A 55097-nucleotide genomic window follows, 5' to 3' on the forward strand; every position below is an offset into this window, starting at 1 on the left:
ACTTGGTAATCTTCTGTTGCCTAATTGTCAACATGTCAAAAACATGCAACAAGCTGGCAGTAGGCCGGTTTGTTAAGCCTCACTAACGTAGACAAATTAATACTGGCCATCTAAATTAGGCCCACGCACTTCACATTTGGAAATATAAAACAGCACTCCCTTATTTCATAGCAATCTTATATTTAGCAATGTGACATGACAATTAGCGACTATGGTGGCTAAGGGCTAAGACAATCGGCTAAATTCCCAGCCCTAGTAAAAACAACGCGAATATAGCCTATACACAGGGTTGCCATCAGTCTCAACTCAAAAATAAGGACGACTAGAAAATGAACGAGGAATACCACCTTAAACAGTGTACAACAAGAGAAAGCAACCAATGTTCCTAAAAAAAAAAAACCATAGATAGATATCATACAGATAGACGACAGATATCTACCCATAGATAGATATCATACACACAACTCTATAGATATATAACACGTCACTGTTATCGTCTCGTGAAAGCAAAATACAACACGCAAAGATTTGGTAAAGTTTTTAAAACTTCCTCGTGCATTTGCTGATGTTTTATTCTTGAAATGATAAACGTAGATAGACGTCATCTGCTCTGCTTATTCGACCATGACTAATACATTGGCTTCACGAAAGCAAACGTTTTGCTTCAAAGCTCACACTTTCAATCTTTTTTTCAATCTTTTGCTTTGTACATGTGGCAGAGAATTTGGAGCAAACTTTTGATAATTCATTAATTCAGAAGAATTTATTACTCTGTTAATCATTTTAATGCTGGAATACAATCTTTGTGGGCTGGCATAACATAAGTTGCTAATATAACACTTTTTATCACATTTATCAATAATATAGCAGTTTTGCATGCGATTAACAACGTGACGTGACAATTAGCGACTATGGTGGCTAACGGTTAAAGACAATCGGTTAAATTCCAGGCTGGAATTTCCAGGCCTAGTAAAAACATGGCGAATGTATTCACGTGAAACATATAATTGAATGACGGTGTGGTGCCAAATTTTTACCGGGTATTGTGACGTAAAAATGTCGCATGACTCAGAGTTTGTCTTCCTACAAACTTCTTAAGTTTGTTTTGTTATTTGTAAGTTAAATTTGTATCTTTGAGTTTAATACGACGGCAATCTCCAAGGTTTTGAATGAAAATCTTACACAGAGTCATGCGTCATTAACACGTCACAATGCCGCGAACAAATGTTACACAACAACCGCATAATGACGTGCGGTATAACAGATTGACGGAATGTATATATTATGACGTAACAGAGGCGGCAACGTATAGTTACAGTTTGCTGCGTTGCCGGTCTAAATACAGTTCAATGTTTAAAATCAACATTAAATTCAACAATAAAATCAACTCGTGGATTTCATTCAGTCGCAACGAAGTTTCATTTTAGTTTCTTTAAGAGGTTCACTGTATCCCTTCCAATGTTGCCAAATAATTCCATGCTTCCATCCACTTGATTGACGCATCCAGACTCCATTGAGGTATGAATGGCCGCAGCTGACAAACCACCATCCCTGGGATCCTCCCCAGTTAGTTGCGCAGTTGTAACCACTAATATTTTAAAACATGAAAGATTAAAATTACTTTGTTGCATCTATTTATATTCTATCTTATACGTTACTGGCAGGATATAACTGAATATCCTACTGAGGTTGTGGCGCTTAATGTTTATTGAGTTGAACATATTTGTTCCTGAACATAAGATGACGTACGTCCAGGAATCGTTGTCGCTATCTTCCGTCGAGAATGGGCGACCATTGCTTAAGTCCATACTATCCCCGGCATTTCCGCTGTATCCGGAAACACGAAGCCGATATAAATTTTCAGCAGATTCGATCGAAAACGAGCTGCAAAAACAACAACTTGCTTTAAAAGATTCGAATCCACACAACTAAGTTGTAATTTACTCCACAAAGTTTTGCGTTGATTAATAAATGTAAGATTTTTAACATCTTTGTTATTTATGTCACAACAATCGTCTTATGACCTATAATCGGCGTGACGTTGGTTTCCATCGAAATCCCACAGCTCTATCTTGAGTCTGCATCCTCCTCCACGCGTCATCTCGTGGATGTTGTCGAGTCCTGTAAGTAATGAAGCACGAATAATAAGAACGAAAAACATCAAAATAAAATGCGTTTAAGTTGAACAAACTTCCTCTTACCAAGCCAAAATTCTCCATCAATCTGGCCAAAACCGTTCGCGTAGTCGGCCCATCGTCGCTCGAAACTAACACTTCCGTCAATTCTTCTTTGAAAAATCTGTTGGTAATTTGATTTTACATTTTAGCACAAGTGTAATACGTTTAATTTATATGTTTAAATCATCTTCAGTTTATTACGTCATAATACAAGAAGTACGGCAATATTTACACTTAGCTCACAATACGCAAGATATATCTTGTCAAGTTGGATCTCTTATTCCAGTGGCATGTTCATATTGTTTGCTAACAATTTCAAGTTAAGAAAAGTTTAAACTCATATTATAAGTAGCTGTTTGCTGCAGATGATTTGGGTGAAATTAATCAGGTTTACGTGGCGCTGGTTGAATTTCGCTCGTTTTCACTGCAAGCGACTTATGCAGTTCAATGCAATTGTTTCGCATGCTGCATAAACGAAGCGAATTAGACACAACAGTCATGTTGGCATGCAACACAGTAATTATTAGCGCACAGTGATTTTTATGCATCGTAGCATGTGACCCAATGTGGGCTTATGATCGTCTCTGCACAACCGCAAACGACTAACACTCCCACAGCAATCATTGTTCCATTGTTGCGGATAGTTGCATTAAACTTACAAATACACGGTTATATTAAACAGTTTTCAACCCAATTGTTTGAGTTTGTCGGTAAGCGTTTTTCGAATCAACCGCAAGTTGGCAAACAACCTTCATTCAACGTTTTGGGAATTAAGTTTCAGAAAAGTGGAAAAAAGCACATTTAAAAATGCGCGAATGCGTGTGAAAACAAATTCATTGTCGTTTGTGTTTTCTTACATTCTTGCTACAATGCAAATGAATAGCACACAACGCATTGCCGCCTTGAAATCCACACAACTTGATAACTATAGCTTCAATACTACACAGTAAGTGTATATACTTATATGTAAACTTTTATACTTTTCAATACTACTGTAATTTCAATATAATTTGTAAGCTATTCCAGTTATAACTGTGGAAAGATTTTCACTCACTGTCCATCCATCCTCGCAGTAAACTTCAACACCACTCGTCAAAGTGTTGCGACCCTTGCTTGCTGACGGAGAACATGACGTAATAATAGATGGTGTTGTCGTGGTAACAGTGCTGGTTGCAGTAGATGGCGTTGTCGTGGCAACTGTGGTAGTAGCCATGGTCGTGGTACTGGGAGGTGTAAGAAGCTCCTCGATTTCTGGAAACAATTTTTTGTTGTAAACAAGATTGAATTTTTCCTGCAAGGTTTCAGGTAAAACTCGCCCATAAACATACAATTAAACAAGACAACAAGCATAGACTATACCGTATGAGCGCTATATAAGTGTTTGCGCGTAGATTGTAAAATGTCTGTAGTCCACATCTTTTGGTAGGTTTATTGCAGAGTTCTTTATGCTCGCAGGAGAAATGACGATGATTAAAATAATTAATCTATGATCAGAAATCAACTTACTTGTCAGTCTGGTGACTATGTCGGTCCCTAGCGACCCCAGTGCGCACGATTCTCCTTGCATCCCCTTCTGTCCAGCTCCTCCGGGTTCTCCTTTGGCTCCTGGATCTCCCTGAGCTCCAGGAATTCCAGATTTTCCAGATCTGCCGACATCACCTTTGTCTCCTTTCTGCATGCTTGATTTGACGACGTCATCATCACAGACAGTGGTAAGGACTTGACGACATTGTTGCGAGTAGGTCATCATGACGAAACAAGCCAATGAAAACAGAAGAATCAATCCTCTCATGGTTGACTATGAAGATCTTCCGTTGAAGTTGATGATATGAAATCCTACCAAATCGCTGCTCTGTATATAGCCGTCTGTTGAAGCTCGTGGCTTCTAAGATGACGTAAAAAGGTCTCGGCAATAAGGTCGTCAAATTCGAAGATCACGTCATCATGGCACCTTATCCAGACCAAAACTATGTTGTTCGTGAACACAAAAGCAGTAAAAAGAAAGAAAGGAAGTGAGAAAGTTTTACGTCAAGAAATGTGGGAAAGTTGCCAAAATTACCTGTTTTATTTTCCTGGTCATGCTCAAAACAGATTCATTGACGTAATAACTTGATTGTTTTCCGGGAATATTCACAAAACACATTTCCAACAACTTTGCTTGTGACGCAAGATTGCTTATCCAATCATAGTCTGGCTCTGGTTTTGCATCATCACAAGCTGATATGACGCAATCCAACTCATGGTGACGTTATTTTCGAACATTATGGAAAGTTGAATTGCTTCGAAAACGATAGAAATAAGTTTAATTGTTATTATCAGGTTTCATTATTGGCTTTTCTTAGCTACAAAAACCCACTCGAACGTCAAATAACGAGATGCTTATTGTTTCGTATTACAGTGATATTGGCAAAGAAAGCATCTTCCGATTTCTTTACGAGATGTTTTTTCAGCAACGTAGCAAATTATTTCCTCAAGTCAACGAATATGTTTCTGCTGGTAATTGTTCTATGGCTGTGCTATGATTTGTTTCAGAACATCTTATTGGTTGATTGCTTGCTAAGAACACCAACACCTGTTAAACGATGCAATTTCGATTCAGTCATTTGGATTAGAAACACAAAGTGTGGAAACATATCACTTAAATTTACACGACACGCAAATTCCTATTTGAGGCGGCAAGGGTCGGCATGCTTAGTGGGTATTTCACGGGCACATGAAGCGTGTGTTTAGGTTACATGCTCGGTCGCTTAAAACGAAAAAAAATAATGTATTCCGGCTGATGGTTGTTTCGACTTAGGTAATTCCCCATAACAATATAAGCCGGTTTAGTAAATTGAGTTTTATAGCACTTGTTTGTGTGCTGAAAGCTCTGACGACGTCCTAATAAATGGCGTAAAACTTTGCATGGTTAACGGATATGTCCGTAGTACACTGTCAGGTTCTTATCGAGGTAACGGCTTCCGCAACAACCGGGCTTTCTTCAGTCACTACTGCAATGACTCGCACGGTCAATCCCACCATTTAGTAAAACGGGAACAACGAGTAGAAAGTTAACTGCGCGCTGGGATGTCAACTAAAATACTCGTTCATGGGCCACGACTAAGAAAACGTCTCTACCCAAGCCAGTCACATCTTGAATCCTTCCTATCAAAGTCGGTCACCCTTCCCATCTTAACATGCGGTACCTCGACCTAATCAACCGAAGAGGGAAAGAATGAAATCAAAGTGTCGACCTTAGGAGTTAGGCCCAAGCAAATGAGACTTGGGTGTGAACAAAACAAACGGTACAGTGCAGGGATGGCGAAACACTGACCTGCGTTATCAGTGATCCACTTGTCGTTTCATAAATTATAACAAAATATGAACAAATGTTTCAGTGACAAACATGGTAGTAAATATTTGCATCAAGGTCCAGCCTAATTTTAATCTCGTACCGGACTGAATTTCCGTACAGCACACTGGCACTACTACTCGGCCCGTCGTAATGCGTTATCATGCCTAGTCTTGGGGTTTGTGACGTAACAAGGATATTGTGCTGTTCATTGTTAGCAAATGATTTTGCTGATTTCTACCATTTGTAGTGATTGCCTGATGACGTTTAGGATAACTCATAAATTGCATAAAATCAAGGGCCGGGAATCGCCTTAGCCCAGATATAAGGCTGCAGGTGTTAAGCTGAAAACTACACATTATCAGTCCAGGAATCCACACAAATTGCAGTGAAGATGCAGCAGCAAGTTTCTGATCGATCTCGACATTTAATTCAATCCATGACCTCACTTGTACTTTTTCCAGGTTAAAATTTCATTTGTGACTCGTTCAATTAAAAAGGTTCGCCACTCTAACGCCACCCATGGGTCTAACTTCATTTTCAAAACAATGAAAAGTGCAGTAAATTCATACTGTGAAACTCTCAATTACGTAAATAAATACTAAAACAGTGAACGCAAATTGAAATAAGAAAAATATATCGTTACACATGCAATTAAAATAGGTTTTGGTTAGCTACTAATAAAATGGTTAATTGTAACTTTCGCTCTGAATTTGACATCGATGGTCGCACTTACTCCAAAGGGGCCGCATGCTATTTGCAACTTTGACGTGCCTGGTGAGAACAGAGAAATGAAATTATGCTTAAGTAGAGAGATAACTGAAGGTAGAACAAGGTGCTATCACGGTGTGTTCTGTTGTTTTTTTACTGAGAAAGGTATAAGTTTAAACTCCCACGAGAATTTTTGAGGAGGAAAATGTAACTTTCAACAACCCACTAAATAGAGAGTTTGCAAAAGCAATGATGAAACACATTTAGCCAGTTCAAATTACAAGTTATGTGAACTTTCAGAAACATTATGCAGATCTTTGGTTGAAGTCCTGTGCGAAGGTTTATGTCAGGGTAGGAAAAAAATCAAGTCTTTCAAGATATGTTGTGGCCTGCACACTGTCAAAAGTCGTTTTACATGTACAGTAAATTCCTCCTTGAGACAGATACAGGAGGTAGAGAAAAAATTATAATCGGCGATTGAACCCGGCCTAAGAACTTGAAACCAGGGATTTGGAAGATGCACATTTTGCTGAACTGGTTCTTGAATAAACTGAACGAAAAACTCAATCGAAAAAAGTAAGTAATTGAGGAATTTTCCCAACAGAATCAAATTACTAACTTAGTTGGAATAATAAACATTTTAAGAAAATGCAGTAATTTTTAATTTCAATCCATGACCATGGAATTAACAAGCGTTTGAAATTAACATTCGCTTTGCAGGTGTATGGGTAGTGGCTAATTCAAACAGCAAATGCATTGCAACGTTGTTTTTAAAAAAATCTCACTATTTGAAGATTTGTTATTATTAGAACGCGCATACACGCTAACAGAGCACAAGGTCAATGAACAAAGCAACAACGTACTTCGTCATAGCCTGGAACTCACTGACAGGAAACAATCAAACTTTTGAATGAAGCAAACTGTTCCACAAACTTAAACGACGACAATAGTCCCACAGCATTTGAGGTGACGATAATATGAAGTATCCATTATGCTATAGCAGGAGTGTATAAACTTTATATTAGCGCTTTATTATAAATCGACTCTAACAATCTTAGTTTGTGTTATTTCTACAAAACTTACACAAAATCGAATGATTTCATAAACTTTAATTTGTGTACTTTTCAAGAACCGTGCTTAATACTTTGGTGATCACTCATGCGCGACGCGATATATTTTTCATGATTTGTCATTGTTGTTGACAAGTGATTATAAAATAAACCTATACTGTATACACTAAGTTGGGTTGTTTGTTGATTTCTCAAATTTCAATTGTTATATTCTTTCTATTTCTAACGCATATTGCTTACAGAAAGACGTTTACAACATTAAATTATTATGTTGTAATTCTTAGATACCAGAATGGTTATGTTCCGCATTTCTTGTCGTGATCCTCTTACTTTCCATGTGACCATAGATGACGGGGGTTCGGCAACCATGGCATGCTGGAGATCATGGAGTTCCTCAAACCTGATACCCAGACTGACCAGAGTCATGGTCCATTGGCATCCCTATAATGAGGCTTATCAGTCTAGAAACTATAGACGCTTCTCAGAGGTGGGCAGTCTGAACTTTGAAAGTACCGTCGGTAACGGTACCGGTACTTGGCAAAAAAATATATACCGGCGGTGATGGTTTTCCGTACTATTTTAAAAAGTAGTCGGTACTTCGTCGGTACTCGGGACCGGTACTTTCTGTGTAAAAAATGCTGCTGCAAATGCAATGTTTGCCGCTATTATGACCCGGTAAAGGTTACTCCAGGCCAAAACATATGTGACGTTACTCGCTTGCAATTTTACTTGGTATTTCCAGATTAAAAAACATAAATAGGTGCTAAAATTGGCATTAACGGTTAATTAACACGTATATTTGAAAACACATTCGTTAAAGTTATGAAATAATCACGTGAAAAGTACCGAGTACCGTGACGGATTGAAATATTTTGTAAAAGGAGTTCGGTACAGAGATTTGGCATTTCTTTTTCAAAAATACCGACGGTAACGTTACTGGTACTAACAAAGTACCGTGGTACAGTAAATCGTTACTATTGTACTGCGGTACTGCCCACTTATGACGCTTCTCTAGACGCAGAAATGCACCAACTGGACACTTAATAAAGTGATCCAAATGTTTCAGGCAGAAACCGGGTCAGACGTTGAGTACGTATTTGGAGTAGAGATTTGGAAGATACGCATTTTGCTGATCAGATTCTTGGATAAGCTGAAGGAAAAACTCAATCCAAAAAGTAAGTAATGAAGGAATTTACTCAACAGAATCAACCTACTAACTCAGTTGAAATAATGCTCGTTTAAAGAAAATGCAGCAAGATTTCATTTCGTTCTATGACTATGACACCTGATAGTTTGTAAATAATATTCATACATCAGGTGTATTACCTTATGGATGGTGGCTGATTCAAACAGCAAATGCATTGCAACGTTGGTTTTTGATTTTTGATAAATCCCAATACTTGACAGATTTGTTATTATTAGGACGTGCATACACGCTAACAGAGCACAAGGTCAATGAGACAAACAACAACGTACTTCGTCATAGCCTGGAACTCACCGACAGGAAACAATCAAACGTTCGAATTAAGCGAACCGTTCCAAATTTTTAAACGACAACAGGCCCACAGCATTTGAGGTGATGATAATATACAATATCCATTATTCTATAGCAGGAGCGTGTAAACATTATAGGCCTATTAGTGCTTTATTATAAATCGACTCTAACAATCTTAGTTTGTGTTATTTCTACAAAACTTACACGAAATCGAATGGTTTCATAAACTTTAATTTGTGTAATTTTCAAGAAGCGCGCTTAATACTTTGGTGCTCACTCATGCGCGACGCGTTATATTTATCATGATTTGTCATTGTTGTTGACCAGTGATTATAAAATAAACTTACCGTACACACTAAGTTGGGTTGTTTGTTGATTTCTCAAATTTTAATTGTTATATTCTTTCTATTTCTAACGCATATTGCTTACAGAAAGACGTTTACAACATTAAATTATTATGTTGTAATTCTTAGATAGCAGAATGGTTATGTTCCGCATTTCTTGTCGTGATCCTCTTACTTTCCATGTGACCAGAGATGACGGGGATTCGGCAACCATGACATGCTGGAGATCATGGAGTTCCTCAAACCTGATACCCAGACTGACCAGAGTCATGGTCCATTGGCATTCCTATAATGAGACTTATCAATCTAGAAACTATAGACGCTTCTCAGAGGTGGGCAGTATGTACGTTGAAAGTATCGTCGGTAACGGTACCGTTACTTGGCAAAAAATGTACCGACGTTTCCGGTATTTGGTATTTGGTTTTCGGTATTCGGCTGCTATTTAAAAAAGTAGTTCGGTACTTTTTCGGTACTCGGTACCGGTACATTTTGTTTAAAAGATGCTGCTGCAAATGCAATGTTTGCCGCTATTATGACCCGGTAAAAGTTACTTCAGGTCAAAACATATGTGACGTTACTCGCTTGCAATTTTACTGGACATTTCTTGACTAAAAAAGACCAACAGATGCTAAAATTGACATTAAAGGTTTAATTAGCACGTATTTTTGAAAACATACTTGTTAAAATTAGGAAATAATCACGTGAAAAGTACCCAGTACCGGGACTGATACCAAATACAAATTTTTGAAAAAGGAATTCGGTTCAGAGAATCGGTACTTTTTTTAAAAGTACCGACGGTACTGAAAAAGTACCGTGGTACAGTTATTCGTTACTATTCGGTGGTACTACAGTATTCGGTACTATAGTACTGCGGTACTGCCCACCTATGACGCTTCTCTAGGCGCAGAACTGGACCAACTGGACACTTAATAAAGTTATCCGAATGTTTCAGGCGGAAACCGTTTCAGACGCTGAGTACGTATTTGGAGTAGGGATTTGGAAGATACACATTTTGCTGATCAGATTCTTGGATAAGCTGAAGGAAAAACTCAATCCAAAAAGTAAGTAATTAAAGAATTTTCCCAACAGAATAAAACTACTAACTCAGTTGAAATAATGCTCGTTCAAAGAAAATGCAGAAAATTTTTAATTTAATCCATAGCTATGACACCTGACAGTTTGGAAATATTCATACATCAGGTGTATTACCTTATGGATGGTGGCTGATTCAAACAGCAAATGCATTGAAACGTTGTTTTTTAAAAATTCACATACGTACTTGATAGAATTGTTATTACCATAACGCTCATATACACTAACAGAGCACAAGATCAATGAACAAAACAACAACGTACTTCGTCATAGCCTGGAACTCATCGACAGGAAACAATCAAACTTTTGAATGAAGCAAACTCTTCCACAATCTTTAACGACGACAACAGACCCATACATTTGAGGTGATGATAATATGAAGTATCGATTATGCAATAGCGGGTCTTGCTATAACTTTACATTAACACTCTATTATAAACCGACTCTAACAATCTTACTTCGCACTAATTCTTGTGCATTTATTCATAAAATCAAATGACGTCATAAACAATACTTTATGTACTTTTCCAAAACCGTGCGCGCTCATTACGTGGTGATCACTCATGCGTGACGTGATATGTTTTCCGTGATTTCATCAATTTAGTTAATTTTCGTGTTATTATTTTATCACTTTAAACATTGTGCAGTAGCTTACTTCAACTTCTCAGTTCACAAAAATAACCGAACATCTATTAATATGTCATAAATGACAACAAGTAATTTTAACATTGGTCCATTTCATACATTTACTTTGCTTTGCTTTAGTATAGGTCGTGAGCCTGCTAGGTCGTGAGCCTGCTAGGTCGTGAGCCAGTTCGCAAGTATTTTCTAAGCTATTTGCCAGAAATTTTATCGCTTTAGGAAATACTCGAAGTAGCATAATTAGTTTATTCTACAGTTTTTGCATGTTCAGTTCGTATGTGTAGACCTCAAAGTGTTTTATCTTTATAGATCAGTATTTTTGATATTGACAACACTGGTAATATTTACCTAGTGTAGCTTTTTCTGCTGAGCCTTCTGCGTACTGCTCTGCTCAATCCTGACCCGGTTTCTTGGATACTAAAACCGTACAAAGGCATAGGCCGAGGCTACGGCTTGGTTGGGTCGGGGCGGTCGGGCACAGCGTTGGGGTAACGGCAGTAGCTTAATTTTGAGGACTTCGGTAGCCTATAATGGAAACGTAATAATTTAAAGTCGAGCCACGCCCATGTTTACGTTTGAAAATTTAATATCATACGGTACCGGTCTACCGCGGTATTATTCATTTTTCACCTTTGACTGACCAGACGGTATTAGCAATCTGTCAATGCCAGACCTATATAACAAATTTTAGTATAAGAATGACTATTTATTGGTGCTTAAGGTTAGAAAGTGCGGCAATTTTTGACAAGAAAACGTGACTTTAAGGATCCTAGGCCTATAGGCAGGGTTGCCATACCGTCCTTATTTATAAGATTTGTCCTTATTTTAAAGGTCCGTGTCTTAGAAAATATGTTTGTCCTTATTTCTAAGAAATGTCCTTATTTTCACTTTCGTCCTTATTTTTAGGGCGGAGGTGGGCACTTTTGTCCTTATTTTGGGCATTTTGTCACCTTTACGATACCATTTTGTACCAAAGAGATACCAAAATTATGAACATGCAGATAGTGTCTTGTTTTTTTTTTAGGAACATTGGTTGCTTTCTCTTGTTGTACACTTTTTAAGGTGGTATTCCTTGTTCGTTTTCTAGTCGTCCTTATTTTTGAGTGGAGACTGATGGCAATCCTGCCTATAGGCTAGCTTAGGCCTAGTTGTATAGTTTTAGCTTTACGGTCAGACCTTACTGCCGTGCTCGTGTGCACTTAATTCTTCGTTTATTTATTACAACTGTGTACTGCCGTTAAATTTTCCTTTATACCGCCGAATTTAACTTGTTTGCTTTTGTGAATTTCTGTAGAACTGCGTGTTTCGATGTGAAAGTCAAAAATTCCATGTTTGTGTTTACGAGCTATCGTACACACATTCATGAGTGTCCCCGCCACCTGGTTATAGCCAACCTGGAAAGTGTGACACTTTTTGATGAGCTCTTAGGGTGGAGATCGGCTAAAATTGAGCTACAGTGACAGACTGAATGCAAATGCAAATGATTTGCTAGGCTAGGTACGGTTCTCAGTTAACACTTTCCCAAGCTAAACAGAAAACCTGTGTGGGGTCTCTTTTTATTGGCCATAAATATGCAATGTCTCTGAAAATAGAGGAAACAGTGGGGGCCCTATCCACAGTCTTGAAATGTCTCGAGGATACAGTTGTCATGCTTTCCACCATGGGGATAGAGAGTTAGAGTGTCAGACGGTTTCGCAAACTAAGCTAAGTATGGAGCGACATGCATCAGAACCGTGATTGTTGAAGAATTAGCTTATTGCATCACAATTGTTTCTCATTCAGACCTTATAAGTCATCTGAATGTTCAGTCCTTAGCTTACAGTTTGGTTCTTTAAAATAATGAAAAGTTGGCAGAAATCATATTTACAAACACACTTTTCCAGCTCGGCAGTTCGTCACCTGTGACATCAGTGCAAAGTTATAGTTTCACTGGTCTATTTCTCGCTTGCGCTGGAATTTCTTGACATTAAAAATCTTACAATCAAAAACAACACGACAGACTGTGTGCTTATGAGTGAATGTGCTTAATGGCCTAATTTGTTGTTTGAAAACCTTTATTAGCTGGTTTAGTTGAAATTATTATCTTACAGCCTGGTCATGATTAAAAAAAGAGTAATTTCTTATATTTTGTTGCCTTACTCTAGATTTCCTATATTCTGTAGGTGCAAACATGTTCAGTCAAATTTAAATCGCCTTTTGTCAAATATTTGCCTCAGTGTTACATGAAATTTATATAAATTTTTTAACCTGTGATACACAGCTTTATATGTTGAAATTGTTTCTTAGGTTTATCAAACAATCTTCAAACGCAGCGTAACAGGACATTATCTGTCCCTGTTCTGAATTTCTCTACTAGACTGCTTTTGGGATTGTCCAAAATGTCAATCTTTAAAAAGGCCCACAAGAGTCCTGCTGACATTGTCAAAAGTCTCAAATCGGTTCTTCATGTTTTGTTCGAACAACAAACGAGTGGGAAAAAAATGGACAAGGTAACGACAATATTTTGGTTCGTTTGCAAGCGCTGTCATTACGATTCTGTTTTATGTTAAGGCTCATTGTTCTTGAAAACACTTCAGATACGTGGTTTTACACATTTTCATTTTCAATGGTTTTCTTTATCACTCTACAAGCGTTTCAATGCTTCCTTGCCTAATGCCATGCACAAGATCATGTGCAGATTTTGCTAATTTGTAATTAATTGGAAGAACGAATTACGCAGGGAAATTTTTTTATTTTTAACCAATCCCAGTTAAATACAGAACAGCGTCCTTTGATACGTCCTGTTACCTATTTAGTGTTCATTGTCAAATTGTTCCACGACTAACAATCATTCTATTTCAGTTGTTTAACTACTTTAAATCTAGACGAAAATAGCCATTAGCGATTGATAATAATTTTTGCTTTCAGGCTTTCGAAGATCCGATGAAGAACCTGGCTTCGATGAAGTCAATCATGTGTGGCACCGATCAACACGAGCCGCAATCCGAGCTCGTGGCTCAACTCTCCCAAGAACTATACAAGAGCGAAATCATCTACATAATTTTGACAAACTTGTCTCGGATTGATTTTGAGGTTGTGAACTATGTGTGCGTGCTGTATATGTACTTGTAATTTTTCCAAGTTCATCAAAGTTATGAAACCTGTGCAGTTAAATCGTCGTTCCAGCTATTTTAATGATTTTAACATTATCAGGGTAAAAAAGATTTCACACAAATCTTCAATACGTTAGCGAGACGACAGATTGGCAGCAGACAACCCACCGTCGAATTTTTATGTAAGAAGAAGAACATATTGGACATCTTAGTTGAAGGGTAGGTTGCATGTTCGTGCATGTTAGTATCGTTCATTTAAAGTCGAAGAAGAAGATTTTATTTCTCACTAAATCTCACTTAACGTTCATTGTTTTTGTGATTTTTCGGCAGAGTTTTTCAGCATAAAACCAAACAGAATCATTCATAAAGGTTCCCACTTTTCTTTCTCCAGATACAATGACCCAGACATTGCCTTAAACTGCGGCATTATGCTGAGGGAGTGCATTCGATATGAATCCCTCGCAAAAATTGTTTTCGAGTCTGAGAACTTTTTTAAGTTCTTCGAATACGTTGAGATGTCCACTTTTGATATTGCATCGGATGCCTTTGCCACCTTTAAGGTTAGTTTGCTTTTGCTGGAGTCGTTTGCTCAAAATTAAGATTGTCGATGTTGTTGTAAAATTGGATTAATTTTTACACAGGACCTGCTGACACGGCATAAAGTTTTCTGCTCTGAATTTTTGATTAAAAACTACGACAGAGTGTTCCCAGCTTACACCCGCTTGCTTGAGTCGGAAAATTACGTGACTCATTGTCAATCACTCAAGGTTCGTTGCTTCAAAGTATCTGCCGTTTTATCTTAAAAATTGATGTCTATGTGTTAGCCTAAATCACTTCAGAAACTCTAATATATTTCCACCAATACTATACAGTGTTGACCTGTACAAGTGTATGTATATGCATAGGTTGTGCATTCTGAAATTTTGTTGCTGTTTTATTCACCAATACGATGCGTAAATGAGCTTTTTGCTTGAAAAGTTCTTTCCTTTTAATATTACCTCATACATGTAAACTGAAAATAGTGTGACAATAATTGCTGTGGAATCTTGGTGTTTGGTGTTCCAAACACAACCCCCTTTAAGAGTAGGTCCCAAAAAAATGGCCCCATCACCTGGTGTTTGTGGTTCATGGATTTGGCCGAAAAGTTGGCCGGTTGCATGTTAGTATCGTTCATTTAAAGTCAAAGAAAAGGATTTGATTTCTCACTAAATTTCACTTAACGGCCATTGTTTTTATGAGTTTTTCGGCATAAAACCAAACAAAATCATTCATAAAAGTTTCCACTTTTCCTTCGCAGGTACAATGACCCAGACATTGCCTTAAACTGCGGCATTATGCTGAGGGAGTGTATTCGATATGAATCCCTCGCAAAAATTGTTTTTGAGTCTGAGAACTTTTTTAAGTTCTTCGAATACGTTGAGATGTCCACCTTTGATATTGCATCGGATGCCTTTGCCACCTTTAAGGTTAGTTTGCTTTTGCTGGAGTCGTTTTCTCAAAGTTAAATTTGTCGATCTTGTTGTAACATTGGATTAATTTTTGCACAGGACCTGCTGACACGGCATAAAGTTTCCTGCTCTGAATTTTTGATTAAAAACTACGACAGAGTGTTCCCAGCTTACACTCGCTTGCTTGAGTCGGAAAATTACGTGACACGTCGTCAATCACTCAAGGTTCGTTACTTCAAAGTATCTGCCGTTTTACCTTAAAAGTTGATGTCTATATGTTAGCCTAAATCAGTTCAGAAACTCTAATATATATTTCTATCAATGCTATACAGTGTTGACCTGTACAAGTATATGCATAGGTTGTGCATTCTGAAATTTTGTTAGTGTTTTATTCACCAATACGATGTGTAAATGAGCTTTTTGCTTGAAAAGTTCTTTCCTTTTAATGTTGCCTCATACATGTAAACTGAAAATAGTGTGACAATAATTGCTGTGGAATCTTGGTGTTTGGTGTTGGTTTGGTGTTGTTCCAAACACGACCACCTTTAAGAAGAGGTCCCATCACCTGGTGTTTGTGGTTCAGGGATTTGGCCGAAAGCAAAGTTGGCCCCATTTTTCTCCAGTTGTCTATCATGATAAAGATTGTCCTAAACCCTCGTTGTACTATTCTCACAAAGACTCACCTTATTTGCAATTTGCCATTACTAAGCTCATTTGTCCACCAGCATCATGTGATTGTGAAAGTGACTGGTCACATTAGTGAGATTATCAAACACAGTAATATGCATTGGGAGTGGACAATCGGGTGATTGTGGTTCAAACACTAAGCTGGTTACCGGTCAGCTTGATTACATGTCAAAATACAAGAAAAATTGTGGGAAAAATGATCCTATTAATCGGTTGACATTTAGTCAAGTTTCTACTGTGTGTATAAGTTACAGGCTATGCTCTGCATGTGGTGTGACAATTTCTAAGCTATGGTCGTGTAAATTTGTTATTTGGCTTTGAAAAGTGCTTTCTGGTTAGAAAGTTTGAACACACACAGAAATAGTATTGAAAAATTTGTGAATGAATGCGCTTGTCTTGTACGAGAAGATTTCCAGCTGATTGTAATCTTTATTTTATCCCGATTTCATTCAAGCTGTCTCGGATTATTGTTACAGTAGAGCACACAGCTTTTTGAGTAAAATGACCTCATAGATCATGTTAGATGTTGCATAGTTCCATGCTTAGACGCTTTACACATACCAAGCCATATGAGCCAACACATCATGTGATTTCTTGTAAAATCATATTTTATGTCCGTAGCTTACTTTGCGTTGCAAGAGCAATTACTTTCCATGTGACAATGCAATGCCTAGTTATTATGACATCATAAAGACAAAGTATGGAAGTTTAAAGACATTTCTATTTGTTTTTTTGCAACAATGTTGCATTGTTCTGTCATAAAAATATAACTGAACATGTTCATTTCTTTATAATTTATCCCCAGTTACTGGGTGAGCTACTCCTAGATCGTCACAATTACACAATTATGACGCGTTACATCAGCAAGCCCGAGAACCTCAAGATCATGATGAACAATCTTCGTGATCAGAGCCGCAACATCCAGTTTGAAGCTTTCCACGTTTTCAAGGTAAGACTGATCCCATGCTTACCTGAAGCGTGCCACCATGCTTAATGTAGCGGTCATGTCATTGGGTTCACCACCTAAGGCAGGGATGTCCAACCTGCGGCCCGCCTGAGATTTTTGTGCGGCCCGTTAGTCATTTTCACTCCAAAAGTATGTACTTTATGTACCCATTTTTCTTGAAATTTAATAGGTACATTGAATTATTTCAAGTGACAATGCGGCCCACTTTAATAAAAGGTTGGAGATCCCTGACCTAAGGTCAATTACCATTGGTTATGCCGATGTGAGTGACCAATTCTTTTAAAATGTCAAGTTCAATTGCTGCCTTAAAAAATTGCTCCAAATTTAATTCAAAACGTGTTTAGTTACGGGAAAAAGAATGGTTTAAAATGGTAACTTATCTAACTTGCACTTGTGTGGTAGATTTTGTGTTGTTTTTTCTAATTTTACAATTTCCTTTTCATATTTGCATCTAGTTTCATTCAAACGTTTTCATTTTCAAGGCGAAGATGAAGAGAAACTCACTCGATTCATGGTTCCTATGACGACGACCTTTCACTCATTGCAGCAGATGTTACAAAACGCGTCAAGTAATGCGTGAGTCATCATAATGTCTACAACGCTTTCCTGAATAGCACTTTTTGTAAAGAACCTTACCCCATTTGTACTATCCAACTGAAAACAATCCCAAATGTATATAATTATATGTATTATGATGCGTATGAAATAAAATGTGACCCAAAATGGCGGAATAAGAAATTTCTTTTGACAATGGCCCCTGGTACTTGTGCTTTTTAGCCCAAAATTATACAAAATTCTCTTTTGCAGTAAGTTGTTGCGGGCTTTTAAATTTGATATAATTGGCACTTTAGTTTATTGGGATAATGTTGCGCCAGAAAAGTTCAGGTCTTGTCATTATCATTGCTGTCCACTTGGTGGTGTGGTGGACATGGAGGTGGCACCGACATCGAGGTATTTAAATTTGCCGTTGTAGTGATCCCAGGCATTGATATAATGCTTGCTCTTGTCTAGAAGTCCTGGTATATATATGATATATACTCATCCAAATTGGTGCAAGACCATATAAAATAATTTGTCAGATTGAAAATTCTACAGATAAGCAACGACTTAAGCTGTGGCTGTGAGAAATCATTGCTTAAGTGTTGTGAAGAGTTTCTCCGTAGCGAGGATAAAAATTCCAATGCCATACTAACACATTTTTGTGCAGATTATTCTAAACAACCAAGATTTGTTAATTCCAGGACAATGTCGTCTCACGCTGTCCGCACACTTCTCGGGGTAACAAGGGACTGTCGGGGGCTCGCTTACGCTTTCAACACGAAAAGCTCGTACATGATGCTATTTGATATCATGTGAGTGACAGCGGTATGAGATGTCTATGTGATAAGTTAATGGAATGGAATTATATTTAGTGGTTTATTTGGTTTAATTTTTTATTCCTAGATATCCGACTTTCACCGACATTCTTCAAAAATCGATTGAACTGTGGTCACATGACCCGGATGTGACAACCCCAGTTTTAAAGGTCGGTAGAAAATCTGCTGCTCTGCGCCCTCAAGTGATCTTTGTTTCGTGCAAATATTAAAAATGTTTTTGTCATTGTCAAGTGCAATGCATAGCTTTTCATTTGTGTATCCCATTGTCTGTCTTTAATTGTTTGTGTTATTCCCAACTGCATGTCCAATCTCCATCAATAACTTCATGCCAATGTGCATCTTCATCTTTAAACAGCTTTTTGCTGAGTTGGTTTTGAAGCGAGGACAACGTTTGGACTTTGACGTCGCCTCCCCGAATGGAATATTGTTATTCAAGGAAGCCAGCAAGCTTGTCTGTGGATATGGTAGGTCAAGTATGATCACCATTTGGGAAGTTTAAAATGATTTGATTTCAGGTGTGTAAGTTTGGTATCGCGACAATTCTAAGAATTACGGTCAGGTTTCAAATTGTTAAAAATTCCGAGGGGCGAGAGTTGGAATTGATACGTTTCTATCGCCGAGTAACCTGGCAAATTTGTGTGCCATGTGGACTTGAAGATAAATTTGTTTGCTAATTTCCAAGAATATTTCACAGATAAGTTACAGAATTCAGTGTTAATGCGAACAATGTATATCCGGCAGGTAATCGTATTCTCGCAATGGGGGAGCCACCAAAAGATCAAGTATTTTCACACCGTTTGAAAGGGATGTCGCTTTGTTTTCGCTTGCTCAAGAACGCGCTTTGTGCCGGTTTGGTCAACTTTGGTGTTTTTCAACTCTACAACGACCCGACGTTGGAAGACGCTCTCAATGTATTTGTGAAGCTCGCAACGTCAACTGACAGCTCACATTTTCTAGTAAGCGTACAACAACTGTCTTCTATAAGGTTTTATGACTTGGGTGTGTCTGTATTTATGGGTTGGGGTTAAGTTTGAGTTAAACTCTCTGCAGATTCTCTGAGTTGTAATGTACATGATCAAACAAACAGGATTAAACACCTGAAAGTTTACGAAGCATTGAAATATTTTTTTCCCTTTTATACCAGGACTACCCAAATTTGAGTTTGTCGTACTACTCCCTGCTTGAAGTTGCAATGCAGGATCACATGAACTTCGTTAGTGGGCTGCCTCCATCTGTCGTATATCACTTATTGAAGACTCTCACCGATGGACTTACTGGCCTGGGTAGGTGGCCTGGTTACTTATGTGTTGATGTGTTTGTTATTTCTATGCCAGGGTTTGAAAGAGATCATGAAACATTTTTTGAAAGATTTTGCTGTTGGTCTTGATCTTGCCGTACTTTTAACGTCTAGCTATTTCTTTTCGGTTCAGCTGGTCATTTAGCTTCGTGATCAACTTCACCTTCCATTATTTGTGTTTCCTTGGTTTTGAATTATGACTGGCTCGAATTTCTTCATTAAAACTTTTTTTAGTTATTATGGCTAACGGGATGTGACATATTTTTGGGCAATCTCACTGAGATATCCAAAATATTTAAGTAAATACACGAACCATACACTGGGTGAAGAAAATAATTATGTAAAATCTTGTTGTGGTCGGTCAATTTAACTCCGAACAATTTAACCAACGGTCAGTTAAACCTTCGATAAATCAACCCAAGGACCATTCAACTCGCAGATGCTGGTTGGGGTCGTCCTGGGTTTAATCGCTCGACAACCAAAGATTTTATTTAAGTGTTACGCGTATGAATTCTACGATAATTGAATTTACAACTTTCTAAAATATGCATTTTTTCCTTTCACTACTGTAGCCGGCCATTTGAAAACTTGCCAAGTACATTCCTTGTTAAGTAACAGTTCCTTTACAATGACGTAACAATCACTCCATTCACTACATCACTATAAGATAGCGCTGACCCACACAGCAGATAGACCCATACTTCAGCAGTTGACGTAGGTCGGGCTTATAAAATATGATGCTTGTTTCAGACACTGTGATATGCACTTGCTGTTGCAATACCTTGGACCACTTGGTCACTTATCTCTTTCGCATCGGCAGCCGGGCTCCAGCGCTCTCTAACGGCGACATCACGTCTGCCGTATCCCTCAAGCGGCGACATAATGAAGTGGACCGCCAACGCGAGCAGCACTTTCTTCAAATGATGATTGACAGGCCGGACATATTACAAACAGTGACGTGGCTTCAACTTTAACAGAATATTTGTCGGTTCCAGAACGTTATTGTAGTTGTTAAAATAATAATTGTCTTATTTTTCAGGCGTTGTCAACCGTGCTTCACACAATTATGTTTGAAGATTGCCGGAACCAGTGGAGCATGTCCAGGCCTTTGTTGGGTCTTATCCTGCTCAACGAAGAGGTACTGGACGCGTGGTGGCGCTATGGTGCCCAAAAAACACTTGTTGAGATTGCAACTCTCGGCCAAGTCCATGAAAGTTTTTCTAAAATGGGACAAAAAATCTAATTCGTAGCAAATTGTTGAGTTATGTTGTTGTTAGTGAAAGAACTGCTAAGCCGTAGCTACATCGATGCATTTCCTGCAGTTTTGGCACAAAAAATTTTTAAACGCTAGACTACATTTAACTACGTGGCTAACCAGGAGCAGCATGATTGCATCTGGTAAAATTTTCACCTTAAACTTACGAGGATAACTTCCTTTCCACAGCACATGCCGACGCTGCAGAAGACACTCTGCGAGCCCGGGGTCGAACACGGGCGGCTGAATCTCGAGTCGGTGTCGAATTGTTTTAACCAATTGATGTTTTGCGTCGATAAGAATCTTCATTCCAAGACACGTGACAGGTGCAATTTGCGTTGCTTCTTTAAGCTTGACATGAGCATGTGGTTGAATTTGCTGGTTGAATACCTTCTGCTTTTTCAGATTTACGCAAAATCTTTCCATGTTTCGACGAGAGGTGAACGATATAATCAAAGGAGCAGGTTCAGGTCAAAACACTGGAGTCGGACTCGATTTAACCGCAAACAGTTCAAATATGATGACGTGACAAGCGCTTCTGTGACGTAATTCGCTATGCAGTAAACTGTGACTTTCCACTGTTTTGTCGTCGTTTATCGCGCATATTAACAACGCTTTCATTCGGTTAAAATTTGAGTGTGAAATATCACAAGTGACATCTCACCGCAATTACCTGTCATTATTGAGCAATCATTTTCGCCGCTAAAAATCGTTTGATTCGTCAGTTTTCCGCTGATTTCCTTTGCAATAATCTGTGCTGAATGGTGCTTGTTCTACAGTGAGTTAAATAATGTGCAAGGGCTTGAGGACAAGAAACGACCGTGAAAACGCGTTCTTTTCAAATACAACGACATAATTAATGCTTTGTTTGTTCCTTTATACAACTTGCTGTGGTCCGTACAGTAGCTTAGGCTGCTTGTTTCACTTCGTCTGATGTTCACGTGAGTGCAGGGCTTGAAATTCGGCGACGTTTTGCATGAATTTTCTTGGTCTTGCCGCAGAGTGGAAATTTGTTTACTTTGGAACTGTTTGAAAAGAGGTTTAGTTTCATGTAAACACAATCAACCATCTCCAAGTGCAGTACTAATTACTTAAAACTAACACGTCAAAAAGTATATGCGTCTGGTTTTGGAATATTTTGCTCAGAATCATATGAAACAAAAATTAAAAAAATAATTATGTTAAAATGTCGAACAAGGCCAATGCAGTAAGTTATATGAAAACGTTTATTTCACAACTAAGGAATGTGTTTACTTTAATTATTTTGTTTTATATTTACCGTTTATGACTTTATGGCAACAAATGTCCGCTTCTAAATTTTAATAAACGATTTTGAAACGTCATACCAGAGTTAATCGTCCAGTGCTGTGCTGAGGAAGGGAACGAAACACCGGAAGATTCGCTTGAATGCAAACTGAACGTTTTAAATTCTGCGTATATGTTTAAAACAAGTCAACGTCTGTCAATCAAACACTGGCGGATATGACGTTTTAACTGGTAATAAAAGAGGAGAAATTCGAACCAGATTAGATTAATGCCTTAACAAGTGAAGCGTTTGATAACGTAGCGATGACGTCATATTGTTAAACACTGTGTTTATCAATGGCGGAAATTTTAGTGGTGGAGTTAGTCTGGGAGACATTAATACTGGAAGGAAAAAATGGGCAAAGTCAACTCATAGAGCATATGTTCACTTCAAATCACTTTAAAATTTTTCGTGTTGGTTTATTTTGATTTTTTAATTTTTTGCAACGTTACGAAACTTATTGATCGAGCACCAGTGCAAGCGCATACAGAACAGCAGCAACTTACTTACTTCCTTGTTATTTGAATATGCTTATCGCTGGTGTGTTACCAACATGTAAAAAAGTGCTATATTTACGATGATATTGTCACCACCTGCGTCAGCACAATTTTTTCTTTCCCCAAGTTGAAGACGAAAAATAAAATGGATCAAATCTACTTCCTTCTACTTTCTGGTGAATCCCCCAATGTGCTTCTTTTTTCTGTAGGCTCCTTGCCTGATCCAGACATCCGAAATAATGTGACATCATTTTTACTGCATGACCTTCTCCATCCTTCTCCGTTCTTAGCTATTTTATGGAGTGTTCTTCCGTTTGTAACAAACACAGTAAGTAGTTTCATAGCCTCGAAGCTGAAGGCAGCGTCGATGAATCCGAGTAAAATTGTTTAAAACTTTTTTGCAGATAAACAATTCCAACCGCAGTAACATTTCTAATGACATGTTTATTAAATTTCTATCGCATAACAGTTCCAATTCCATACTGGAACTAGAAGACAGTGCGATTAATTACAGAGATAAATATTTCAATCGTAGATCTGTTTTCAGATAACTGGTTCTGGGCTGATTTATATAGGCCTGTTGTGAATTCAGGATATGATTGGATGTGCAATACCACCATAAACATTAAAACGCATTTGTTTGCAAGCGATTTTACTTGCATAAGAATGTAACTCCATGTCAGTTGCAGTAGTAGCTTTAGGGTTAGGCGAGCAAGGAGGCCGCCTCGGGCCATCCTCCGAGAGACACCCCATGTTTGAGTATACGCGCTCTAAACAAACAAACTTTGAATACGAATATTATTGTTAACTATTCGCAGTTTTTCAGGACAGGAGTCATCCATTGGTTCATGCTAATTAGCTGTATGAGCCGTATATAGAAAGTTGTGTAAATCGAAATTCTGTGTAAACTTGTCCCCTCCTGTTATAAAATTACTTTCATATAAGTTGATGCTTAAACGGTCACGTGATTTAAAACATCATGCCAAGACGAGAGCAGTTGTGTCTGAAAAGAAAACTGAGAAGAAAAAAACAAGAAAATGTTGAGCAGTTTGTTTTTTAAAAGAAAGCAAAATTTTACGCGTTCTACGACATGTAAATTCAAAATTTCGGAGGATCATGTCGTCAGACTTACTAGGCATAAATTGCTGCGTCTCTCCTAATTTTGAGGCCCCCAAACCTAAGTGGCGCCATAACTCACCTCGCCCTCCACAAACCGAGAAATACCACTGGCCAGTTGCTTTGGGGCAAAAAGGTTTTTTACTTTAACGGTTCAAAAGGTTTATTCTTGAAATGATAAACGTAGATTTATTTCGAGTGGTTTTGTTAAAACTCTACGTATAATATGAGCAAAGGTTAAGCGTTAAGGCCATTTAATTTTTCATTCGCATCCATGATCTTTCAACCTCGACGCTGAGTGGTTGCATTTGGGCGCTATCTTATTGATTTTGTGGACGTCACATGTCAATCCTTAGGACTATTATGTTCTTTTCTGCGTGTTTCTACCTGCGTTGCTGGATATGTAACAAATTTGACTTTACCTATATTTATTCTTGTTACTATATCTAGTCTGTGTTTGAGCACTAGTTTGGATTTTGACACCGTTTGGATTATCGTTTGCGCATTTGTGTTATTTAGTTTATTGATTGGTTGGTTTGCTTCTTGATTTTAGTTCTTCTCTGTACTTAAAAGGGTTTGTTTTGTGAATATAAAATTGCTTTTTTCTGTTTGTATTTGTTGTCTTGGAGCTTTGTGTTATTATGATTGGTTTATTTTGCCGCCGGTAGGTGTCGTGTTTGCTTTAATTTTTACAGTATTGGGTTTAACAATGTTGAAATGTGTTCTTGTCGCATTTGTTGCGCGCACCAGTGGTGCCGCCGCTTCTCCCGCCAATTACAAATTCCCCGTCCAGTTTCTCCCTAAAATGTTCAGAGTACATGGGGCAGTTCGGTTAGTGAGTGTTGGTGACAGGGAGTTGTCTCTACTCCATGCTTTTACAGTGATTTTTTTCTCTTCTAATTTTAGCGTTAAGTCGATGCCTCTGTTGTGTGCAGTTTTTAAATATAAGTTCTCACCAACACTCAGGTGTGACTCTTTCACTGGGGTTCGTCGTGAAAGGAGCTACTGACCTGGCTAAACATCTGCGTTTTACGTAACACATGTCTTTTGCGTGCTTGCTTTATGCTGTGTGACTTGCTTTCAAACTGTAACATACTTTACTTTCCTGTGACGTCAGCGTTGATTGATGAACTTGGCATAAAACAAGCAGTTTATGCGCAAATTACTAAAACAAGTTTGTTGGTCCTTTGTTGGCTAATCGTGTCGATCCAGGTCTATAGGTACGCGGCTTCAGGTTTAGGACTGAAATAGATTGGTCCCTGTATTAAGCGACTTCTACTTACATAGGCTAGTTGGGTTCATATAACTCACTCGTATGTATACTGCTCTGCTGTTTATTACAAAACATCGTTTATATCGTCTGCACGGCTTTGCATGTATCGGTTTATAAAGAAATGTCTTGTAAAAACTAGGGCTGGAACAATTTGGTCGGCAAATATTAGCCGCTAGCGACTAAGAGCTCTTGGCGACTAAAGATTTTGTCCGCCATTAACCGAAAACGTACAAGTAGGAAAGAATTGGGGACAAAATTGTTGATAAATCATTAATTCAAGGAAATGTGTTACTCTGTTAACCATTTTAATGTTGAAATACCAACTTTGTGGGCTAGCATAACATGCATAAGTCGCTAATATTACACTTTTCAACACATTTATCAATAATATAGCAGTTTTGCATGCGATTGACAATTTGACATGACAATTAGCGACTATGGTGGCTAACGGCAAAAGAAAATCGGATAAATTCCCAGCCCTAGTAAAAACAACGCGAATATATACACGTGGAACGTATAATTGAATGACGGTGTGGTGCCAAATTTGTACCGGGCATTGTGACGTAAAAATGTCGCATGACTCAGAGTTTGTCTTCCTACAAACTTTTCAAGGTTTGTTTCGTTATTTGTAAGTTAAATTTGTATCTTTAAGTTTTACCTGAATACGACGGCAATCTCTAAGATTTTTAAATGAAAAACTTACTCTTAGTCATGCGAGTTTTTACGCCACAATGCCGCAAACAAACTTGGCAAGACAACCTTATATCATATTATGACGTACAATATAACGGAAGGATAGATTTAATATATTATGACATAATACACGTGGCAGCGTATATTTACAGTTTGCTGCGTTGCCGGTCTAAATACAGTTCAATGTTTACTTGGTTGGTTAAAATCAACTCGTGGATTTCATTCAGTCGCAACGAAGTTTCATTTTAGTTTCTTTAAGAGGTTCATATTTTCCTTTCCAACCATACCAAATAATTCCATGATAAGCTCCACTTGATTGACGCATCCAGACTCCATTGAGGTATGAATGGCCGCAGCTAACAAACCACCATCCTTGAGATCCTCCACGAAGTGTTGCGCAGTTTCCACTACTAATATATTAAAACATGAAAGATTACAATTACTTTGTTGCATCTATTTATATTCTATCTTATACGTTACTGGCAGGATATAACTGAAAATCCTACTGAGGTTGTGGCACTTTATGTTTATTAAGTTGAACATATTTGTTCCTGAACATAAGATGACGTACTAGGAATCGTTATCGCTATCTTCTGTCGAGAATGGGTGACCATTGTGATGTGTTAAACTGTCCCCTGCATTTCCGCTGTATCGGGAAACACGAAGCCGATATAAATTTTCAGCAGATTCGATCGAAAACGAGCTGCAAAAACAACAACTTGCTTTAAAAGATTCGAATCCAGACAACTAAGTTGTAATTTACTCAACAAAGTTTTACGTTCATTAATAAATCTATGAATTTTAACATCTTCGTTATTTATGTCACAACAATCGTCTTATGACCTATAATCGGCGTGACGTTGGTTTCCATCGAAATCCCACAGCTCTATCTTGAGTCTGCATCCTCCTCCACGTGTCATCTCGTGGATGTTGTCGAGTCCTGTAAGTAATGAAGCACGAATAATAAGAACGAAAAACATCAAAATAAAATGCGTTTAAGTTGAACAAACTTCCTCTTACCAAGCCAAAATTCCCCATCAATCTGGCCAAAACCGTTCGCGTAGTCGTCCCATCGTCGACTAAAGCTAACACTTCCGTCAATTCTTCTTTGAAAAATCTGTTGGTAATTTGATTTTACATTTTAGCACAAGTGTAATAACTAATAAGTTTAATTTATATGTTTAAATAATCTTCAGTTTATTACGTCATAATATAAGAAGTACGGCAATATTTACACTTCGCTTACAATACGCAAGATATATCTTGTTAAGTTGGATCTCTTATTCCAGTGGCATGTTCATATTTTTGCTAAAAATTTCAAGTTAAGAAAAATTTAAACTCATATTATAGGTAGCTGTTTGCTGCAGGTGATTTGGGTGAAATAAATCAGGTTTACGTGGCGCTGGTTGAATTTCGCTCGTTTTCACTGCAAGCGACTTATGCAGTTCAATGCAATTGTTTCGCATGTTGCATAAACGAAGCGAGTTAGGCACAACAGTAATGTTGGCATGCAACACAGTAATTATTAGCGTACATTCATTTTATGCATCGTCATATGTGACCCAATGTAGGCTTATGATCGGCTCTGCACAATCGCACACGACTAAAACTCCCACAGCAATCATTGTTTCATTGTTGGGGATAGTTGCATTAAACTTACAAATACACGGTTATTTTAAACAGTTTTCAACCCAATTGTTTGAGTTTGTCAGTAAGCGTTTTCGAATCAACCGCAAGTTGGCAAACAACCTTCATTCAACGTCTTGGGAATTAAGTTTCAGAAAAGTGGAAAAAGGCAAATTTAAAAAAGCGCGAATGCGTGTGGAAACAAATTCATTGTAGTTTGTGTTTCCTTAACATTCTTGCTATAATGCAAATGAATAGTACACAAGGCATTGCCACCTCGAAGTCCACAAAACTTGATAACTATAGCTTTAATATTAAATAGCAAGTGTATATACTTCTATATATACTGTTATATCTTTCAATACTATTGTAAGTTCAATATAATTTGTAAGCTTTTCCACTTATAACTGTGGTAAGTCTTTCATTCACCGTCCATCCATCCTCGCAGTAAACTTCAACACCACTCGTCAAACGGCGAGTACCGTTGCTTGATGACTTAGCACAAGACGAAAGTGTAAGAATCTCCTCGATTTCTGGAAACAATTTTTTGTTGTAAACAAGATTGAACTTTTCCAGCAAGGTTAAGCAATAAACATACAATTAAACAATACAACAAGCATAGAACATAGTGCATGAGTTCTATATAAGTGGTTGCGCGTAGGTTGTAAATTTTCTGTAGTTTACATCTTTTGGTTTTCCAGATGCTTTTAAAATAACAAAGTCACAATAATAATCGGTTAAGACATGAGTTTTATTGCGGAGTTCTTTATGCTGGCATGAAAATTGACGATGCCTAAAATAATTAATCTATGATCAGAAATCAACTTACTTGCCAGTCTGGTGACTATTTCGGTTCCTAGCGACCCCAGAGCGCACGATTCTCCTTGCATCCCCTTCTGTCCAACTCCTCCGGGTTCTCCTTTGGCTCCTAGATCCCCCTGAGCTCCGGGACTACCGGATTTTCCGGGTCTGCCGACATCACCTTTGTCTCATTTCTGCATGCTTGCATTGACGACGTCATCATCACAGACAGTGGTAAGGACTTGACGACATTGTTGCGAGTAGGTCATCATGACGTAACAAGTCAATGATAACAGAAGAGTCACTCCTCTCATGGTTGACTATGAAGATCTTCCGTTGAAGTTGATGAAATGAAATCCCATCAAATCGTTGCTCTTTATATAACCAACTTCGCTTCTACATTGACGTCATATAGGCTTGAAAACTTGATACCAAAACTTCAAATGATTTACTACGAAATTTTTTTCTTGACGAAAAACATGTTTTGTACAAACACTAGCAATGATGAAATGTCTAAAAAGAAGCGTGCAGTAAGTACTAAGAAAGCTCGTACATTAATAATCGTGAGAAAGTGACGATAAACATCTGATTTATGTGCCGGAGAAGTTTTAATAAGATTTTTGACGTCACAAGATGCTTGTTTTTGACAGAAATATTTCCACCACAAACGATGACGATGAAAGATTGAATTTTTTACTTGAGGACATGAACCGCATTTACGCTAGTAACAGAACACATGACGATGAATATGAGGTATGCAGTAGTTCAACCCTAACTAACCTTTTCCCAGAACATTTTCTAAAGTGACAATTAACATGATTTATTATTATCGGCAGTTTAATATTATTTCGACAATGTTTAAAAAGCGTTTTAATTTGATCAAGAAGGTTTTTACTTGCATACAGGCAACATGGATATACGCAGCATCCTACGTCGAACTCACTCTGTTAATGCACTACTTTGACACAGATTCCATCATGAAATTTTTGTAGTCCAACTGTGGTAATGTTCATACATGACCTGATATGTATTGGTCGTGTTCGACCCATATTAATCTCTTTATTGGTCTACACAAGTTATGCCAAATGTCTTCAAGAATGAGCAGTTTCACTGAATTCAAAAGTCACTGTTTTTGGAGCAGTAGCTCAATGCATTGTAATTAGTGTCATTGCATTATTTTATTGTACTCTGGGGCCTGGGTTATAAAAACGCTCACAAATTCAATGCAAAATCACAGTCAACAATGAAAATGTTTTTAAGCGTGAGGTACGTGAGTCGTCTCTTTAAAGATAAGCTTTTAGCGTTGCAGTGCGGTTGCAGTTGCTTGCTTTTATGTTGTTATATAATGTAGTAGTGTTATACAAAGCTTTATATCAAAGCAATTGATGGAACCGACAGCCAGGTGAGAAAGTTTAACAGCTAGAAACAGTTATGGATCGCTTCTCGGTTTTAACCTGCCATGTAATAGCAACTTTATCGAACACGCGTCTTCCGAACTGGAGGTTACATAACGTCTACACAAAAACCAGCTACGCATAAGAGAAGTTAATTGCTTGAGGCAACGCATTTTGTCGCTGCTGATAATTTTTAGATTACCTGATGGTATCATCATCGTATTATTTCACTTTTAATGTATGTTTTCTCGGAGTTCCATGCTGTCATTAAACCATTTAGTCAATTAGCTTTATCTATTTGTTACCGTAAGTTTGTAATTCGTCAGAGCAACCTTGAACAAAATATATTTGAAAATCAAGTGGTCTCCCATTTAGCTGGCTTTTGAAAATGGCGACTCTTTTCTTTCAGTGATTTTGTAGAAGACATCAACTCTCCGTTTGTAGATCGACTTGTTCATCTTATATTTGGAGACTCAGCATTTTGCGCCATTCTTTGGCAATTTGTTGCATCGTATCCATTGTGTTACCTCGCAAAACAATTATCAGTTTGTCATCTTACACTTTTTCATTTGCAACCACTTCTGAACGAAGCCTTTATATACAGTCAACCATTTGACTTTCACATATTCACGAACATTTCACTGGCGCAGGACAAAAGTATATTTGAAACTAGTCATTTTAATAAAATCGTGTTTTCATTGCAGTTGTGCTTTTAGCAAGCTTGTGGTAAAGTATTAGAAATTGCGACTGTAGATGTTATTATACTAAACTATTTTAGGATATTTGTAAATTTTTATTTGATTGTTTTGATTGTCCGACATTTTTAAGATTTTTTTGACGCGACACTATTTTGCAAGCGAATAATATCGTTACCAGTATTGTTGTGATTGCCTATCAGGGCCATGTTAATCGCAACTGTCTCGGCGGTTAACTAAGTTCGGTTGATTTAGATTTGTGGAGACTTACTTGCTACTATATCAGCATTGATCACGACTACTTGCCTGAGGGTGTTGTTATAAAATCACATGACTTGTACGACCGCATGCTCAGTGATTCATGATTGAAATCATAAAATGTTTCTCGTACAATTTTGTTGTTGTTTGTACGGTAAATACATTCAATAAGATGTTTTCTTTTTTTCGCCTTTCTTTAAAGTAAGCGTTTGTTTGTTTATCGGTCATTTTATGTGCGTTGTCGGCTTGTAGTCTGAACTATATTCTGGCTCTGTATAAAGACAATATACCACTTTATATTTGGCATAATTTTAAACATGCTTAAAACATTTATTTTGCTGCTCATAGATCTGTTGGTCAAAAGTCTGAGTTTTATTTATTTTGCTGGTACTATAATAAGTAAAAATTTTGGAAAGTTTACTGTAGATTCGTAACATATTTCTACACATTTTACCAAAAAACCTCCCAAACACGATCGCAGAATTATTATCAATTTTTACTTTTTTCTTTTGAAGTAGTTTTCGCTGCAGGTTGTTATTTTAAACTTAAGTTCTTTTGTATTCTGTGAAATAAACTTCAACCGAATTATACGATCTTTCATATTGATGGTGATTTGCCTAAATCATCTCAGCATCGTGGCTCATGAGACTGGCAGCGGCGAAATGGAAATAAATCATTACGAGTGCAAAGATTACATTGGAGACAGCGGCAGCATTACTGTACAGGCGTCTCTGCCACTGGCATCGTCATTAGTTTTTCCCAAGATGTTAACAAAGAATTTGACCATGGCATCGACAACAACCACATCTACTTTTCATCAACATTTTACGCCACCCTGGATGACAAATGCAAAGTTATTGTCCAAGGTAACCATGACGTCATGCCCCGCGCAATGTCCAACAGCGAATGACGTACCTGACGGTGTTGTTACAAATCGGGCATTGGATGGATGCCCAACTTTGGATTTGTTTTTAATAAAACGGCTGGTTTGGAGAACAATTGTCGTTCGGCGTGCGTGTCATTCCAGATTCCACTGGTAGCTCATCACAAAGAGGTGTTCGGGAATATTCGCATCAACTCCGCACCAAAGCTCAAAGCGAATTTTGCAGCCACAGCGCTTCAGTAAAGCGATGCAGTTCAGTGCAGAAACAATCACTCGCAGAACAGGATGTCACAAAGGAACGTGACAAAGTTATTGACCAAATTGTTTCTTTGAAAGACCAAGCGGGCACCACAACCTCCAACGTTTTTCCTAAAGATGGCGCTATTCCTTTTACGTTAAACGTGACATTCCTTTTCTTTCGGTATACTTTTGGTGGAATTGATTCACAAATAAAATTCCACAAAGTTTTACAAAAGTGATTGCAGACTAATATATAGTGTTTAGAAGACGACCATTTTTTAATTGACTGAAAAGTCTTACAAGGTCAGTGGAATTATACGATCTTTCATATTGATGGTGATTTCCTTGAACCAACTCAGCATCGTGGCTTATGAGACTGACAGCGGTGAAGTAGAACCACCCGATGCGATGACAAGCTTTGATGATGGTTCGCCTGAACCGATCTCAGCATCGTCTGTTCCCATTGCGATGGCCAGCCTTGCCCTGCCGACAAATATTACGTCATTGGAATTTGAAAACACTGAACGCAAAAGATGTAGCACCTCGATAGCTACATTGGAATGCATCAACGATAAACAACAAGCTTTCAAAGACACTGTACCGGATTCAGCAGCAAGTGCCAGGTGCGAAAGTTTGGCGAAATATGTCGAGCCTACCTGCATCTGGCCAGTCCGGAAAGGGAAATGACGCATTCCTTCCAATCTTTGTCGAGTGTCATCCTGCCCGGTGTTACGTCCAACAGTTTATAAAGTATTGTATCTGACGGTTCTGTTCACACGGTTGGAATGAAAACCGATCTGATAGTCGAGGTCCAAGTGTCATCGTCTATCAGCTTCAAATCCCAAATTTATCTAAGTCGTCTTTTGTTGTCATCTTTTTCCCAAGTAACATTTTGTGCTTTGAGTTAGAACCATGGACGCATGCAGATTCGTGTGATTACAAACATGGCAAAGTGTAAGCAGAAATTCGGCCACAAATTGTTTTCAAACTTAAGCCCAAAACCGACCAGAAGAGCCCGGTCTGGCTTACAATTTTATTGTTAACAATATGCAGCCCAATCACTCCAATAACTCTTTCTTTTAGTTATGTAAATGTGCTATAAACGGATTTCTACTGTACATAGCATCAGAAATTAACATTCAATCAATCATTTTATTTTTCGTCATTGGCGCGGTGGGGACGAACAAACAATGCAAGATAGTAACATGCGCTAATGCACGGGAATAAGCGATATAGCCTAGAAGGCTTAAAATTCTGCAAAAAATAATGATGGTGTCAACTTGCTGATGACAAGTAGCACGGCCAAGAAACACAGAAACGAAAATGTTCCACCTAGCCAGGTTAACCAGACTATAGCAGACGAGCAGGTACTGTGTTGAAGCAACAGATTGCTGATGCTTTATAGGTCCAATGCTGTACATCAGTGGATGGGAAAATAAAACCCACCGTAAAAGAAACCCCATCCCAGGCGGAAGCCTGGTTTCTTGTAGCCATATATGGTAATAATATTGGGCGTTGGTGTCGAACCAAAATTTGAAAAGCACAATTGCGCAACCATGATGATCTCTGAATAGATGTAATGACGCTGCTACTCGCTGCATGATGGAATCTTCTTTGTCAGGCACATCGACAATGATGAACCAGAAAGACATGTTATGACGTTGTCGTTATAGGTGGTGGTGTTGAGGAAAAACATTTAATCTGAAACAGAAGGATCGAACGGTTTTTCAGTATTATTTTGCAATCGAATGACTGGACCTGCAATGACCGATTCTGCAAAATCTGAACTAGGAAAATGAAAAATGTCATCAGTAATTATTGCAATAAATTTATCTTGGAGTTTTAAATTCATTTTTTCATCATATAGCAATTAGTTTCAAAGTGCTTGTCACGCAAAGTAACCATGCACATGCTGGATGCTTACTGCCTTGTAGTTAAACTTTGACAACTACCATATAGTGGTAGATGGAGAGGCAGCTTGTGCAGATAAACAGCTACTTTCAAATCGTTTACAAAAATAAACAAAATGAAATTAAATGGTTGGCTTATAAGCCATATCATATAGTGCGCATATAAATAATATTCTAACTCGCATATGACAGTAATTGACCTTTGTCACTAGATGGCTGGAGTGCGTTCCTGAGTGTGTTCCAACATCAGAAGATTGAAATACTGTCTCCGATTCCACTGCAACCATGGTCTGCTGCTTCCTTCATGTTCAAGACAATAAGAGAGAATTCGGGTCTGTGCAGACTGGCCGGTTTCACTTGCTGTCCACGTCTGGGGCGAAAGTTTGAAAACATTTCTGAGAATTCAACGAAAGATCATTTAGTAGGAGTTGATATGATATCTGATGAATGAAGATCCAAGAACCAAATCTTAATGCATTGAAATTCACTTTTTCATACTACGATTCGTAAATCGGGTTTTCCTTCTTACTTAAACGCATTTATTTGAACTCGCAGCCCAAATAATAAGTCGTTGAATTTGACTTCACATCATGAGACCAAGCCTACACGCGTTGGCATGAACTGTACTAAATCATGCCAATTTGACAATTGTTACGCAATTTAACCGTGAATAATTTTGGGAACTTTTTGTAAAGGCGAAGGAGAAGCGCTGCACTGCTTCCAATTTGGTAAGTTTCAAACTGTTGTACATCGGAAAGCGAATTGAAATTTCGGTCAACAATAAACTATTCTACTGTAGAATAGTAAAGCATTTTGGTTTGTACGCTCTAAAATGTATTGGCAAGTAGCAATAAACTAATTTTGATCAATAAACCTTCTAAGAGTAGATGCGTCATTTCATCGGTGTCTATGTGGATTGGTAGAGCGACTGAGGAGCGCCAGATTTGCAACGATGCGACACTCAGGGGCGCTGCTGTTGCAGTAGATTTGGGCAAGACATCAATGACGCCTGCTCCTACTCACCGGCCCTGGTGAACAGTTCAAGCAGAACATGAAATGAAAGATGACATGACATGACATCACATGAAAGCATAAAGCGCAGCTAACAGGTAAGGCATGAAGACTAAATAGTTCAACAATCATACTTGAGTGATGAGGAATCATTGTCGATTGTAGAAATCTTGCAGAAATCTTCCTCAGCTTGTGGATATACTCTGCAGGATGATTCAAAAATAAGGTTCTAATTTTACATACCTGTAAGTTATTAAAGAAACATTGAAAAATTGTACAGACTAATTTAAAATTGGATACGACAATCAGCATTTGCCACAAGTTTTCAAGCTGCCTGGGAACCGAATCAACTGATTTCATGAAAACTTCTCGTGGGATGGAAGACATAACTTCTCGTATTCGCCCTTCAAATCTTGCATGAAGAGAGCACAAGTATGAAAGCATAACTTCTTCTATTGATTTGATTTTCATGCAAGATGGCGCTCCTCCACATTGCGCTAGTGTTGCTCGTGATTGGCTGAATGTCCACTTCCCTGGGAGATTGGTGAGTTGTCGTGGTCCGCATCATTGGTCAGCCACAAAACCTTACCTGGCACCCTGTGAGCTTGGAAGGGCGAATAGGAGAAGTCAGACCTTCCATTCATCAAGAATTTCTCATGAAATCATTTGATTCGGTTCCCAGGTGTTATATACTAGAGCATATAACTCTTTCTATTGCTTCTGTTAGTACTGAATTACCTGGATCATCGTCTGTGATGTCATAAAGTGTTTGAGGCGACGATGAAGTCTTTGTTGTAGCGAGGGAAGGGCCTCTGTGAAGAAAGTCTTTTTGAAATGTTAAAGTGTAAGTTTTTAAATCTTTCTGCAAGTGTTATTGCAAAAAGAAGTTTTTACAACCATAAAACTGATCTTTTACCAATATTCTTGATTAGTTCTTTAAATTTTTCATCAAATGAACCTTCACCAAAGCTTTAGTAGAGTTTGCCGCCATTGCTTAAGCCTGTAATGTTCAACACAGCTTTGTGGCAAAAGCGACTTAAATTTCTTCAAAAACAGCCATGAATGAGTTTGTTCAATAAAATTAATTTGGAAATAAAATTCATACTCAGCCAATCATCAGGTTCGAAGTCACTTTGAGTCTTAATTAGAACAATTATCTTTTCCAAGAACAAGCGAACTTTCGCGACGACAATTTTCGCTCTTCTCATAATTTGATGACGGAAACATCAAAATCAAATAAGCATCACTGCTTGTGTCATCTTGGAATAAATGTCTTTTTTCGATTTTTCTTTGTCGATCCAAACTGTGTAACCAGCATTATGAAGTCCGTCGTAGATCTGGCAAAAATAGTTAAGCGTGAGATATAGTAGAACTAAAAATACATCTGCTCACTAACTTATAACATATCAAGTAACGTTATGTGACTGGCCTAGTAACAAAACTGATATGAACACAGTGGTACAACTAAAAGTTAAGACAACCAACCCTATGAGCAATGTTCCCTCTAATTATTCACGAGTCTGAGCAAACACGCTAAGTCCGTGAGCTGTCCCTTGGACTGCTGTGAGCAAAGCTGAAGTGCGCGTACAGTGGCCATTATTATGGGTTTATTTTATTATCAATTCAGGTTGGATTTTTTTCTTACGCGCAGCACAGATTTTCTGTGCGCGGAGAACTGGGCAAAAGTGCGTATTTGCGCATGCGCGCAGCTTAGAGGCAACATTGCCTATGAGCCGCAGCTTTAGAGTCGGTCCAGTTGTAACTCAGCATGATGTGTTGCTTCAAACGAACATCAGTGCGTATACTCCACTGACAAGCCAGACAATGCTTAAATATTAACACTAAGTAAAATCAGCTGTTGGTAATTTTACCAAATACGAAGACAACCAGTGTAACACACACTAGACATGCTGGTTTCCATCTGCTTAGACTCATTACCTTGGCAAACATCAGGATGACTTTCGGGGTTGAAATCCCTACTTTGAGTGACAATGCTTTTCAGAGTATTTCAGATCTTCAGATCTTCAGGATTGCTTTCCAACGATGCTTCTAAGTCTCGAAGATAACTCTCTTCAGGTTTTTGTCCTTTCTCTTTGATCGATTGAAGGATTAAATTAAATTAAACTCCGTGAAATGCCGGATGTCTGGTGATGATTTCGTATACAATCATCCCAAGACTGAAAATGGATGCATTTGTTATATTATAAATGTTGCAATGACTGCACAACAACATAAATTTGCAGATTGAACCGTCATACAATGTGCATATACTTAACAGTTGCATTATTCATTATGACAGACTTTGTATGCATTAAGTTACATTATCTCCTCTGAGATTGGTGGCATTTTTTATAATTTCATGGTCGTTACTTTAAAATCCTTACTTATGTTTATTTCCGGGTGTTTGCCCGTGTGTTGCATGTCTTTTGCGCGCTTGCTTTGTGCTATGTTACTTGTCGTCAATCTACGTCATAGTTTACTTTCTTGTGATGTCATCGTTGATTGATGAACTTAGCATAAAACAAGCAGCCTATGTGCAGTGACCAAAACAGAATTTTGCACTACAGAGGGTCAGAAAAGACTCAATCAATCAATTTATTTTTCGTCATTGGCGCCAGTGTTTTTTTAAGGTGTTTTGGGGGACCGAAACGGTCCCCCAAATTTCTCCAGCGGTTTCCCAAAATTTCGACTTGCAACTTACTACTACTATTTTTTGGTATTTAAATGAAACACTTGCGGTCTTTTAAAACTACTTAGCGGTCACCCAAACCAAACCTTAAAAAAAAACCTGATTGGCGCGGTGGGGACAAACAAACAGTGCTAGTTTCTAATAACATGCGCTAATGCAAGGGAATAAGCGATATAGCGTAGAAGGCTTAAAAATCTGCAAAAAATAATGATGTTGTCAACTTGCTGATGACAACTAGCACGACCACTAAGCACAGAAACGAAAAAGGTCCATATTTAAAGTCAGGTTATCCACACAGAAATACAGAATACAGAAGCTAAAGGTTCCACCTAACCTGGTTATCCAGATTACTGCAGACGAGCAGATGTTGTGTTCAAGCAACAGATTGCTCATCCTTTGTATCTCCAATACTGCAAATTAGTGGATGAGAAAATGAAACCCACCTGAAAAGAAACCTCATCCAGGGCAAAATCCCGGTTTCTTGTGACCATATATGGTAATAATGCTGGGCGTTGGTATCGAGATCTGGATTGTAGCCTATAGCACAATTACTAGCTCGTTGTAGCCGTCGGGCCGACAACGACGTGCTATCTTGGTTGGAAATTGTCAGGTTTTGGTACTAGGCCTACCCCGGAACAAACCTGGCACAAAACCGTCGGTACATTTTTTGCCAAATAGTGGTACCCACGGCACTTTCAAAGTAGCGACTGTCCACCTCTGCATATAATCAATCCTTTTTCCATGTTTTTCCATGTTAGTTATCATACTGGTGGTTGCATATTCGTCGTATAGTTTAAGCTGGGATGTAAATTATTGAACTGAGTTAAAAAAACATTGGCTTGCTTTCCTACGTTACCAAAAATATGGTTATGTTGTTAAAGCCTACATACAAGAAATAGGTTTTGGGTTTGAAGTAAATTTTTTTCAAGTAGCTTAACTTATTTTCTACTTCTGCGACTGTATAGGGCAGATTGGGTTGCCCATAGCCAGGTTTTTTTTAACGTTTCGTTTGGGTGACCGCTAAGTAGTTTTAAGAGACCGCAAGTGTTTCATTTAAATACCAAAAAATAGCCTGTAGTTGCAAGTCCAAATTTTGGGAAACCGCTGGAGAAATTTTCAATCGTTAATTATTAGAAAACTATACGTCGTAAACTGATCGGATTTTGACAGGTTAGTAGAAAAATCATCTGGCTTCCTGTATACATCATAATTGTAAAACTAAAGAAAGCTAATTTAGTGTAAATTAAGTATTTCTAAAAGTGACACATTTCTAGAAATTCTTCTTGTTACGCCGCGTCCCCGCTGTGCGGAAAACCAGCTGACCGCGAGAAGAGAACGAAAGAGAATAGTTAGTCGAGTTATTGGTGCGTAAATGAGTAATACGCTTCAATGCGGAGAGCAGAGCAAAGCAGAGGAAAATTATGAAAATATCGCAATATCTTAAAAATTACAAAATCTAACTTTATCAAACAAACATGGACAGATAGCTGAACATTTTTTAGGAAAAGTCACCAAATTTCAAGTTTCTACAGCAAACAATGCAACTGTACGCCACGTTTTGCTATGACAGTGTGCGGGAGAAGCCAAGCCTAGTTAGAATAGGGTTAAAAAAAACACTGCACATGGCTACGCTATCAATCAGATGAAAATCGCCCACGAAGCCATGAGACGGTCTGTGACCATAAGATGGTTGAATAAGCATCTTCCTTTTGACAATTAACCAGGTGTGCCTTGTTGGGCTTCTTATAATGGAGACTCTGCGGGGCAAGTTTTATATAACTTAGTTTTTGAAGACCTATTTCCAAACGGTTGCACACAACTGACACAACAACAATAATAATCGGTATTGGCTTACCTGACTATGTTAATTCAATAACAAGTTTCCTAGCAAGAAACCTAAAGAGGGAATTCATTGCCCATATAGTTTGCCTACAAGTCTTCCTCCTATATTTTGAAGTTCTAATGGCAAGAAAGACAAAATAAAAATTAAACAGTATAAAAGACAACAATCAAAGGCTAACAATGGTGAAAAATTGCTTTCATTGTCGATCACTGCAAAGTAGGGTAGCCTACATGACGGGGTATTGTCACCTGCAGTAAACAAACAATGACCCTAAGACTGAGATAAAAAAAACTCGCACAGATAAACAAAAGGCTGTCGCAGTCACACTAACGGCAGACAATAGCTGCTTGAAACAAAAAAGATAGATCTCGTACAGCTAGTAGTTTGTAAAAATCTTTTGCTGAAGAATAACTAGCGTTAATTACAGCGTTGAACACTATTAGCGCTAACACAGCTGCCCGGGTAAAACTTTCCGAAGTTATTTGAGGTTCTTGCTATTTACGAACAAAGCAAATCCCCAATGTAAACAAGTTACGAAATGATAATGTGGCTAAAGACAAAAATAAAAACAAAAGCTATCTTTAAATTTATGAAAGATAAAGTTTTATGTGAAAAAAATGACGAAATATAAAACACACTGGTTACGGTGCGTTCACATGGAATGCGTTAAACTTGATTAAGTGTAACCCATTGAAACCACGACAAGGAAAAGGAAGTTCTAAGATGGATTCGAAAACAGGAGGTAAATAGAGATTGCTTGCATTGAAAATATTTTTGCGCTGTATTTCTAAACTGTTCTTGATAGTAGAAATTTTAAGACTAAGGATTGAAAACGTAACGTCTTAACATTTTCAGAACTTTGCGGTTGTTTTTATACCGAGTTTTGGGTAAAGTCTTAGAATAGTTTAAAAAATTTAGTTCTATTTTAACACAAAACGTGATAAGTTTTCACATATTAACCATAAGAGAAAGGCTCATAACAGGAGGTTCGTCATGTTAGGCTTGTAATGGAAAGTGGTATAATGGTACCTTAGCCTGTAAGGTTTGCCCACTTTCTTACAAAGTCTGTTTCCTTGTGTATATCTTAACAGTGAACTTTGATAGACTTCAGCAGTAATGACACATGAATGACTACTGTATAATCTGATTATATTTGAAGCTTCTTTGAACGAATACATCAAGATAGAACATTGTGACAGCAACAGCATAAAGACATGTTGCGGCGTTGAACGTAAAAACCAAAAGGGCTAATAACTCAAAATGCACGCACAGGGGAAGCAATCCATTACGTCACAAAGTGTTATGCTTCGTTGATTCGATAGACGAGAATTCTATGTCGTACACAATTTTATGTCACATTAATTGATATATTTATCACAGGCTATTTACAAAGGAAAACCAATAAATGTTCGGCGATGACAACTTTGTTGAAAAAATGTGGTCACATCAATTTATAACGTGTTCAATAAAAAGCACAAGGTTGGAAGCTTTAAAATCTAAAGTTACCCTCACATTACCTTGGGCAAATAATGTTTGATATATGAATGGTAGGAATGGGTTCACAGTTCGCAAGTATTTTCTAAGCTATCTGCCAGAAATTTTATCGCTTTAGGAAATACTCGAAGTAGCATAAATAATTAGTTTATTTAACTTTTGAGTTTTTGCATGTTCAGTTCGTATATGTAGACCTCAAAGTGTTTTATCTTTTTTTATAGATCAGCATTTTTGATATTGACAACACTGGTAATATTTACCTAGTGTAGCTTTTTCTGCTGTGCCTTCTGCGTACTCCTCTGCTCAATCCTGACCCGGTTTCTTGGATACCAAAACCGTACAAAGGCATAGGCCTAGGCTACGGCTTGGTTGGGCCGGGCACAGCGTTGGGGTAACGGCAGTAGCTTAATTTTGAGGACTTCGGTAGCCTATAATGGAAACGTAATAATTTAAAGTCGAGCCACGCCCATGTTTCCGTTTGAAAATTTAATATCATACGGTACCGGTCTACCGCGGTATTATTCATTTTTCACCTTTGACTGACCAGATGGTATTGGCAATCTGTCAATGCCAGACGTATATATTATTTTTGCATTTGTATATCAATACATTTTTTGCTGAGCTCTCAGTGGAGCAGTTTGGCTAAAATTGAGCTACAGTGACAGACTGAGTGCAAAATGATGTGCTAGGCTAGGTACGTTTTTCAGTTAACACTTGCCTAGGCTGAACAGAAAGCCTGTGGGTCTCCTTTTATTTGTCATAAATATGTGATGTCTCTGAAAATAGAGGAAACACTGGGGGCCCTATCGACAGTCTTGAAAAATCTCGCAGGTACAGTTGTCATGCTTTCCACCATTGGCATAGAGAGTTATGGTGTCAGACGATTTCGCAAACTAAGCTAAATATGGAGCGACATGCATCAGAACCGTGATTGTTGAAGAATTAACTTATTGCGTCATAATTGTTTCTCATTCAGACCTTATAAGTCATCTGAATGTTCAGTCCTTAGCTTACAGTTTGGTTCTTTAAAATAATGAAAAGTTGGCAGAAGTCATATTTACAAACACACTTTTCCAGCATGGCAGTTGGTCACCGGTGACATCAGTGCAAAGTTATTGTTGCACTGGGCTATTTCTCGCTTGCACTAGAATTTCTTGACATTAAAAATCTTCCAATCAAAAACAACATGACAGAATGTGTGCTTATGAGTGAATGTGCTTAATGGCCTTATTTGTTGTTTGAAATCCCTTATTTGCTGGTTTAGTTGAAATTAGTATCTTACAGCTTAGTCATAATTAAAAAAAGAGTAATTTCCTATATTCTGTTGCCTTACTTTAGATATGCAACCAAATTTTAAATCAATTTTTAAATTGACTTTTGTCATATAGGCCTATTTACCTCTGTGTTACATGAAATTTATATAAAAAAAATTTTTAACATACAGCTTTAAATTTTGAAATTGTTTCTTAGGATTATCAAACAATCTTCAACCGCAGCGTAACAGGACGTTATCTGTCCCTGTTCGAAATTTCTCTACTAGACTGCTTTTGAGATTGTCCAAAATGTCAATCTTTAAAAAGGCTCAAAAGAGTCCTGCTGACATTGTCAAAAGTCTCAAATCAGTTCTTCATGTTTTGTTTGAACAACAAACAAGTGGAAGAAAAATGGACAAGGTAACGACAACATTTTGGTTCGTTTGCAAGCGCTGTCATTACGATTCTGTTTTATGTTAAGGTTCATTGTGCTTGAAAACACTTCAGATACGTGGTTTTACGCATTATCATTTTCAATGGTTTTCTTTCTTTATCACTCTACAAGTGTTTCAGTACTTTCTTGCCTAATGCCATGCACTAGATCATGTGTAAATTTTGCTAATTTGTAATTAATTGGAAGAAAAAATTACTCAGGAAAATTTTTTTATTTTTGACCAATCTCAGTTAAATGCAGAACAGCGTCCTTTGATACGTCCTGTTACTTATTTAGTGTTCATTGTCACTTTGTCCCACGACTTACAATCATTCTATTTCAGTTGTGAAACTTCTTTAAATCTAGACGAAAATAGCCGTTAGGGATTGATAATTTTTGCTTTCAGGCTTTCGAAGACCTGATGAAGAACCTGGCTTCGATGAAGTCGATCATGTGCGGCACCGACCAACACGAGCCGCAGTCCGAGCTCGTGGCTCAACTCTCCCAAGAACTATACAAGAGCGAAATCATCGACATAATTTTGAAAAACTTGTCTCGGATTGATTTTGAGGTTGTGAACTATGTGTGCATGCTGTATATGTACTTGTAAATATTCCAAGTTCATCAAAGTTTTGAAACCTGTGCAGTTAAATCGTCGTTCCAGCTATTTTAATGATCTTAACATTATCAGGATAAAAAACATTTCACACAAATATTCAACACGTTAGCGAGACGACAGATTGGCAGCGGGCAACCCACCGTCGAATTCTTGTGCAAGAAGAAGAACATATTGGACATCTTAGTTGAAGGTTAGGCTGTTCATTGTTTTGAAAAAGCTTGCTAATGAAGAATTCATGTCGGTATCGTTCATTTAAAGTCGAAGAAAAGGATTTTATTTTCTCACTAAATCTCACTTAACGGCCATTGTTTTTGTGATTTTTCGGCATAAAACCAAACAGAATCATTCATATTTCTCATTTTTCATCATTTCCTCCGCAGGTACAATGACCCTGACATTGCCCTAAACTGCAGCATTATGCTGAGGGAGTGCATCCGATACGAATTCCTCGCAAAAATTGTTTTCGAGTCTGAGAATTTTTTTAAGTTCTTCGAATACGTTGAGATGTCCACTTTCGATATTGCATCGGATGCCTTTGCCACCTTTAAGGTTAGTTTGCTTTTGCTGGAGTCGTTTTCTCAAAGTTAAATTTGTCGATGTTGTTGTAACATTGAATTAATTTTTGCACAGGACCTGCTGACCCGGCACAAAGTTTCCTGCTTTGAATTTTTGATTAAAAACTACGACAGAGTGTTCCCAGCTTATACTCGCTTGCTTGAGTCGGAAAATTACGTGACACGTCGTCAATCACTTAAGGTTCGTTGCTTCAAAGTATCTGCCGTTTTATTTTAAAAATTGATGTCTATGTGTTAGCCTAAAAGACTTCAGAAATTCTAGCTCTAACATATATTTCTATCAATGCTATACAGTGTTGACCTGTACAAGTGTATGTATACGTACAGGTTGTGCATTCTGGAATTTTGTTGGTCTTTTGTTCACGTATACCAGGGGTTCCCAACCTTTTTATGTTCTCGTACCACTTAGCCACCACAGATTGTCAACAGGTACCACTATTATCAAAACAACTAATTTGATCCAATATTCGCACAGCAGCATTGTATCAATAACAATGACAGCAGGGAGCAAGATCGACAAAAGTAGCTTACTGAGTGCAGAGAATTTAGTACGCAAAGAAATAAAAGTGTTGTTCGCATATTTTATCAACTTAAAATTAAATTGTTAACTACTATACTGTATATCGCATGCAACGGAGAGCTGCTCGCGTACCACCGGTTGGGAACCCCTAACCTATACGTTGTGTAAATGAGCTTTTTGCTTGAAAAGTTCTTTCCTTTTAATATTACCTCATACAGGTAAACTGAAAATAGTGTGACAAGAAAAATAGTGGTATTAATCAATTGAAATTTAGTCAAGTTTCTACTGTGTGTATTAGTTACAAGCTATGCTCTGCATGGGGTGTGACAATTTCTAAGCTATGGTCGTGTAAATTTGTTATTTAGCTTGGAAAAGTGCTTTCAAGTCAGTAAGTTTGAACACACACAGCAATCATGTTGAAATATTTGTGAATGAATGTGCTTGACTTGTACGAGAAGATTTTCGGTTGATTGTAGTATTTATTTTATCCCGATTTCATTCAAGCTATCTCGGATTATTGTTACAGTAGAGCACACAGCTTTTTGAGTAAAATGACCTCATAGATCATGTTATACATTGCATTGTTGCATGCTTAACGCTTTACACATACAAAGCCATATGAGCCAACACATCATATGATTTCTTGCAAAATTATATTTTATGTCCGTAGCTTGCTTTGCGTTGCAAGAGCAATTAATTTCCATGTGATAATGCAATGCCTAGTTATTATGACATCATAAAGACAGAGTATGAAAGTTGAAAGACATTTCTATTTGTTTTTCTGTAACAATGGTGCATTGTTGTGTCATAAAAAATATAACTGAACATGTTTATTTCATTATAATTTATCCCCAGTTACTGGGTGAGCTACTCCTAGATCGTCACAATTACACAATTATGACGCGTTACATCAGCAAGCCGGAGAACCTGAAGATCATGATGAACAATCTTCGTGATCAGAGCCGCAACATCCAGTTTGAAGCTTTCCACGTTTTCAAGGTAAGGCTGATCCCATGCTTACCTGAAGCATGCCACCATGCTTAATGCAGTGGTCATGTCATTGGGTTCACCGCCTAAGGTCAATGATCATTGGTTATGCCGATATGAGTGACCACTTCTTTTAAAATGTCAAGTTAAGTTGCTGCCTTTAAAACTTGCTCCAAATTTAATTCAAAACGTGTTTAGATACGGGAAAAAGAATGGTTTAAAATGGTAACTTATCTAACTTGCACTCGTGTGGTAGATTTTGTGTTTTTTTTTCTAATTTTATAACTTCCTTTTAATATTTGCATCTAGTTTCATTCAAACATTTTCATTTTCAAGGCGAAGATAAAGAGAAACTCACTCGATTCATGGTTCCCATGACGACGACCTTTCACTCATTGCAGCAGTTGTTACAAAACGCGTCAAGTAATGCGTGAGTCATCATAATGTCTACAACCCTTTCCGGAATAGCACTTTCTGTAAAGAACCTTACCACATTTGTACTATCCAACTGAAAACAATCCCAAATGTATATAATACGTATTAAATAAAATGTGACACAAAATGGCGGAATTAGAAATTTTTTTGACAATAGCCCCTGGTACTTGTGCTTTTTAGCTGCACAAAATTATACAGAATTCTCTTTTACAGTAAGTTGTTGCATCATTGCTGTCCACTTGGTGGTGTGGTGGACAACGAGGTGGTACCGTTATATTTAAAATTGCCGTTGTAATGTTCTCAGGCATTAATATGCCTGCTCTTGTCTAATGATCCTGGTATATATGTAATATATACTCCTCCAAATTGGTGCAAGACCATGTAAAATAATTTGTCAGATTGAAGATTCTACAGATAAGCGACGACTTAAGCTGTGACTGCGATAAATCATTGCTGAAGTGTTGTGAAGAGTTTCTCCTTTGCTAGGATAAAAATTCTAACATCATAATAACACAATTTTGTGCAGATTATTCTAAACAACCAAGATTTGTTAATTCCAGGACAATGTCGTCTCACGCTGTCCGCACACTTCTCGGGGTAACAAGAGACTGTCGGGGGCTCGCTTACGCTTTCAACACGAAAAGCTCGTACATGATGCTATTTGATATCATGTGAGTGACAGCGGTATGAGATGTCTATGTGATCAGTTAATTGAATGGAATTATATTTACTGGTTTATTTGGTTTAATTTTTTATTTCTAGATATCCGACTTTCACCGATATTCTTCAAAAATCGATTGAACTGTGGTCACATGACCCGGATGTGACAACCCCAGTTTTGAAGGTCGGTAGTAAATTCGCTGCTTTGCGCCCTCAAGTGATCTTTGTTTCGTGCAAATATTAAAAATGTTTTTGTTATTGTCAAGTGCAATGCACAGCTTTCCAGTTGTGTATCCCATTGTCCGTTTTTAATTGTTTTTGTTATTCCCAACTGCATGTCCAATCTCCATCAATAAATTAATGCCAATGTGCTTGACATCTTCATCTTTAAACAGCTTTTTGCTGAGCTGGTTTTGAAGCGAGGACAACGCTTGGACTTTGACGTCGCCTCCCCGAATGGGATATTGTTATTCAAGGAAGCCAGCAAGCTTGTCTGTGGATATGGTAGGTCGAGTGTGATCAGCATTTGGGAAGTTTAAAATGATTTGATTTCAGGTGTAAGTTTGGTATCGTGACAATTCTAAGAATTACGGTCAGGTTTCAAATTGTTAAAAATTCAGAAGGGTGGGAGTTGGAATTGATGCGTTTCTATCGCCGAGTAACGTTGCAAATTTGTGTGCCAAGCATGTGGACTTGAAGATAAATTTGTTTGCTAATTTCAAAGAATTTTTCACAGGTAAGTTACAGAATTCAGTGTTAATGCGACCAACTTACACCCGGCAGGTAATCGTATTCTCGCAATGGGGGAGCCACCAAAAGATCAAGTATTTTCACACCGTTTGAAAGGGATGTCGCTTTGTTTCCGCTTGCTCAAGAACGCGCTTTGTGCCGGTTTGGTCAACTTTGGTGTGTTTCAACTCTACAACGACCCTACATTGGAAGATGCTCTCAATGTATTTGTGAAGCTCGCGATGTCAACCGACAGCTCACATTTTCTAGTAAGCGTACAACAACTGTTTTCTTTAAGGATTTATGACCTGGATGTGTCTGTATTTATGGGTTGGGGTTAAGTTTGAGTTAAACTTTTTGCCATCCCCTGAGCTGTAATGTTCATAATCAAACAAACAGGTATAAACACCTGAAAGTTTACAATGCATTGAAATATTTTTACCTTTTTATACCAGGACTACCCTAAGTTAAGTTCGTCGTACTACTCCCTGCTTGAAGTTGCAATGCAGGATCACATGAACTTCGTTAGTGGGCTACCTCCATCTGTCGTATATCACTTATTGAAGACTCTCACTGATGGACTTACTGGCCTGGGTAGGTGGCCTGGTTACTTATGTGTTGATGTGTTTGTTTATTTATATGCCAGGGTTTGAAAGAGATCATGGAAACATTGTTTGAAAGATTTTGCTGTTTGTCTTAATCTTGCCGTATTTTTAACGTGTAGCTATTTCTTTTGGGTTCAGCTGGTCATTTAGCTTCGTGATCAACTTCAACTTCCATTATTTGTTTTTCCTTGGTTTTGAATTATGACTGGTTCGATTTTCTTGATTAAAACTTTTTTAGTTATTATGGCTAACGGGACGTGACATATTTTTGGGCAATCTGACTGAGATATCCAAAATAATTAAGTAAATGCACGAGCCATACACTGGGTGAAGAACATAATTATGTGAAATCTTGTTGTGGTCGGTCAATTTAACTCCGAACAATTTAATCATCGGTCAGTTAAACCTTCAATAAATCAACCCAAGGACTATTCAACTCACAGATGCTTGTTGGGGTCGTCCTGGGTTTAATCGATCGACAACCAAACTTTTTATATTAAGTGTTACGCGAACGAAGTTTACAACATTTGAGTTTACAACTTTCTAAAAATGCCGGAAACTGTTTTTTTTTAAATCATGCATTTTTCCATGTCACTACTGTAGCCGACCATTTGAAAACTTGCAAAGTGCATTCTTTGTTAAGTAACACTTCCTTTACAATGACGTAACAATCACTCCATTCACTACATCACTATAAGATAGCACTGACCCACACGGCAGATAGACCCATACTTCAGCAGTTGACGTAGGTCGGGCTTATAAAATATGACGCTTGCTTTCAGACACTGTGATATGCACTTGCTGTTGCAATACCTTGGATCACTTGGTCACTTATCTCTTTCGCATCGGCAGCCGTGCTCCAGCGCTCTCTAACGGCGACATCACGTCTGCCGTATCCCTCAAGCGGCGACATAATGAAGTGGACCGCCAACGCGAGCAACACTTTCTTCAAATGATGATCGACAGGCCGGACATATTACAAACGGTGACGTGGCTTCCACTTTAACAGAATATTTGTCGGTTCTAGAACGTTATTGTAGTTGTTAAAATAATAACTGTCTTCTTTTTCAGGCCTTGTCGACCGTGCTTCACACAATTATGTTTGAAGATTGCCGGAACCAGTGGAGCATGTCCAGGCCTTTGTTGGGTCTTATCCTGCTCAACGAAGAGGTACTGGTCGCGTGGTGGCGCTCTGGTGCCCACAAGCCACTTGTCGAGATTGCAACTCTCAGCCAAGTCCATAAAAGTTTTTCTAAAATGGGACAAAAAAATCTAATTCGTAGCAAAATGTTGAACTATGTTGTTGTTAGTGACAGAACTACTAAGCCGTAGCTACATCGAGGCATTTCCTGCAGTTCTGGCGCAAAACATTTTTAAATGCTAGACTACATTTAACTACGTGGTTAACCAGGAGCGTACTTGGCATGTTTGCCTCTGGTGAACTTTCCACCTTAAACTTACGAGGATACCTTTCTTCCCACAGCACATGCCGACGCTGCAGAAGACACTCTGCGAGCCCGGGGTCGAACACGGGCGACTGAACCTGGAATCGGTCTCGAATTGTTTTAACCAATTGATGTTTTGCGTCGATAAGAATCTTCATTCCAAGACACGTGACAGGTTCCATCTGCGTTGCTTCTTTAAGCTTGACATGAGCATGTGGTTGCATTTGCTGGTAGAATAATTGTCGGTTTAACCTGGTTTTTCAGATTTACGCAAAATCTTTCCATGTTTCGACGAGAGGTGAACGATATGATCAAAGCAGCAAGTTCAGGTCAAAACACTGGAGCTGGACTCGATTTAACCGCGAACAGTTCAAATATGATGACGTGACAAGCGCTTCTGTGACGTAATTCGCTATGCAGTAAACTATGACTTTCCACTGTTTTGTCGTCGTTTATTACACATATTAACAACGCTTTCATTCGGTTAAAATTTGAGTGAAATATCACAAGTGACATCTCACCGCAATTACCTGTCATTATTGAGCAATCATTTTCGCGGCTAAAAATCGTTTGTTTCGTCAGTTTTCCGCTGATTTCCTTTGCAATAATCTGTGCTGAATGGTGCTTGTTCTACAGCGAGTTAAATAATGTGCCGGACAACAAACGACCGTGAAAACGCGTTCTTTTCAAATACAACGACATAATTAATGCTTTTGTTTGTTGCTTTATACAACTTGCTGTGATCTTGCCGCAGAATGGAAATTTGTTTACTTTGGAACTGCTTGAAAAGAGGTTTAGTTTCATGTAAACACAATCAGCCATCTCCAAGTGCAGTACAAATTGCTTAAAACTAACAAGTCAAAAAGTATATGCGTCTGGTTTTGGTATATTTTGCTCAGAATCATATGAAACAAAAATTAAAAAAAATAATTAAGTTAAAAAGTCGAACAAGGCCAATGCAGTAAGTTACGGTATATGAAAACGTTTATTTCACAACTAAAGAATGTGCTTACTTTAATTATCTCGTTTTAGATTTACCGTTTATGGCCACAAATCTCCACTTCTAAACTTTAATAAATGATTTTCAAACGTCATGCCAGATTTATTCGTCCAGTGCTGTGCTGCGGAAGGGAACGAAACACCGGAAGATTCGCTTGAATCCAAACTGAACGTTTTAAACTCTTCGTATATGTTTAAAACAAGTCAACGTCTGTCAATCAAACACTGGCGGATATGACGTTTTAACTGGTAATAAAAGAGGAGAAATTTGGACCAGATTAGGTTAATGCCTTAACAAGATAAACGTTTGATAACATAGCGATGACGTCATATTGTTAAACACTGTGTTTATCAATGGCGGAAATTTTAGTGGTGGAAGTAGTCTGGAAGACATTAATACTGGAAGGAAAAACTGGACAAATTCAACTCATAGAGCATATGTTCACTTCAAATCGCCAGTGTTTACCAGTGCAAGCGCATACAGAACAGCAGCAATTTACTTACTTCCTTGTTATTTGAATACGCTTATCGCTGGTGTGTTATCAACATGTAAAAAAGTCCTATATTTACGATGATATTGTCACCACCTGCGTCAGCACAAGTTTTTCTTTCCCCACATGGAAGACGAAAAATAAAATGAATGAAATCCATTTTCTTCTACTTTCTGGTGAATCCCCCAATGTGTTTTTTTTTTCTGTGAGCTCCTTGCCTGATCCAGGCTTCCGAAATAATGTGACATCCTTTTCACTGCATGACCTTCTCCATCCTTCTCTGTTCTTAGCTATTTTATGCAGTGTTCTTGCGTTTGTAACAAACACAGTAAGTAGTTTCATGGCCTCGAAGCTGAAGGCAGCGTCGATGAATCCGGATTGAATTGTTTAAAACTTTTTTGCAGATAAACAATTCCAACTGCAGTAACATTTCTATTGACATGTTTATTAAATTTCTATGGCATAACAGTTCCAATTCCATACTGGAACTAGAAGACAGTGCGATTTATTACAGAGATAGATTTTTCAATCGTGGATCTGTTGTCAGATAGCTGGTTCTAGGCTGATTTATATAGGCCTGTTGTGAGTTCCGGATATGATTGGATATGCAATACCATCATAAACATTAAAACGCATTTGTTTGCAAGCAATTTTACTTGCATAAGAATGTAACTCCATGTCAGTTGCAGTAGTAGCTTTAGGGTTAGGCGAGCAAGGAGGCCGCCTCGGGCCCTCCTCGGAGAGACACTCCATGTTTGAGTATACGCGCTCTAAACGAACAAACATTGAATACGAATATTATTGTTAACTATTTGCAGTTTTTCAGGACAGGAGTCATTCATTAGTTCATGCTAATTAGTTGTATGAACTGTAAATAGGAAGTTGTGTGAATCGAAACTCTGTGTTAATTTGTCCCTTCCTGTTATAAAATTACTTTCACATAAGTTGATGTTTAAACGGTCACGTGATTTAAGAAATCATGCCAAGACGAAAACAGTTGTGTTCTCTGCTGATATTAGCGTTCCATAGCAATAAAGAAATGAAGGGTGTAAGATCTTGAGCGCCATAGAGCAATTTTACGCAGCGAAAAACTGAGAAGAAATAAACAAGAAATGTTGAGCAGTTTTGTTTTTTAAAAGAAAGCAAACTTTTACGCGTTCTACAAAATGAAAATTCAAAATGTCGGAGGATCATGTCCTCAGACTTACTAGGCACAAACTAGGCATAAATTGCTGCGTCTCTCCTAATTTTGAGGCCCCCAAACCTAAGTGGCGCCATACTTCACCTTGCCCTCCACAAACTGAGAGATACCACTGGCTAGTTGCTTTGTTCATTTAACCTTAATTTGGGCAAAAAGGGTTTTTACCCCTTCATTGTTATTGTTTCGTGAAAGCAAAATACAACACGCAAAGACTTTGTAAATTTTTTAAAACTTCCTCGTGCATTTGCTGATCTTTTATTCTTGAAATGATAAACGTAGCTTTATTTCGGGTGGTTTTTTCAAAACTCTACGTTTAATATGAGCAAAGGTTAAACGTTAAGGCCATTTAATTTTTCCTTCGCATCCATGATCTTTCAACCTCGACGCTGAGTGGTTGCATTAGGGCGCTGTCTTGTTGACTTCGTGGCCGTCACATGTCAGTCCTTAGGACTATTATGTTCTTTTCTGCGTGTTTCTACCTGCGTTGCTGCATGTGTAACAAATGTGGCTTTAACTATATTTATTCTTGTTACTATATTTAGTCTGTATTTGAGCACTAGTTTAGATTTTGGCATCGTTTGGATTATGGTTTGCGCATTTTTATTATTTGGTTTATTGATTGATTGGTTTGTTTGCTTGTTTTAGTTCTTCTCTGAACTTAAAGGGTTTGTTTTGTGAATATAATTTGCTTTTTTGTGTTTGTATTTGTTGTCTTGGAGCTTTGCGTTATTATGATTGGTTTATTTTGTCGCCGGTAGGTGTCGTGTTTGCTTCAATTTTTACGCTATTGGGGTTTAACACTGTTGAAAGTTGTTCTTGTCGCATTTGTTGCGCGCACCAGTGATGCCGCCCGCTCCTCCCGCTAATTACAAAATTCCCCGCCCAGTTTCTTCCTAAAATGTTCAGAGTACATGGAGCAGTTCGGTTAGTGAGTGTTGGTGACAGGGCGTTGTCTCTACTCCATGCTTTTACAGCGATCTTTTCTCTTCTAATTTTAGCGTTAAGTCGATGCCTCTGTTGTGTGCAGTTTTTAAATATAAGTTCTCACCAACACTCAGGTGTGACTCTTTCACTGGGGTTCGTCGTGAAAGGAGCTACAGACCTTGCTAAACATCTGCGTTTTACGTAACAAATGTTTTTTGCGTGCTTGCTTTATGCTGTGTGACTTGCTTTCAATTTGTAACACACTTTACTTTCCTGTGACGTCAGCGTTGATTGATGAACTTGGCATAAAACAAGCAGTTTATTCGCAAATTACTAAAACAAGTTTGTTGGTCCTTTGTTGACTAATCGTGTCGATCCAGGTCTATGGGTACGTGGCTTCAGGTTAGGAGCGAAATAGAATGGTCCCTGTATTAAGCGTGTCCTTCAATATTTGCATAGTTGGGTTCATATAACTCACTCATATGCATGCTGGTCTGCTGTTTATTACAAAACATCGCTTATATTGTCTGCACGGCTTTGTATTTATTGGTTCATAAACAAATGTCTTGTAAAAACTAGGGCTGGAACAATTTGGCCAGCTAATATTAGCCGCTAGCGACTAAGAGCTCTTGGCGACTAAAGATTTTGTCCGCCATTAACCGAAAACGTACAAGTAGGAAAGAATTGGGGACAAAACTGTTGATAATTCATTAATTCAAGTAAATGTGTTACTCTGTTAATCATTTTATTGCTGGAATACCAACTTTGTGGGCTAGCATAACATAAGTTGCTAATATAACACTTTTCATCACATCTATCAATAACACAGGCCAACAAAAAAAATTTTTTTTCAAAAGGCATGATATGTTAGATCGATTTAGGGGTATATCAGGGGCGCTGAGTCCGAAAATGCCATTACTTTTGCTGAATTGGCTCTAGTTTTTGAGATATTGCTTTTTCCTAAATACGTAATGAAAAGTTACAAATGTATGCTAGTGAGTAACGTAGGTTAACAAAAACTGAAGCCATGTGAAGCAGCTATTTAGTTTTGCCCAAATGTTGAGTTGTCTGGCACAAATTTCTTGCTTGAGAGGTAAATAAGACCTTTGATTAGTTTATATCATCTCCCATCAAGCACTAACATAAGCCTTAACATCAACACTTAGCATAACATTCTTGATTCGGCAACAAAAATAATGTTTTACCGGGACAGAGAAGAAATGTTAATGCAATTTTTCTCTCAAGAAGAAAATTTTGTGTACTGTAAAAACAACGAAGGACTTCTTTCATCTATGGGTCTACTTGAGTATAAACCAGAAGAATGGAGGTCATTCATTGACAACCCCAAGAAAGGCTTGAAATGTGCTACTTCACAACGAAAATAAGTTTGCCTGTGGTCTAATTGGCCACTCAGTCGTTTTAAAGGAACACTACCAAAGTGTAAAGATGATCTTGAAGAAACTTTCTTATACTGAGCATAACTGGGAGATATGCGTTGATTTGAAAATGTTTAACTTTCTCTTAGGACAACAAGGCGGCTACACCAAGTATCCCTGCTTTATTTGTTACTGGGATAGTCGGGCCACTGATCAACGCTGGATTAAAAAGGAATGGCCCATACGTGAACAGCTTGTGCACGAAGATAAAAACATTGTAAATGAACCTTTGGTCATTTGTGATCGCATCATTTTACCCACATTGCACATCAAACTGGGTTTGATAAAACAATTTGTCAAGGCCTTAGATTAGATAAAGATGGTGCTTGTTTTGATCACCTGTGCAAAGTATTTCCTGGTGTTAGTATTGAAACGCTGAAAGCAGGAATTTTTGATGGGCCACAAATACGAAAATTAATTTAATATTAAGTTTTTCCATCACATATGACTGAAGTTGAGAAGGCAGCTTGGCACTCTTTCGTTGCAGTTGCAAAAGGATTTCTCGGAAACATAAAAGCAAGCAACTATGTGGATCTCATAGAAGTAAAGCTTACAAACTTTCAAGCTCTTGGACCAAGGATGAGCATAAAAGTTCACTATATCTATTCAGTTACTTGGATCGCTTCCCTGAAAACCTTGGAAATATGAGTGAGGAACAAGGTGAAAGGTTTCACCAAGATATCAAATCAATAGATGAGGATATCAAGGTAGATGTGAAACTCACATGATGGCAGATTACTGCTGGTGCCTAATGCGAAGCTGTCCACAACCAGACTACAGGCGAAAGTCGTACAAGAGAACTTTCCTGCAGATGACTTTAAGCTAATATGAGTAATTAACTAGAGTGCATCTAAAAACTTCACTAATGCACATCCTGAGATGGGTATATTTTTTCGTATAGTGTTTTGTTTTGAATACTCCGTGGCAAATAAAAAAATTGATTGCTTGTTTATTTCGTACTTGGTTTGTTATTACCAAATTACTGCTATTTATTGTTCACTTCAAGCAAGTTTTAATGTGGTATTGGAAGCTTAGTCTCACACATTGCAATATGTTAAGAGAATCTGTTGAA

At 37.9% G+C, this 55097-nt stretch overlaps 6 protein-coding genes across 8 annotated transcripts; 4 read left to right on the forward strand and 2 right to left on the reverse strand.

The window, feature by feature from the left end:
* Positions 1 to 463: 463 nt before the first annotated feature.
* LOC143449055 (microfibril-associated glycoprotein 4-like) lies at positions 464 to 4239 on the reverse strand. The gene is made up of 6 exons (XM_076949096.1): positions 3684 to 4239; positions 3232 to 3428; positions 2202 to 2298; positions 2025 to 2121; positions 1750 to 1884; positions 464 to 1588 (listed from the first exon to the last, which is right to left on the reverse strand). Exons 1-6 carry the CDS (start codon positions 3967 to 3969, stop codon positions 1402 to 1404), a joined length of 999 nt encoding a protein of 332 aa, XP_076805211.1. The 5' UTR covers positions 3970 to 4239; the 3' UTR covers positions 464 to 1401.
* Positions 4240 to 6236: 1997 nt separating this feature from the next.
* On the forward strand, positions 6237 to 15385 carry LOC143449066 (calcium-binding protein 39-like). Of its 2 annotated transcripts, XM_076949115.1 has the most exons (14): positions 6237 to 6795; positions 7029 to 7185; positions 7574 to 7776; positions 8356 to 8464; positions 8712 to 8865; positions 9258 to 9460; positions 10081 to 10189; positions 10451 to 10585; positions 13149 to 13351; positions 13770 to 13934; positions 14055 to 14173; positions 14346 to 14514; positions 14596 to 14721; positions 15252 to 15385. In XM_076949115.1, exons 9-14 carry the CDS (start codon positions 13241 to 13243, stop codon positions 15258 to 15260), a joined length of 699 nt encoding a protein of 232 aa, XP_076805230.1. In that variant the 5' UTR covers positions 6237 to 6795; positions 7029 to 7185; positions 7574 to 7776; positions 8356 to 8464; positions 8712 to 8865; positions 9258 to 9460; positions 10081 to 10189; positions 10451 to 10585; positions 13149 to 13240; the 3' UTR covers positions 15261 to 15385. The 2 variants fall into 2 exon arrangements, with proteins under 2 accessions (XP_076805230.1, XP_076805229.1); XM_076949114.1 differs by having other exon boundaries at positions 9258 to 10189.
* A 1513-nt stretch (positions 15386 to 16898) lies between these two features.
* On the forward strand, positions 16899 to 21643 carry LOC143449048 (exportin-7-like). Its single transcript, XM_076949086.1, has 12 exons — positions 16899 to 17038; positions 17539 to 17632; positions 17864 to 18007; positions 18298 to 18408; positions 18500 to 18581; positions 18788 to 18896; positions 19174 to 19388; positions 19577 to 19715; positions 20480 to 20682; positions 20769 to 20867; positions 21174 to 21310; positions 21390 to 21643. The coding sequence occupies exons 2-12, from the start codon at positions 17568 to 17570 to the stop codon at positions 21511 to 21513; spliced, it is 1428 nt and encodes a 475-aa protein (XP_076805201.1). The 5' UTR covers positions 16899 to 17038; positions 17539 to 17567; the 3' UTR covers positions 21514 to 21643.
* Positions 21644 to 25221: 3578 nt separating this feature from the next.
* LOC143449067 (angiopoietin-related protein 6-like) lies at positions 25222 to 28693 on the reverse strand. Its single transcript, XM_076949116.1, has 6 exons — positions 28325 to 28693; positions 27925 to 28028; positions 26890 to 26986; positions 26713 to 26809; positions 26441 to 26572; positions 25222 to 26279 (listed from the first exon to the last, which is right to left on the reverse strand). Exons 1-6 carry the CDS (start codon positions 28383 to 28385, stop codon positions 26093 to 26095), a joined length of 678 nt encoding a protein of 225 aa, XP_076805231.1. The 5' UTR covers positions 28386 to 28693; the 3' UTR covers positions 25222 to 26092.
* A 12376-nt stretch (positions 28694 to 41069) lies between these two features.
* LOC143449069 (calcium-binding protein 39-like) lies at positions 41070 to 43561 on the forward strand. Its single transcript, XM_076949118.1, has 5 exons — positions 41070 to 41544; positions 42184 to 42386; positions 42806 to 42970; positions 43091 to 43208; positions 43399 to 43561. The coding sequence occupies exons 1-5, from the start codon at positions 41484 to 41486 to the stop codon at positions 43422 to 43424; spliced, it is 573 nt and encodes a 190-aa protein (XP_076805233.1). The 5' UTR covers positions 41070 to 41483; the 3' UTR covers positions 43425 to 43561.
* A 1411-nt stretch (positions 43562 to 44972) lies between these two features.
* On the forward strand, positions 44973 to 49676 carry LOC143449049 (exportin-7-like). Of its 2 annotated transcripts, XM_076949087.1 has the most exons (11): positions 44973 to 45112; positions 45437 to 45530; positions 46096 to 46206; positions 46298 to 46379; positions 46591 to 46699; positions 46979 to 47193; positions 47380 to 47518; positions 48312 to 48514; positions 48601 to 48699; positions 49013 to 49149; positions 49239 to 49676. In XM_076949087.1, exons 2-11 carry the CDS (start codon positions 45466 to 45468, stop codon positions 49360 to 49362), a joined length of 1284 nt encoding a protein of 427 aa, XP_076805202.1. In that variant the 5' UTR covers positions 44973 to 45112; positions 45437 to 45465; the 3' UTR covers positions 49363 to 49676. The 2 variants fall into 2 exon arrangements, with proteins under 2 accessions (XP_076805202.1, XP_076805203.1); XM_076949088.1 differs by lacking the exon at positions 44973 to 45112 and having other exon boundaries at positions 45463 to 45530; positions 46062 to 46206.
* Positions 49677 to 55097: the final 5421 nt, after the last annotated feature.

Source organism: Clavelina lepadiformis, chromosome 3, assembly GCF_947623445.1.
Source record: "Clavelina lepadiformis chromosome 3, kaClaLepa1.1, whole genome shotgun sequence".
NCBI lineage: Eukaryota > Metazoa > Chordata > Ascidiacea > Aplousobranchia > Clavelinidae > Clavelina > Clavelina lepadiformis.

What these genes read in the sequence shown, in the direction of transcription:
- LOC143449055 (XM_076949096.1), bottom strand. Translation starts at nt 3,969, where the DNA reads ATGAGAGGATTGATTCTTCTGTTTTCATTGGCTTGTTTCGTCATGATG. An exon ending in CATAGTCACCAGACTGACAA is followed by an intron (nt 3,429 to 3,683) that starts GTAAGTTGATTT and finishes AATTGTTTCCAG; the next exon opens with AAATCGAGGAGCTTCTTACA. An exon ending in TGATGGAGAATTTTGGCTTG is followed by an intron (nt 2,122 to 2,201) that starts GTAAGAGGAAGT and finishes CATTACTTACAG; the next exon opens with GACTCGACAACATCCACGAG.
- LOC143449066 (XM_076949114.1), top strand. Translation starts at nt 13,241, where the DNA reads ATGTCAATCTTTAAAAAGGCCCACAAGAGTCCTGCTGACATTGTCAAA. An exon ending in TGTCTCGGATTGATTTTGAG is followed by an intron (nt 13,935 to 14,054) that starts GTTGTGAACTAT and finishes TAACATTATCAG; the next exon opens with GGTAAAAAAGATTTCACACA. An exon ending in ATGCCTTTGCCACCTTTAAG is followed by an intron (nt 14,515 to 14,595) that starts GTTAGTTTGCTT and finishes ATTTTTACACAG; the next exon opens with GACCTGCTGACACGGCATAA.
- LOC143449048 (XM_076949086.1), top strand. Translation starts at nt 17,568, where the DNA reads ATGGTTCCTATGACGACGACCTTTCACTCATTGCAGCAGATGTTACAA. An exon ending in CAAAACGCGTCAAGTAATGC is followed by an intron (nt 17,633 to 17,863) that starts GTGAGTCATCAT and finishes TCTCTTTTGCAG; the next exon opens with TAAGTTGTTGCGGGCTTTTA. An exon ending in CGATGGACTTACTGGCCTGG is followed by an intron (nt 19,716 to 20,479) that starts GTAGGTGGCCTG and finishes TGCTTGTTTCAG; the next exon opens with ACACTGTGATATGCACTTGC.
- LOC143449067 (XM_076949116.1), bottom strand. Translation starts at nt 28,385, where the DNA reads ATGCAAGGAGAATCGTGCGCTCTGGGGTCGCTAGGAACCGAAATAGTC. An exon ending in ACTGCGAGGATGGATGGACG is followed by an intron (nt 26,987 to 27,924) that starts GTGAATGAAAGA and finishes AATTACCAACAG; the next exon opens with ATTTTTCAAAGAAGAATTGA. An exon ending in CAACGTCACGCCGATTATAG is followed by an intron (nt 26,573 to 26,712) that starts GTCATAAGACGA and finishes TTGTTTTTGCAG; the next exon opens with CTCGTTTTCGATCGAATCTG.
- LOC143449069 (XM_076949118.1), top strand. Translation starts at nt 41,484, where the DNA reads ATGTCTCTGAAAATAGAGGAAACACTGGGGGCCCTATCGACAGTCTTG. An exon ending in TGTCTCGGATTGATTTTGAG is followed by an intron (nt 42,971 to 43,090) that starts GTTGTGAACTAT and finishes TAACATTATCAG; the next exon opens with GATAAAAAACATTTCACACA. An exon ending in ATTGGACATCTTAGTTGAAG is followed by an intron (nt 43,209 to 43,398) that starts GTTAGGCTGTTC and finishes TTTCCTCCGCAG; the next exon opens with GTACAATGACCCTGACATTG.
- LOC143449049 (XM_076949087.1), top strand. Translation starts at nt 45,466, where the DNA reads ATGGTTCCCATGACGACGACCTTTCACTCATTGCAGCAGTTGTTACAA. An exon ending in GGCCGGACATATTACAAACG is followed by an intron (nt 48,515 to 48,600) that starts GTGACGTGGCTT and finishes CTTCTTTTTCAG; the next exon opens with GCCTTGTCGACCGTGCTTCA. An exon ending in TTATCCTGCTCAACGAAGAG is followed by an intron (nt 48,700 to 49,012) that starts GTACTGGTCGCG and finishes TTCTTCCCACAG; the next exon opens with CACATGCCGACGCTGCAGAA.